Below are 72,089 nucleotides of genomic sequence, written 5' to 3' on the forward strand. Positions count from 1 at the left end.
AAAATGTATATTGATTTTATGGAGGAATATCTCGCTTTGGGGCACATGTCACCAATTGATTATGGGGTCCCGACTCCTCCACACTATTTCATTCCGCATCAGTGTGTAGTGCGCCCTCAAAGTACAACTACTAAGCTTAGAGTTGACTTTGATGCTTCAAGTCGTACAACTACACAAGTTGCGTTAAATGACATATTGATGGTAGGCCCTACCATTCAAGAGGAGCTGTTTTCCACTTTGTTGCGATTTCGCTTCCATAAATATGCACTAACTGCGGACATTACTAAGATGTATCGCCAAATAAGCATACATGAAGATGACCGGATTTACCAGCACATAGTGTGGAGGAGAAGTCCTTCTGAGCCATTGCAAATGTGTCGCCTTAACACGGTTACTTATGGAACCGCTTCTGCACCATTTTTGACCATAAGATGTTTGATGCGGCTAGCTGAGATGCAAAGGTCGTCTAACCCAGCAGCAGCAGCAGTGATTCAGAAGGATTTCTATGTCGACGACTTGTTAACTGGTGCTGGAAGTATACAGGATTTAAAAACGATACAACGGGATGTAATATCAATCCTGCATGGGGCCGGAATGAAGCTCGCCAAATGGTATTCCAATTGTGCGGAGCTATGTCCTTCCGAAAGCACAGACAAGTCGTTGGCAGTAGCCGAATCGGATCCAACAAAAACTTTAGGAATAAGATGGTTTCCCAATGAAGATGAATTTCATTTCCAGTTAGAGGATTCATTTCAAGATCTTCGTGCTACAAAACGCAATATTTTGTCCGTGTCAGCTAGGTTATTTGATCCCCTTCGTCTTCTATGTCCCTTAGTGACAAAAGTAAAAATTCTACTGCAGGAGCTATGGATGGTCAAGTTAGATTGGGATGAGTCGGTACCACTGAGGTTACATACAAGCTGGGAGGAATTTAAAGTTAATTTGTTGCCCCTCCATCAGTTAAGGATTCCCAGATATTTAAAAACTTCACTATCTCAACCAATTCAACTGCACGTATTCGCCGATGCCTCAATTAAAGCTTATGGTGCTTGTATATATGTTCGTACAAGCACAGCTGATGGAATTAAAGCCATGTTGTTAACGGCAAAATCCAAAGAAGCCCCTTTAAAAACAAGGTCACTTCCCCGTCTTGAACTTTGTGCGGCTCATGTTGCAGCTGATCTGTTGAATAAAATCAGGCCTATAGTATCAAGCCCAATTGAAAAAGTAACGTTCTGGTCGGATTCGGAAATAGTCCTTCATTGGGTGAAGACTCATCCGTCGAGTTTATTAGTTTTCGTAGGAAACCGAATAGCTGAGATTCAGGATTGGAGCAAAGGCTCAATTTGGCGTCATGTTCCGACAAAGCAAAATCCGGCAGACATTGTATCGAGAGGACTCAAGAATCTTATGTGAACTCAAGAATCTTATGTGGTTCAACGGTCCAACATTTTTAACTGAACCAGAAGATAAATGGCCTATTAATAGTAATTTTGAACTATCGCAAGGTATGCAATAGTTGGCAATTAGAAAATCAGCTCTTGTCTGTGCAGAACCACGCATGCAAAGTGATCTTTTAGAATACATAGAAAAACATTCGTCGTACATTAAGAGAGTGAGGGTCGTTGGATATGTACTTCGATTTATAAGAGGATGTCGGAAAGCGGCTCGTGAGGCGAATATACTGCTCACAGCAGCTGAGCTGAAAATGGCGTTTGACAAAATCATTCAGGTTGTGCAGGACTTCGAGTATGCAGAAGTCATTGATAAAATTCGCAAGAAGTCATTACTCGCGCCAAATTTGCAGAAGTTGTGCCCATTTTTGCAAGAAGTCAAGCTAGAAAAGTAGACATTTAGCTTGGTGAGAGTCGGCGGGCGAATGTTGCAAGCCGATATTCCATTTGACGCGAAATTTCCGTGCTTACTCAGCAAACAGTCGCAGTTCTTAAAGAATTACGTTGAACATTTGCACAGAAGGAATTTCCATGTCGGCGCGCAAGCCTTAGGCAGTCTTCTCAATGAGCGGATATGGGTGGTTAATGCTCGGGAGATATGTAAAAAGTTGTTCGGCGATGTTTGCACTGCTTTCGATACAAACCAAAGCTGCTTTCACAAATTATGGGGCAGTTGCCTGCTGATAGACTAAGATCAGCTCGTCCCTTTACCGTGTGTGGAGTAGATTTTTGTGGGCCAATCATGACCACTTTGAAGATCCGAGGGAAGAAACCATATAAGTCCTATGTCGCTGTATTTGTGTGTTTTGCGTCCAAAGCTGTTCATCTTGAACTTGTTAGCGACTTGTCAACTGATACCTTTTTATCATGTTTCCAAAGGTTTGTCGGCCGGAGAGGACTTCCGAAGACGGTGCACTGCGACAACGGCACGAATTTCGTGGGCGCGAGCAATCGCATGAAGGAGTTCGGCGAGAGGCTGAAAGCAGAGTTGACCGGCGTCCAACGTTACGCTTCCGAAGAAGGAGTCTCCTTTGCATTCATACCGCCCAGGGCTCCTCACTTCGGAGGCCTATGGGAAGGCGCTGTGAAGTCTGCGAAAGGCCTACTCCTACGAACGGCAGGTCGCGCTTTGCTCACCGCGGACGAGTTGACGACATTCCTCGTAGGCGTGGAGGCAACCCTCAATTCAAGGCCAATAGGCCCACTCAGCCAGGACCCCAACGATGGAGAAGCGCTGACGGCAGCGCACCTGCTGATCGGCGGTCCGCTGAAGGCCCCACCGGAGGAGGAGGCGCCCGAAAAAATAAGTTGCTTGCGTCGATGGCAGCTTGTATGCTCGCTCAAGCAAGAGTTCTGGCGGAAGTGGTCGACGAATTATCGTCGGAGCCTGCTGGTTCGCTCGAAATGGACCAAGGAGTACCCGTACGTCAGGGTGGCCCAATTGGTGCTCGTGGCCGAGGACAACTGCCCGCCACTGAGGTGGCTGGTGGGTCGGATAACCGCCGTACACGCAGGGGTGGACGGAAAGGTCAGGGTCGTCGACCTGAAAGCTACCAACGGCGACATTAAAAGAGCCATCCACAAATTGGCACCCCTGCCCATTGAATGAAGTAGAGGAGGTGCTCAACGCGGGCGGTGTTGGCTGATTTCAGCCCTTTACTTAATTTAGAAATAAGCAAACTTAATCAGAAGAAATTAATTGAAAAAGAAATGTAATGAAGCAATTAGAAAATAAGTATAAGAGAAAATGAAGTACAAACGCTGAAAGAAGGAAAAGAAGTAGGAGATGAAATAAATGAAGTCAGTCTCGTTAAGATTCTGATCGTCTCGCACGCACCCGCTCAAAGTCTTTTTCTATCCGCCGTATACTGTATATATATATATATATATATAATAAACTTTGTCATATTTCTCCCGTTTAACTCGTGTCATTGTTACTTAAATTTGGCAGTGTTTAAATATTATCGTCTCACAAAAACTATTGTGAATCTTCAGAGTATTTAGTAGGAGAGTGTGTAGTAGAGTAGTAAAGAGTGTGCTTCATGCAGTTTTCTACGCTCTCGAGACGCCCCAGCAGCACAAAAAGAAGAATGCCAAAATGCGACAATACACTCTTTGGCAAGCGGTGTTCGGTGCTGGTCGGCCTGTGTCTCTTTGAGTTTTATACCTTGAAGAACCCTAAAATTTTGATATAACTTAACCTTCGTAATTAATTTAGTTTGCTTTGATATATAGTGAAATTTGTAAATAAAATTAATCTTGAAGTTACTTCGGTTCTACCTATTTTCTCTTGTCGAATGAAAGTCCCCAGAGCGGTAGATGCTCAGCACTGACAATTTAGCATTTGTCACAACATGCTCTTTTCCTAATACGTTATTTGGTACGAAAGACCTTGTAATATAAGATTTGCGAATCGACGAGTAATATTATTTTTTAAATAGGTATAAAAACAGAAGAAAATAAATAAGGAACTGAAGTTAACTTTGGCGAGCCAAAGCTTATATACCCTTGATTTTTATACCCTTGCAGAGCAAAGGGTATTATAATTTCAGTCAGAAGTTTGCAACGCAGTGAAGTAGACACTTCAGACCCCATAAAGTATATATATTCTTGATCAGCATTACGATCTGAATTCAAATTTGTCTGTACGCCTGTCCGTCTATAAGTCTGTAAGTTTGTCCATCTGTCCGTCTGTCCGTTTCTACGCAAACTAGTCTGTCAGTTTTAAAGCTATCTTCCTGAAACTTTCCCAAAAGCTGTGTAGTTGTTGCACGCATATAAGTTGGAACGGGCCGGATCGGGCGACTATATAGAATTGGGGCACATGTCACCAATTGATTATGGGGTCCCGACTCCTCCACACTATTTCATTCCGCATCAGTGTGTAGTGCGCCCTCAAAGTACAACTACTAAGCTTAGAGTTGACTTTGATGCTTCAAGTCGTACAACTACACAAGTTGCGTTAAATGACATATTGATGGTAGGCCCTACCATTCAAGAGGAGCTGTTTTCCACTTTGTTGCGATTTCGCTTCCATAAATATGCACTAACTGCGGACATTACTAAGATGTATCGCCAAATAAGCATACATGAAGATGACCGGATTTACCAGCACATAGTGTGGAGGAGAAGTCCTTCTGAGCCATTGCAAATGTGTCGCCTTAACACGGTTACTTATGGAACCGCTTCTGCACCATTTTTGACCATAAGATGTTTGATGCGGCTAGCTGAGATGCAAAGGTCGTCTAACCCAGCAGCAGCAGCAGTGATTCAGAAGGATTTCTATGTCGACGACTTGTTAACTGGTGCTGGAAGTATACAGGATTTAAAAACGATACAACGGGATGTAATATCAATCCTGCATGGGGCCGGAATGAAGCTCGCCAAATGGTATTCCAATTGTGCGGAGCTATGTCCTTCCGAAAGCACAGACAAGTCGTTGGCAGTAGCCGAATCGGATCCAACAAAAACTTTAGGAATAAGATGGTTTCCCAATGAAGATGAATTTCATTTCCAGTTAGAGGATTCATTTCAAGATCTTCGTGCTACAAAACGCAATATTTTGTCCGTGTCAGCTAGGTTATTTGATCCCCTTCGTCTTCTATGTCCCTTAGTGACAAAAGTAAAAATTCTACTGCAGGAGCTATGGATGGTCAAGTTAGATTGGGATGAGTCGGTACCACTGAGGTTACATACAAGCTGGGAGGAATTTAAAGTTAATTTGTTGCCCCTCCATCAGTTAAGGATTCCCAGATATTTAAAAACTTCACTATCTCAACCAATTCAACTGCACGTATTCGCCGATGCCTCAATTAAAGCTTATGGTGCTTGTATATATGTTCGTACAAGCACAGCTGATGGAATTAAAGCCATGTTGTTAACGGCAAAATCCAAGGTAGCCCCTTTAAAAACAAGGTCACTTCCCCGTCTTGAACTTTGTGCGGCTCATGTTGCAGCTGATCTGTTGAATAAAATCAGGCCTATAGTATCAAGCCCAATTGAAAAAGTAACGTTCTGGTCGGATTCGGAAATAGTCCTTCATTGGGTGAAGACTCATCCGTCGAGTTTATTAGTTTTCGTAGGAAACCGAATAGCTGAGATTCAGGATTGGAGCAAAGGCTCAATTTGGCGTCATGTTCCGACAAAGCAAAATCCGGCAGACATTGTATCGAGAGGACTCAAGAATCTTATGTGAACTCAAGGATCTTATGTGGTTCAACGGTCCAACATTTTTAACTGAACCAGAAGATAAATGGCCTATTAATAGTAATTTTGAACTATCGCAAGGTATGCAATAGTTGGAAATTAGAAAATCAGCTCTTGTCTGTGCAGAACCACGCATGCAAAGTGATCTTTTAGAATACATAGAAAAACATTCGTCGTACATTAAGAGAGTGAGGGTCGTTGGATATGTACTTCGATTTATAAGAGGATGTCGGAAAGCGGCTCGTGAGGCGAATATACTGCTCACAGCAGCTGAGCTGAAAATGGCGTTTGACAAAATCATTCAGGTTGTGCAGGACTTCGAGTATGCAGAAGTCATTGATAAAATTCGCAAGAAGTCATTACTCGCGCCAAATTTGCAGAAGTTGTGCCCATTTTTGCAAAAAGTCAAGCTAGAAAAGTTGACATTTAGCTTGGTGAGAGTCGGCGGGCGAATGTTGCAAGCCGATATTCCATTTGACACGAAATTTCCGTGCTTACTCAGCAAACAGTCGCAGTTCTTAAAGAATTACGTTGAACATTTGCACAGAAGGAATTTCCATGTCGGCGCGCAAGCCTTAGGCAGTCTTCTCAATGAGCGGATATGGGTGGTTAATGCTCGGGAGATATGTAAAAAAGTTGTTCGGCGATGTTTGCACTGCTTTCGATACAAACCAAAGCTGCTTTCACAAATTATGGGGCAGTTGCCTGCTGATAGACTAAGATCAGCTCGTCCCTTTACCGTGTGTGGAGTAGATTTTTGTGGGCCAATCATGACCACTTTGAAGATCCGAGGGAAGAAACCATATAAGTCCTATGTCGCTGTATTTGTGTGTTTTGCGTCCAAAGCTGTTCATCTTGAACTTGTTAGCGACTTGTCAACTGATACCTTTTTATCATGTTTCCAAAGGTTTGTCGGCCGGAGAGGACTTCCGAAGACGGTGCACTGCGACAACGGCACGAATTTCGTGGGCGCGAGCAATCGCATGAAGGAGTTCGGCGAGAGGCTGAAAGCAGAGTTGACCGGCGTCCAACGTTACGCTTCCGAAGAAGGAGTCTCCTTTGCATTCATACCGCCCAGGGCTCCTCACTTCGGAGGCCTATGGGAAGGCGCTGTGAAGTCTGCGAAAGGCCTACTCCTACGAACGGCAGGTCGCGCTTTGCTCACCGCGGACGAGTTGACGACATTCCTCGTAGGCGTGGAGGCAACCCTCAATTCAAGGCCAATAGGCCCACTCAGCCAGGACCCCAACGATGGAGAAGCGCTGACGGCAGCGCACCTGCTGATCGGCGGTCCGCTGAAGGCCCCACCGGAGGAGGAGGCGCCCGAAAAAATAAGTTGCTTGCGTCGATGGCAGCTTGTATGCTCGCTCAAGCAAGAGTTCTGGCGGAAGTGGTCGACGAATTATCGTCGGAGCCTGCTGGTTCGCTCGAAATGGACCAAGGAGTACCCGTACGTCAGGGTGGCCCAATTGGTGCTCGTGGCCGAGGACAACTGCCCGCCACTGAGGTGGCTGGTGGGTCGGATAACCGCCGTACACGCAGGGGTGGACGGAAAGGTCAGGGTCGTCGACCTGAAAGCTACCAACGGCGACATTAAAAGAGCCATCCACAAATTGGCACACCTGCCCATTGAATGAAGTAGAGGAGGTGCTCAACGCGGGCGGTGTTGGCTGATTTCAGCCCTTTACTTAATTTAGAAATAAGCAAACTTAATCAGAAGAAATTAATTGAAAAAGAAATGTAATGAAGCAATTAGAAAATAAGTATAAGAGAAAATGAAGTACAAACGCTGAAAGAAGGAAAAGAAGTAGGAGATGAAATAAATGAAGTCAGTCTCGTTAAGATTCTGATCGTCTCGCACGCACCCGCTCAAAGTCTTTTTCTATCCGCCGTATACTGTATATATATATATATATATATATATAATAAACTTTGTTCCCGTTTAACTCGTGTCATTGTTACTTAAATTTGGCAGTGTTTAAATATTATCGTCTCACAAAAACTATTGTGAATCTTCAGAGTATTTAGTAGGAGAGTGTGTAGTAGAGTAGTAAAGAGTGTGCTTCATGCAGTTTTCTACGCTCTCGAGACGCCCCAGCAGCACAAAAGAAGAATGCCAAAATGCGACAATACACTCTTTGGCAAGCGGTGTTCGGTGCTGGTCGGCCTGTGTCTCTTTGAGTTTTATACCTTGAAGAACCCTAAAATTTTGATATAACTTAACCTTCGTAATTAATTTAGTTTGCTTTGATATATAGTGAAATTTGTAAATAAAATTAATCTTGAAGTTACTTCGGTTCTACCTATTTTCTCTTGTCGAATGAAAGTCCCCAGAGCGGTAGATGCTCAGCACTGACAATTTAGCATTTGTCACAACATGCTCTTTTCCTAATACGTTATTTGGTACGAAAGACCTTGTAATATAAGATTTGCGAATCGACGAGTAATATTATTTTTTAAATAGGTATAAAAACAGAAGAAAATAAATAAGGAACTGAAGTTAACTTTGGCGAGCCAAAGCTTATATACCCTTGATTTTTATACCCTTGCAGAGCAAAGGGTATTATAATTTCAGTCAGAAGTTTGCAACGCAGTGAAGTAGACACTTCAGACCCCATAAAGTATATATATTCTTGATCAGCATTACGATCTGAATTCAAATTTGTCTGTACGCCTGTCCGTCTATAAGTCTGTAAGTTTGTCCATCTGTCCGTCTGTCCGTTTCTACGCAAACTAGTCTGTCAGTTTTAAAGCTATCTTCCTGAAACTTTCCCAAAAGCTGTGTAGTTGTTGCACGCATATAAGTTGGAACGGGCCGGATCGGGCGACTATATAGAATAGGTCCCATACACGAGATTGAAAAACAACATTCTAACGACGTTGTTTTTGATCAGATCGACTTGATTTCTTCCAGATGGCGTTTTCTAACCACTATTTTATTTCGGATTAAATTTTATCAAAATCGGATAACTCTATCATATAGCTGCCATAGGAAAGATCAAAATATTTATATATACAGTAGAATCCTGTTATAACGACTCCGCTTATAGTGTCCGTCCGGGTTGTGCGTCGAAAACTCGATGGTTTGGTTGGTCCCCATACAAAGTTATATGAAAGGGCCTCCGCTTAAAACGTTTCCGCTTTTAGCGACAAACCGCTTATAAGAATGAAATTTCTCAAGAAAATTGGAAAATTTAACCGGATATTGCGTCGTACCGGAAAAAATACAGTGCCATAGTTCCAAATTTAAGCATCAAAACACGCCGTTAGAAATGTATGTATTTGTCAGTGATCGGCACCCTTGCTTATGTGCGTAGCAGCGACACGAAGGATCTTGCACTGGCACAACTCTCTGTTAGTTTTAGCTGTCGCCTTAACAACGCTGCTGCGAGAGAGGGAGAGTCGAAGTGCAATGCCGACGTCACACTGTGTGTGCGGACCTCATAGTCTATTCCATGAGATGTCCCGTTATATTTCTAGTTTTTTCTGCTTTTTTCCGAGTAAAACTGAATGTTTTAATTTGCCAAATGCAATATGTGCAAAAATAAGCTCATTCAGTTTTCAGTATTTAGAAAAACCTATGTTTTTGAATTTAATTTATTAAATTTTTCGTTTTAATTAAAAAATTATTTTGATTTATTTTAAAAACCTATTACAAACACAGCAACCATAAAATAATCAAAAAAAAATTTTTTGTTCCTCCTTTTGCTTAGTGCGTCTTCCGGTTATAACGACGAAAAATGGTCGGTCCCTTGAAAGTCGTTATAACCGGATTCTACTGTACATATAAAAATGGAGACGAAAAATGTGCGGAATCGCATTACAAGAGAACGGCTGGGCCGATCTGGCTCAAATTTATTTCAGTTGTTTGTACATGCCAGAAGAAGGTTATATTGAGCGGCGGAATTTAAAGCAAAGAAAACGAAACACCGTGTGTATGCTGCGGAATTTTATTTGCGACTGAAGTTTGGCAAAGGAGTTTGGTATACATATTTTCTTATCCCTATTTCGTTAGATCGAGAGAACTATATAGGTCTCGCGATCTGTGTTTACTTTCATACATATACAAGCGTGCATTGTCACATAGATAATATTAAGGGGTTTTATTTTCAACAGGTTATAGCATAAGAAAAATTTTGGAAAAATCTGCTGGAAAAGTCGCTAGCAAATCAACAGATGTACACAATGTTGTATGTAAAACTCTAAAACACACTACAAAGATCATAGCTGCGTTGATATTGTGTATTGATGAAGTCGGTAAAAAATATTTAAACAAAAAAATCGAGTGAGCTTAAACAATTGGAAATAATGCCTGCTGTTAGACGATTAAGACTTGGACGGCGTTCGAGCAATGTAATAAATAAATAATAATAATACATTTCCGCAATAGTCGGACGCAAAAGGAACGTGCAGAAATAAATGCATCGACACGTGCCCGAATGGCACAGCTTCGCGCTGCACAAACCCGACAAAATAATAGAGGAAGACGCAAATCTTGAATCACGCTGCATTCGCATACAATTCTGAAACACCCTACAAAGATCATAGCTGCGTTGTTATTGGTTCATTGTCTGTCGTATGTCAGCATTGCAATGCACTTAAGTTTCGATTGGAAACCCCCGGCTTATGCTGTGCAGGTGGCAAAATTAAATTGCCCCTTTTGGCTCATCCACCAGAGCCATTGTATTCGCTACTATATGGAAATTCAGCCCAATCAAACAGTTTCCTAAAGCTTGCACAAAAATATAACGGATGCTTTCAAATGACCTCAAATGACATCAACCAGGCTACAATCCAAGTTATAAGGTAATGGCGTCTCTCTTTTATCAAAATGAACATCTCCCAATGATTTCCAGTCAAAAAAATTTCACAACAAATTTGAATTACCAGTGTTCTATTATTACTCTGGGGTTATATGAAATCGTGAAATTGGGGCGAGGCAAAGTTCGCCGGGTCCGCTAGTATATACAGTAGAATCCGGTTATAGCGACTTTCAAGGGACCGGCGTTTTTTCGTCGTTATACCCGGAAGACGCACTAAGCAAAAGGAGCAAAAAATTTTTTTTTGATTATTTTATGGTTGCTGTGTTTGTAATAGGTTTCTAAATAAATAAAATTAATTTTGTAATTAAAACGAAAAATTTAATAAATTAAATTCAAAAACTTAGGTTTTTCTAAATACTGAAAACTGAATGAGCTAATTATTGCACATATTGCATTTGGCGAATTTACAAATTTAGTTTTACTCAGAAAAAAACAGAAAAAACTAGAAATATAACGGGACCTTTAATGGAATAGGCTATGAAATCTGCACACGCAGTGCACTATTGCAATGTAATTTTTTTTTCTGCACGACGTAATATGTGGTTAAATTTTGCAATTTTCTCGAAAAATTTCGTCGCACAACCCGGACGGACACTATAAGCGGAGTCGTTATAACAGGATTCTACTGTATATATATAATGGAAAAAAATTATAACGTAGTTGTTTTTCATTCCCTTACTGAGAAAAAAATTTCATAAAAAAAAGACAACTATATCATATAGCTGCCATAAGAAACATCGAAAAATCTATATCGTTTTTCATCAGACAATCATGCTTTTTGAAATATGGAGTTTTCTAACGACTCTTGAATAACGAGTTGAATTTCACCAAAATCGAACGACTATATCATATAGCTGCCATATAAACAAAAAAAAATATAAAAATATGAAAAATAATAGAAAAAACGTTATAGCTTCGATGCTCTTTAGCCCTTATGTATTTTGTTCGACTGGAAGGGTATATAAGCTTCGGCTTGCCGAAGCTAGCTTCCTTTTTTGTTATTATTAAGATATTTTAAAAATATATTCTATACCTTCGTTTTTACATTTAAAATTTTTTATTGTATCCTTAATTAAAATTTTTTCTACTGCAAAGGGTCCTAGGTATGCAGCGCCAAGGCTGAGCTGGCCGCCACTGACCAAAAACTGTGGAAGATTTACTTAATCAGCGTACACACACGAACCTGTATGACTTTAGCAATTTTACCTCCAGAAATTTCAAATCAATCACTTGTTCACTACAGGTAGACTTGAGTCTCCTGATCGCTGCACAAATATGCGGTTCTCCGCCCACTTGCCTTAAATGTTGACTTGGCTAAGGGTGCGGTTCCGGATACTTGGCTGGTTTTCACTCTTTTTTTTTATTATAGCTTTGCTTTTATTTGTTGAATCTACTCTTAATTTTGAGACTAACAATAAGTTGGCGAATCTTAACATTAAAATTTAACTAACAGTATACTAAGACTGCATTCTGGTTGCGCGTCCCTCAGGTCGGTCGCTGGGTGGGTAAGTCATTGCGACGAAGGCGTGATTGGTTGCTCAACCTTGTTAGACCTCTCGCCAGGTGGTTAGGGTGCACCGATAGCTTGGTTAAGTACTTTACCTTCTGTTCAGCGATCACTTCTTTGACTGGTACAATGTTTAAGTCGCGGTGTATGTTTTCGTTGCGAACGTACCACGGTGCCCCGGTGATTGTTCTCAAGATCTTCGACTGAACTCTTTGAATTATGTCAATGTTGCTATTGCTGGCGTTCCCCCATAACTGGGAGCCGTACATCCATATAGGTTTTAGGACCGAGTTGTACAGCAGGACTTTATATTCAAGGCTAAGAGATGACCGAGCGTTGATAAGCCAACGTAGGCTGCTGGCTTTTACCTTTAGGTGTGTTCTTTTGGCTTCAATGTGCCGGCGCCATGTGAGTCTTCTGTCGAGATGTACTCCTAGGTATGTTACTTCGTTTGCTTGTGGGAGTAGGGTGTTGTTTAATGTAATCGGCGGGCAGTTTTTCCAGTTCAGAGTGAACGTAACGTGCTTGCATTTTAGTTCGTTCACTTTAATTCGCCAATCTGACAGCCATTTTTCAACATCGACCATATGAAGTTGCGCAGTTGCTTGAATCGGGCATTTTGAGCGGCTAAGAATTGCTGTGTCATCGGCAAACGTGGATGTTGATAGACGTGTGCTTGTCGGGATGTCTGCTGTGTAGAGGACATATAATATTGGCCCTAGCACGCTACCTTGAGAAACTCCAGGTCCAACAGTGTAATCATCAGATATAGCTGCGTTGCACCTCACGAAAAATTTTCTGTCGTAAAGGTAAGACTCAAAAATCTTGTGGGTGCTGTAGGGGAGCATTGTCTTGATCTTGTACATTAGACCTTCTAGCCAGACTCTATCAAATGCTTGAGAGACATCTAAAAATATGGCAGCACAGTATTCTCGTTTTTCGAACGGGTTCCGAATTTCGGATGTTATCCGGTTGACCTGCTCAATTGTTCCGTGCTTTTCACGAAACCCAAATTGGTGAGACGGGATTCCTTCCTGGATTCTCAGGTATGTTTTTCAAAGAGTTTGGATAGGCAAGAGAGTAGGCTTATAGGTCTATACGACGTGGGGATAGTGTGGTCTTTCCCCGGCTTTGCTATCATTATTATAATTGACTTTTTCCATCTCACTGGAAAGTGGCCAAGTTTTGCGATGGCATTAAATAGCTGGGTGAGAGTGCAAACGGCGCAGTATGGGAGCTCAATGATCATTTTGGGAGTTATGAGGTCGCAGCCCGGGGATTTTTTCGGATTCAGTTGTCTTTTGATGATGTTAAAGATTTCGTTTGTCTGTCGGCGTCGCTGCGCGCCCACCCGCCTGTGGAATTTCTAATAGGCATCACGGTTTCTTTCGGTGAGCTCATAGTTGGGTGACCTCTCCATAGTGAGTGTTTTGTTCTGTTAGTTGACAATTGCTCTATGTAGCGGCGGTGGACACACGTTTCTTCTTGCTATAGAGCTTGATCAAGTTGACGTGAGGCATGTTTTAAGCGTTGCTTAGCAGATGGCGATCTGTGACGTAAGCGTCGCTTTTCAAGGACGAGCTGTTTGTAGATTGGTCTTCTTTTGAATGAATTGTGTGTTTAAAGTTTGAGGTGTTGAAACTCGAGCTGCAGAGACGAGTACAGACTCCAGTGAATTAACAAAACTGTCTATGTTGGCTTCGTCGCTGAGGTGAGGACTCAGCTCAATGTGTGAGCTGATATACTTCCTGTACTTAACCCAATTGGTTTTATGTGAGGTCAGTTTTGATGAGTGATCCCATGTTCCTGGGTGTCGGAGTAGAGTAAAAAGGACAGGCGAGTGATCAGCTGAAAGATCCAAAAGGCATTCGGCGCTTATCAGATTTTTAGGAATGTTTTTGGTAATCGCAAAGTCTATTAAATCGGGAAGTTTCTTTGGGTCTACCGGCCAGTATGTTGGAGTGCCAGAAGGAACATAGTCTAGCTTGTTCTTAGCTTTGATAATTGCATTATAGAGCTGCTTTCCTTTTGGGGTCACGAGACGAGATCCCCAGTGTGTGTGCTTGGCATTGTAGTCTCCTGCTGCTATGAAGTGGTCTCCGAGTGAGTTGAAAAACTGCATAAACTCATCTTCGGCTATGGTGAAGCGTGGGGGCAGTATACGGCGGCTAGAGTTAATTGCTTGCCAGTATTTAGGTGTATATTTATTGATGTGGCCTGTAGGTAGTTTTTAGCAAATGTCGTATGATAATGGTGCTTAATACGGCTTCTGATTAAAATTCCAGTCCCGCCGAGTGCTTTACCATCTGGATGATTTGTTCCATAGAATGAATATCCTCGTAGTTGGAAATTGCATCTGTTTGTAAGATGTATTTCTGAAAGCAGCATTACGTCGATTTGATTGTCTAGTAGGAATTGCGCTAACTCGAGTTTATGCTGCGAAACGCCGTTAGCGTTCCACGTAGATATTCGTAGGGAAGTCATTATTTGGATTGTTGTGAAACCAGCATTTGTATAAGTAGATTTTGGTTTCACATTAGATCTTGCATAGTTGTACGCATAAACGACATAAACTCCGTAAGGCTTTGTTGTAGACTGCATATCATAGCTTCAAAGTTACTTTTTGGCTGCTCCGGCGGTTGATGCTGCTGAGCCGTGTTCGGTTCTTGGTGTGCTGATTGCGGCAATGAGCTTTTTTGAGGCTGGGGTAGCCAGTCCTGATTTTAAAGCGCTTGCGTATGTGACATTTTTGGCAGAGTTTATGGGTCCTAGTGAGGATCTGGCTGCAGTCAAGAAGAAGACTTCAGGGTTTGACCTGGAGGCTATGAACTGATTATTTTGGCTGCGGGCAGTAGGTCCCCTCTGGTGGATGCGACTTTTCAGCTCCTTATAGACTGGGCAACCTCTATAGTTAGCAGTGTGATTTCCACCGCAGTTGCCGCACTTTTTCGAGTTGTGGTCATCTTTGCTCGCTGGGCAGTGTGCGGAGTCATGAAGCTCACCACAAACTACACACACCGGGCGCAGTTTATAGTAAGACCCTGTATGGCCATATTTTTGGCAGTTCGCACATTGTACCGGGCCATTGCGTTTGTGCGGCAGGAACTAAAGATTGTATATAGGGTGCACTTCGTATTTCTTTAGGGGCGTATTTTGTGGTTCGAGCTCAACCTTAAAGAGTGGCTGTGGCTTTCTATCCCTGTTAAGGACATTGAAGACGGTCTTAGCACTAAAGCCCTTCTCTTGTAGCGCCTTTGTTATCTCTGCAGGCGATACTTCGGACTCTATGCCCTTAAGTACGACTTGCAGGCCCTTGCTGCTCTTTAGCTGATACGTGTAAAAGTTCTTTTTTTTGTCGGTGAGGTATTTGATAATACTCTGTAATTATCTTCAGACTTCGTTTGAACTTTTGTTTCCTGGATGTTGCCCTTTACGAGTGGTATTATGTGAAAGTTGTCCTTGCCAATAAGCTCTATAATTTTGTTGACAATAACGTTAAAACTTTTTTCTCGTATGTAAATTGGCGGGGGCTTAGGCTTCCTTTTTTCGACTTCTGTAGATTCGGCGTCTTCCTCATAGTCTGCCAAGAATTTAAAACGGTTTGAGTTCGTAGGCGTTTTTATTGCAGCTATGTTAGCATTGTCACGGGTTATTTTGCGTTGAGAGTTTAGGGGGCTCAGCTTCCTTTTGATTTGAATGTAGCGATCCATACCAGTCTGCACAGCCGGCTTAATATTTTCTTTGGATTTGTTCTCTTTTTCGGGCAGCGCAGCGGCAGAAGTGTTAATGTCTGCGCTGCTAGCTGATGACGTCATTAAACACGCTGTCGTTACAGTTGCGGTGGTTGTTGTTGTTACGGTTGACGTTGTCAAAGAAGTTGCGGTGCTAGTTACTGCGCTCTTTGGCTGCAGAAGAACGCGCTCTCTCGCTCTCTACTTTTAAGTATTCGCTCAAGTTTGGGGTAATTGACCGTGTTTGGGATGAGCTTGCATTACTTTCGGTTGCTTTGAAAGTGCAGTAAGCGTTGTTTCTTTGTACTGAGAGCCATCTCTCGTTTTGCTCACGTTGACGTTGTGTGCGAACGTCGTTTAGACTCATTGCAATCGAGGTTGATTTTGTTCGAGTTTTAAACTATATACAGGGTGGGCCATTTAAATTTGACCCATTTGGCAACCCTGTAACTTTTGACAGCGTCGACAGATCGTCAAATGTCATACCACGTTGGAAGCGTCAGTCGAAGACAATTGATACCATGGAACAATCACTCCAAAGGAACGCGCTCAAATTGTTCAGCTCTACATTGAAAATAAATTCTCAATTGTGTTAACCATGTCTTGTCAGACGAGTCACATTTCTTGATGAATGGAGGCGTAAATAAGCAAAATTGTCGATTTTATGCCACCGAAAATCCTCAATTAATCGAAGAACAGCCACTTTACGACCAAAAAGTTACAGTTTGGTGCGGTGTTTGCGCGAATATGATCATCGGACCGTATTTTTTCGAAGACAATGATGGAGCCACGATAACCGTCAATGGTGAGCGTTATCGAGCAATGATAACCGAATTTCTGATGCCTATTATTCGTGAAAATGTCATGGATAACTTCTGGTTTCAACAGGACGGGGCAACTTGCCATACAGCTAGAGCAACAATCGATTTATTGCGAACATTGTTCCCTGGGCGGTTGATATCGAAAAGTGGTGATTTTGACTGGCCCCCAACATCAGCAGATTTGACGGCACCAGACTTTTATTTGTGGGGTTATTTGAAATCCAAGGTATACGCTAATAAACCAAAAACCTTAAGTCAACTAAAAGACAACATTAGACGTGAAATAGCCGCCATATTGTCTGAAACATTGACCAAAGTCATGGAAAATGCTGAAAAAAGAATGCATTCGGCTGTCAGAGCTAAAGGTGCCCATTTACGTGATATCATTTTTATACCCTTGAGAAGCAAAGGGTATTATAATTTTGGCCAGAAGTTTGCAACGCAGTGAAGGAGACACCTCAGACCCCATAAAGTATATATATTCTTGATCAGCATCACGATCTGAATCGAAATCCGTCTGTACGTCTGTCCGTCTGTCCGTCTGTCCGCTTCTGCCTAAACTAATCTCTCAGTTTTAAAGCTATCTTGCTGAAACTTTTCCAAAAGGTGTGTAGGTATTGCACGCAGTATATAAGTCGGAACGGGCCGGATCGGCCGACTCTATCGGATAGCTCCCATACGAGGGAATGAAATAAAAAATGCTCATGCCGTTGTTTTTGGTCAGATCGGGTTGATTTCTTCTAGATGGCGTTTTCTAAGCACTATTGAATTTTGGATAAAATTTTATCAAAATCGGATAACTATATCATATAGCTGCCATAGGAAGGATCAAAAAATATATATAGTATTAATGGAAATAAATTGATAACATCGTTGTTTTTTATCCCATGAGCATGATTTTTTGAATATCAAGTACTCAAATGGCCGAATACCACTAAGCAGTACACGGACTATATATGTATGTGTGTATGGCGAGATGTTAGAATTTAAACTAAAGCGGCTGAATACCACTAAGTAATACGGACTATATATGTGTGTGTGTATGGCGAGATGTTAAAATTTCAACTAAACCGGCTGAATATCACTAAGTAATACACGCACTATATATGTATGTATATATGTCGAGCTGTTAAAATTCAAACAAAGGCGGTCGAATACCACTAAGTTCTTCGCGCACTATATATGTATATATGTGTATATGGCGAGATGTTAAAATTTAAACCGAAAGTGGCCGAATACCACTAAGCAATTCGCGCACTATATATATACATATATGTATGTGTGTATATGAGATGGGCATCCAAATTCACTGCCCAAGCAGCGATAGAAGTAACACAAAATCAAACGCAAATCAAACCAAAGTTCACTACAGTTAAAAATTACTCAGGGTACGTCGACCCAATTGAAATTGATTGCCGCTTGGAAATACTGGATCGATATGTAGGAAAAGCCTTTAATATTCAACAGGATTTGGATGACATTAATACCGAGCTTGTTTCTCGAGCTGATCTAGAAGACCTGTGTGCAACTACAAAGGCTCTGCTTAAAAGCAAAGGCACTAGTCAACACGTTATTAAAGACAATCATGCGAATTCAACCATGATAGGGTCAACTTCTGCTCAGAGCAAAAAACTGCCCCATATGAAACTGCCAAGGTTTGGTGGAGAGTATTCGGAATATAAGAATTTTATAGGACTGTTCGAAAACCTCGTTGAAAATGACCTTTCTCTTTCAAATGTTGAAAAATTTAACTATTTGTTGTCTTGCTTAGAGAAAAAGGCTTTAGGCACGGTGAAATCGTATCAAGTAACCGATGCTAATTACCCAAAAGCATTAGCTGCCTTAAAAAACGTTTACGATAACAGTTGCTTGATTGTGTTTGAGAGTATTTCAAAGTTATTCGACCTTCCAAAAATGCATGGAGCATCTGCGTCTTCACTGGGTTCGTTGATAGACACAATAAGAGCGGTGTATGAGTCGTTGTTGTCTTTAGGAAATGACAAACAGATCTCCAACGCTATGCTAATACACTTAGTTATGGGCAAGGTGGATTCTACGACTAGGTCAAAATGGGAGGAGAATTTAGATTATACAAAACTGCCACTTTGGGATGATTGCGAAAAGGCCCTTAATAAAAGGTACCAGCACCTCTCTGCTGAAGAAAATTCCTCAGGTGGGGGAGCTTCTCGAGCTCAAAAATATGAGCGCAATGGTGGAAAAAGGGAGGAAAAACGTCGCTAACAGTGGCTAAGCCAAATGAACAGCATAATCCAAAATGCTCGTTTTGCAAATCGGAGGATCACTTCATTCAATCTTGTTCCTCCTTTGCTGCCATCCCATGCAATAATCGTTTTAAGTTTGTAAAATCGTTCCCCCTGTGTATAAATTGCCTACGAAAAGGCCATACAGTTACTACCTGCAAGTCGAGCACTTGCAGAGTCTGTTCAAAGCCGCATCATACTTTACTGCATAGGTATGCAACAGAATCTCAAGCTCCACCAGCACAAACTTCGACATCTAGTCAAGTGTCGTCCGCCAATCTCGCTGCTAGTGATTCTGACCAAGTCGTATTAGCTACCGCAGTTGTAAAAATAAAAGATCAGTTGGGATCTTACCATATGGCCAGAGCACTCTTAGACTCTGGGTCCCAGGTCAATTTTATTACCGAAAACCCTCGTCCTTTGAGACAGCTAAGAGGCGATTTCTTGGCCTGGAGAGGCGAATGGAAAAACAAGCGGAAGTCCGAGACATGTATATTTCTTTTATGAAAGAATACATTTCTCTTGGTCATATGAGTGCAATCAGTAACACAGTCCCGAGTGAGCCACATTATTTTATCCCATACCAGTGTGTGCTCAAACCGCAAAGCTCTTCAACAAAGTTGCGAGTCGTCTTCGATGCGTCAAGCAAAACGTCATCACAAATGTCGCTTAATGACACGCTTATGGTTGGTCCAACGATACAACCATCTCTCTACGCAACTTTGCTTCGTTTTCGATTGAATCCTTACGCTGCAATGCAGACACCACTGCTAAAAACGCTGAACTCAGTTCTTCCGCTGATGGCACGAGTGAAGTCTGTTTGTGCGATTTTCCATTGATAAATCGGAGCATATATGATACGATGCGCAGAATTTTCAAATATGACGAAGATTTGTCAACGAGGTCCAAAAAAGGATTATCCAGTGCATCGGCCGCGATCAAGACTGTGGCATCCTTCCGCATCTCTAGCACAGAGAGATCGTTGGGGGGTTCTAGGTGGTAGTTTACTGGCCAAGAGGTTTTATTTTCCTGTAAGAAGTTTGGGCCCGTAAACCAGATTGATTCCCTGAGCTCACTAGTTGAGCAACCACGTGAAAGGATGTCCGCTGGATTCGCGTTGGTAGGCACATGACGCCAGACAGCTTGTGAAGTCAATTCTTGAATTTCTGCTACACGATTCGCAACAAATATATTTAGGTATGATGGGTGCTTCTTGATCCAATACAGCACCACCTCAGAGTCCGACCACAAAAAAACGTCGTATACTGGTGAGTTCAACAGATCCCTGATTTCACTCCATAGCTTCGCCAGTAAGTGAGCAGCGCATAATTCCAACCGAGGCACAGACTTGGTTTTGAGAGGTGCCACTCTCGACTTGGCTGTGAGCAATCGTGTAAACGTTCCCTTCCGATGCTCCACTCTGACATAAATGCAGCAGCCGTATGCTCTCTTTGACGCATCGGCGAATCCGTGAATTTGGTATTTAATATTTTTTCTAATTCCGATATGTCGAGGTATGTTAAGCGAGTCTAGATTCGAGAAGCAATTAGTCACCGAATTTAATTGCTCAATTAGATCTGTGGGCAATGCTTCATCCCAATCTAACTTATGCAGCCAGATTTCTTGAATGAGAATTTTTGCACGAGTAACAATTGGACACAATAATCCAAGTGGGTCATACAAACGTGCTACAAACGATAGAATAGACCTCTTAGTCGGCACAAAATCGAGTGAGAGATGGTCTGCGGAGTATTTGAACACATCACTTCTGGGATTCCAAATCAAACCCAAAGTTTTGGTGTCTTCTTGCGACCCAATTGTAATGGACGCATCAGAAACTTGGAATTGTTGGCAGTTTGAAGACCATTTGGATTTGGTTTGGGTTTGATTTGGAATTGTAGCGAATAGGTAAATAAAAAACAGATGATCGCAAGCTTTCCTGCGCCACCTAGAGGAGGATAATGGCACTAGTTGGCGTGAGAGGAATTCTATGATAGGTACAACTGAATTTTTGGGATATATCAGTGGTGGTTGGGCTATCGATTTTAGTTGGCAACCGTGGCCGAGAGGTTTATTCGATATTAGGTACGGCTGCATTTACGCTAACGTCATTTTTGGCTGACTTTAGCATCACTAGATCGGCAAAGTGCACGTGAGGGAAATCTCAAACTTCCTTTTCAAATTTTGAAGCTCGGCGTGAACGGTTGGGTGCAGTCCAGCCAGTGATTTTAATATAAAGTGAAAAGTTAAGGTTGTGGCTGATCAAGGTCCGGTTGGAGTGCGACTTCACCAGTCGACGTGCAGCAGATTGCATAACCCTGCTGCAAGTCCATTGCAAGTGTAAGTGGACAAGGGATTTTTAACCAGATTTTCGTCAATTAATTCCCCTTCCGTACCCGAATAGGTACACTCGGAATTTTAAGATTTCCCTGCGCGGAGGCGGGAATTACGTTAACGTCAGCAATCACTGCTTCCCCAAAAAGGGGGCAGTTCTGTCGACCGTCTTCAAGCAGTATCGTCAAATTAATTTCGACATCTAGTCAAGTGTCGTCCGCCAATCTCGCTGCTAGTGATTCTGACCAAGTCGTATTAGCTACCGCAGTTGTAAAAATAAAAGATCAGTTGGGATCTTACCATATGGCCAGAGCACTCTTAGACTCTGGGTCCCAGGTCAATTTTATTACCGAAAACCTGGCCAATATTTTGAAATTACCCAAATCGCGCAAAGATATAAATTTAGTAGGCATAGGCAAGACAAAATCTGCCATTCGGCATGCAGTTCAAACTGATATTGCCTCTCGTTTGAATTCCTTTGAAACGATGACTGAATTAAGTATATTAAAATCTATCACGTCCTATCAACCCGAAAGGCTTGTAGAAAATGTTGACATTCCAAGTCATATTGATCTCGCTGACCCCCTTTTTCATAAGCCGCAACGCGTAGACTTGCTGCTTGGGGCAGACGCTTTCTTCGATCTTCTTAAAGATGGGCGTCTGAGGTGTAAACAAGAGTCTTTAACTTTGCGTGAAACAGTTTTTGGTTGGATCGTGTCTGGTCGTTGTAAAGCCCAACCAGATGCAAATGCTTGCTCAACGACGTTATTAAGTACAACCGGTGAATCGTCGTTAGACTCAATTGTTAAAAAAATCTGGGAGTTGGAGCAAGCTCCAAATACTGCGAATCCAAATTTATATACCCCAGAACATTCACTGAATCTGTGAACAGATTACCTTCGGGCAGGCTAAGTGTTAAATTGCCGTTTAAATCTAGTCCGACTTGTCTTGGCTCGTCCTTTGAGACAGCTAAGAGGCGATTTCTTGGCCTGGAGAGGCGAATGGAAAAACAAGCGGAAGTCCGAGACATGTATATTTCTTTTATGAAAGAATACATTTCTCTTGGTCATATGAGTGCAATCAGTAACACAGTCCCGAGTGAGCCACATTATTTTATCCCATACCAGTGTGTGCTCAAACCGCAAAGCTCTTCAACAAAGTTGCGAGTCGTCTTCGATGCGTCAAGCAAAACGTCATCACAAATGTCGCTTAATGACACGCTTATGGTTGGTCCAACGATACAACCATCTCTCTACGCAACTTTGCTTCGTTTTCGATTGAATCCTTACGCTGCAATGCAGACACCACTGCTAAAAACGCTGAACTCAGTTCTTCCGCTGATGGCACGAGTGAAGTCTGTTTGTGCGATTTTCCATTGATAAATCGGAGCATATATGATACGATGCGCAGAATTTTCAAATATGACGAAGATTTGTCAACGAGGTCCAAAAAAGGATTATCCAGTGCATCGGCCGCGATCAAGACTGTGGCATCCTTCCGCATCTCTAGCACAGAGAGATCGTTGGGGGGTTCTAGGTGGTAGTTTACTGGCCAAGAGGTTTTATTTTCCTGTAAGAAGTTTGGGCCCGTAAACCAGATTGATTCCCTGAGCTCACTAGTTGAGCAACCACGTGAAAGGATGTCCGCTGGATTCGCGTTGGTAGGCACATGACGCCAGACAGCTTGTGAAGTCAATTCTTGAATTTCTGCTACACGATTCGCAACAAATATATTTAGGTATGATGGGTGCTTCTTGATCCAATACAGCACCACCTCAGAGTCCGACCACAAAAAAACGTCGTATACTGGTGAGTTCAACAGATCCCTGATTTCACTCCATAGCTTCGCCAGTAAGTGAGCAGCGCATAATTCCAACCGAGGCACAGACTTGGTTTTGAGAGGTGCCACTATCGACTTGGCTGTGAGCAATCGTGTAAACGTTCCCTTCCGATGCTCCACTCTGACATAAATGCAGCAGCCGTATGCTCTCTTTGACGCATCGGCGAATCCGTGAATTTGGTATTTAATATTTTTTCTAATTCCGATATGTCGAGGTATGTTAAGCGAGTCTAGATTCGAGAAGCAATTAGTCACCGAATTTAATTGCTCAATTAGATCTGTGGGCAATGCTTCATCCCAATCTAACTTATGCAGCCAGATTTCTTGAATGAGAATTTTTGCACGAGTAACAATTGGACACAATAATCCAAGTGGGTCATACAAACGTGCTACAAACGATAGAATAGACCTCTTAGTCGGCACAAAATCGAGTGAAAGATGGTCTGCGGAGTATTTGAACACATCACTTCTGGGATTCCAAATCAAACCCAAAGTTTTGGTGTCTTCTTGCGACCCAATTGTAATGGACGCATCAGAAACTTGGAATTGTTGGCAGTTTGAAGACCATTTGGATTTGGTTTGGGTTTGATTTGGAATTGTAGCGAATAGGTAAATAAAAAACAGATGATCGCAAGCTTTCCTGCGCCACCTAGAGGAGGATAATGGCACTAGTTGGCGTGAGAGGAATTCTATGATAGGTACAACTGAATTTTTGGGATATATCAGTGGTGGTTGGGCTATCGATTTTAGTTGGCAACCGTGGCCGAGAGGTTTATTCGATATTAGGTACGGCTGCATTTACGCTAACGTCATTTTTGGCTGACTTTAGCATCACTAGATCGGCAAAGTGCACGTGAGGGAAATCTCAAACTTCCTTTTCAAATTTTGAAGCTCGGCGTGAACGGTTGGGTGCAGTCCAGCCAGTGATTTTAATATAAAGTGAAAAGTTAAGGTTGTGGCTGATCAAGGTCCGGTTGGAGTGCGACTTCACCAGTCGACGTGCAGCAGATTGCATAACCCTGCTGCAAGTCCATTGCAAGTGTAAGTGGACAAGGGATTTTTAACCAGATTTTCGTCAATTAATTCCCCTTCCGTACCCGAATAGGTACACTCGGAATTTTAAGATTTCCCTGCGCGGAGGCGGGAATTACGTTAACGTCAGCAATCACTGCTTCCCCAAAAAGGGGGCAGTTCTGTCGACCGTCTTCAAGCAGTATCGTCAAATTAATTTCTGCGGCGCATAGGAGGAAGGATAGGGATTATTTTCTCCAGCTAGTTCCTGCCGGGTACCATATAATGAGTCAGTGATCTTCGCCAGAAACCAGGCAATAAATGGCTGAGTGGCACTAGGTGGCCGAATACCTTAAAAGGAGGTGTTTTCTTTTGCCATTTTCTTGTTTTGCTGTCGGAACTTGTAGACCCCCTCAAATGTATTAATTCAAGTTCAAATAAAGTGGTCCGAGATGCCTGTCGCAATGCAGTGCACAAATTGTCGTTGTGCCTAAGCAGACGCCTGCGCGTAATATCAATTAAACTAAAAGAAGTGGCTAAATACGGAGGTGCAACCCAAATCAGTGAATTGTAAAAAAATGTTAGCCGAAAACCAGATTATAATTTTGTTAAAATTTGAGCCTCACGAAACCATCGAAATCATGTGAATTTACAAAACGTATATGTAAAATATATTCGCCTATGTTCAAAATAATTAAGTTAGGTTAAAAACATAGTAGATTAAATGTAAAAAAATGTGAATATTAGGAAAACTGAATTTTAACTATTGTTAGCAGTAAAGATTGGTAATGAAATTATTGGAAGAATTTAAAAAAAAGAGGAATATAAAATGAAACTGTGTCAGAAGTTATGCCAAGTTCGGTCGCATTAACGACAGCTATCAGCCAATTAGGCATTATTGCCAAACTGCTTTGCTAATAATTTTTCAGCTCAAATCCCAACTCATGGAAGCGCTTTCATCAGTGGAGGAAATTCAGGTGAGCCAAGCATGACTCTAAATAATACCCAATCTGGCACACATTATTTAATTACTGTATAATGCGAACCTAACCCTGCTGTTTAAAAACGAATTTAATTTGATCTTTTAATACACTTGATTAATTTGATCTTTTAATACACTAAAATTTATGACACTTATTCATTAACAGTAAAACAAAGTAAAAATGAAAATTAAAGCGCTAACGAATAGCTATGATATTAATATGAATTAAACTTGAAATTTGAAATAAAACTAGAAGTAAAGATTAAAACCAAATATTCATAAAAATGTTAAAATTATAAAGAAATTAAATTGAAATTAGTTCGTAATCATTTGCAAGTTTATCTTGTAGGTTTTTGATATTATTATGTTAGACCTTATGAAGTCATACAAGTTTACAAAGCCAACAAGAATTTTCTTTATGAATTATATTATGTTATCTTTAGCTTTTATAATTAGGAAATAAAAACGAATTATAATGTCTGAGTAGATAACCAATCTTTTTAACTCCATGCTGACCCGAGAGCCACCTTAGTTGCCTTTTTCTAATGGGGCCTGTTGCAGATCATATTTGGAACATTGACATGGCCAAGGAAGGGAGGGCTAATATCACGCCCGCATACATCTTGTGGCGTACGTTGAGGGAAATTCAATTCTTTTCTGTCTGTCCGTTTGTCATGCTATCTCTATATCCGGCCGATTTTGGCTCGTTGTTTTATTTTTGCACGCAAGAAAATTTAATTGTTAAGGATTTAAATGAGCACCCATAAGCTGCAGCCTCTCCAGAACACCACGACATTTGCCGACGAGTTAAAGCCGGAATATAACGAGTGCAGGGCTTACAGTTCGGAATACCATCAGCTCACCGTTGTTCGTTACAGAATCCCAGAAATGATGTGTTCAAATACTCCGCAGACCATCTTTCACTCGATTTTGTGCCGACTAAGAGGTCTATTCTATCGTTTGTAGCACGTTTGTATGACCCACTTGGATTATTGTGTCCAATTGTTACTCGTGCAAAAATTCTCATTCAAGAAATCTGGCTGCATAAGTTAGATTGGGATGAAGCATTGCCCACAGATCTAATTGAGCAATTAAATTCGGTGACTAATTGCTTCTCGACTCTAGGCTCGCTTAACATACCTCGACATATCGGAATTAGAAAAAATATTAAATACCAAATTCACGGATTCGCCGATGCGTCAAAGAGAGCATACGGCTGCTGCATTTATGTCAGAGTGGAGCATCGGAAGGGAACGTTTACACGATTGCTCACAGCCAAGTCGAGAGTGGCACCTCTCAAAACCAAGTCTGTGCCTCGGTTGGAATTATGCGCTGCTCACTTACTGGCGAAGCTATGGAGTGAAATCAGGGATCTGTTGAACTCACCAGTGTACGACGTTTTTTTGTGGTCGGACTCTGAGGTGGTGCTGTATTGGATCAAGAAGCACCCATCATACCTAAATATATTTGTTGCGAATCGTGTAGCAGAAATTCAAGAATTGACTTCACAAGCTGTCTGGCGTCATGTGCCTACCAACGCGAATCCAGCGGACATCCTTTCACGTGGTTGCTCAACTAGTGAGCTCAGGGAATCAATCTGGTTTACGGGCCCAAACTTCTTACAGGAAAATAAAACCTCTTGGCCAGTAAACTACCACCTAGAACCCCCCAACGATCTCTCTGTGCTAGAGATGCGGAAGGATGCCACAGTCTTGATCGCGACCGATGCACTGGATAATCCTTTTTGGACCTCGTTGACAAATCTTCGTCATATTTGAAAATTCTGCGCATCGTATCATATATGCTCCGATTTATCAATGGAAAATCGCACAAACAGACTTCACTCGTGCCATCAGCGGAAGAACTGAGTTCAGCGTTTTTAGCAGTGGTGTCTGCATTGCAGCGAATCGAGTTCGCAAATGAAATTGCGAGGCTAAATAAATCTTTGACGTTACAACCAAGTTTTCAGAAACTAAATCCATTCTTGTATCCTCATCAAGATGGCAAGCATGTGTGGTGGCTGCTTAGAGTCGGCGGTCGTTTGTTGAAAGCTCCTGTTCCACACAATGCTAAGTTCCCGTTGCTCATGCCAAAAGATAGCCGTTTCGTTAAAATATATCTACAATATTTGCATCGTTCAAATTGTCATGCAGGTCCACGTGCTTTGATGGCTATTCTTCGGCAGCAAATTTGGTTGGTGAACGCTCGTCAAGCGTGTAATAGCATTGTACGGCAGTGTGTATATTGTTTTCGCTATAAGCCAATCTTGGCAACCCAAATAATGGGAAATTTACCTGCTGATCGTCTTCACGGCAATAGGCCGTTCGAAGTCAGTGGAGTGGACTTTTGTGGTCCAATTTTCGTAACCTTAGGAATTAGAGGGAAGTCAGCGGTAAAGATGTATATTGCCATATTTGTTTGTTTTTTCTCTAAAGCTGTTCACATAGAACTTGTTTCAGACCTCACATCTAAATCATTTATTATGTGTTTGTCTAGGTTTGTTGGCCGGCGTGGACGTGTCCAGAAAATTTTCTGCGACAATGCCACCAATTTTGTCGGTGCTTCCCGAATGCTGCAGGAGTTCAGGGACCATTTCATTGCCAACCAGGATGCCATAACGGAGTTCGCAGCCACGCGTGGGATCACCTTCTCGTTCATCCCGCCCCGAGCGCCCCATTTTGGCGGCCTATGGGAGGCGGCCGTGAAATCAGCAAAGGGATTAATGGTCAAGGCCGTGGGCAGCGCAGTGCTCCGACAGGACGAGTTGAACACCGTCTTGGTAGAAGTCGAAGCCATTCTCAATTCGAGGCCCATCGTCGTGGACAGCTCCAACCCAAACGACGGCGAAGCAGTAACCCCAGATCATCTGCTGGTCGGAACAACGCTCGTTGCGCTGCCATTCGTGTCAAGTCAGCCAGTAACAGACGACAAACTGAGCTACTTGAAGAGATGGCAACTGATATCCGCCGTCAAGCAACGGTTTTGGGTAGACTGGCAAAAAGACTACGCCCTGAGCCTGCAACAACGACAGAAGTGGCTAAGCGAGAGCCACAATATACAAATCAGAACCATCGTCGTGGTCCACGAGGACAACAGTCCGCCTCAACAGTGGCTAATGGGAGTCATCGAGGAGGCCATCAAAGGCGAGGATGGAAAAGTTCGCGTGGCGGTCGTCAGAACTAAATCTGGCGTTTTTAAGCGATCAATACGTCGATTAGCTCCTTTGCCTGTGAATGAATTTTGAAGCCTTGCAGTCGTTCAACGCGGCCGATGTTAAGTCATTTCATGAAGTCCTACTTAGTAGATATATATTTATATGTAATTATAGCCAAAGCCAATACTCTTATGTTACGCTCGAATTGAAGTACTGCTCTTAAGCTAACATTACGCTCTTAAATAGTCGCTCTCACTTGAATCTCTCTTGCATATCAAAATTTATCTATTGTTATCTACGATTTGCATGCTTACATATACACGCGCAATTATGCCAGCGCTTAGCTTAAGAACAAATATGGAAAATTATAACGATCACTTGAGAAAAGAACTGAAACGAAGCACACGCACTTATTATTACATTGTCTGTCCCGTCCGCTTATGCAAGTTGGCCTTCAATTATATTATCGATATTTGCTCTGAAGTTGCTTGTGGCACAGGGCCACATTAGCAGTAGACCCCTTTTTGGATCTACAATATACATACATAGAAGCCATGGGAAAGATCGAAAAATCTATAATAACAAAATTATTGCATGTCTGTTTTTATACCCTTGCAGAGTAAAGGGTATTATAATTTTTTTTTTGTTTTTTGTCATACAAGTTTGATTGTTGTTGGAATAAAAAGTTCTTTAAAGATAATTAGATTTCGAAAGAAGGTTTATGAAAATCTGATTTATAATTGCAATTTTTGAATTTGTGTAAAATGTATTAAATAAAATAAAATTTAATTTTAAGGATTGCTGCTAGTTTCTGGGAAATATTTCGAAATTCACGTACTCAGCCCCCACACCACGACAAGGTCTCAATCCACGAGGGGGAAATTTTAACTACTTACAAATTATATTGCAGATTATTTTAAATCAAGACTAAATTTTATACAATTTATTTATACAATTACTTAGCTAAATACAAATAACAACTTAAACATACTTGTACAATTAGTGTATTTTCATTATTATCCAAGAAATTAATTATTAACTGATACAAAATTACTTATAGGCTATACTTTTAAGAAAACACCATCATGATGACTGTATGGGGTCTCATATGTGTGTGCAAGAGCTTCTGAAATGCCAGTATCAGCAAAAACCCAATCAATTTGCGTTTTATGCTTTGTCGTTGGACAATTATTTACTGGTACGAGGTTAAGAGCATTTAGATTTTCCTCTGAGGAATCATCTCTTGTGGATCTGCATATATTAAAATCTCCTAATATTACCACTTTATTATTTTCTATTCTCCGTACTCTTTCAACGTCATTTATAACTTAATTTCGAAATCTTGAAATAGGAAATCCGGGACTCCTATAAACAATGATAAATGATGTATCAAGATATTTAAAAGCAATCGATTGATAAGTGGCCCTTGAATTCAAAAACTTATTTGTCTCAAACAGAAGGACCACTCTATGGAAGATACTCTGCTTTGCAAAAATAATTATACCGTTCTTTCCAATATTATTAAATCGATTGCTGTCAATTCTTCCTATGATGTTGAAATCTATAAGGCTGTACTCTTCACTTGGAAGAGACCAGGTTTCAACAAAACATAAGAAATCAGCGGAACAAATAATTTTATCGTTGGATATATCTTCGCGATGAGCACGAAGAGACTCAACATTATGGTAATATAATGAGATTGTATTATCAGTGGCCAAGAATTCGTATTGCGTAGTCAAGGCCTTTTCCTCTCTTAAACTTTGAAGTTCAGTTTGTACATTTGTTGCTCCAAATCTAGTAGGAGGAACAAAGTCGCCTAGTAGGAAAAGACCCGATGCGCTTGTTGCCCTGCTACACGCTACATAAAGCGAAGCTCGCTCAATGCCTCTTTTGAGATGCACTGCGACTTTGCTGTAGGTGGCTCCTTGGCTTTTATGGATGGTAATAGCCTCAGCAGGAACAACTGGGAATTGCTTGCGATCTACTGTAGAATGCTCTGAATTTCCACATCGAAATACTCGTGAAACCTTTTTTATCGGTGTCCAATCTGGATGCTCATTTCCTCTAACTTTTGATCTGGCAATAGCACCAACCGTTGTATCAGAAAACTTTATCCACAGCCCTGTAACTAAAAGAGAACCGTTTACCATACAACTGTCAATTTGCATAAGGTCGCCAGTTTCACCATTTACCAGTCCATCATTGGTGTCTATTAGACTTCTGCATGAATGCACTCATTTGTGGCATAACTGATCTGTACAGTAGTGTAGTGTTTTCAAAAACACTGCACTCATTCGTTACTGTACAGTATACTCTATAGGTCAGAAGAAGATAGCACAACATTTTTAGTGTACTCACTTCGAGTGAGTTCAGTATATGGTTGTACTCTTCGTAAGGAGTACAATATTTGTCAGACGTTGTACAGCTTGTATCTTGACTGTGAACAACTGTGCAGATGAGTGCAGTAATTTTCTGTTGCCAAAAATTTAATTTGCGAAAAACGGTAAAAAATTGCCACCAATGAAGACATGGTGAACTAAATAATGTTCCTTCAATCTAATATTAATAACTTAAATATACATTCTCTAATTACATAAAATAATTATTATAATTAGTTTAAATTTAAATATAAATAATTTTAAAATTCTTTATTTTATAATAAATACATTTAAAAGGAAAAAACAAATAAATTTTTTAATCGGACATACATACACACGAGAACTATATATATATGTGTGTATGTACCAGTCATGAAGTTTCACTCACTGTACAGTAAGTCAACTGCACACCAAAACACTGTACAGTGCGTTGACTACTGCACACCAATGTTGCTGTTCTCATTAACAGCTGTACAACTATGGAATGAGTGAGACTACTGTCAATCAAAACAGACAATACTACCCTATTCACTCACACCCAAATATACTGTGCAGAAAAAATAGTGTGCCCACTTTTAGAATTAGTGATTCATTTGTCGTTTTGGATGCATTCATGCAGAAGTCTAGTGTCTATATTAACGGTTACCATATATCTTGCAGTTCTTTTTAGATGAAGCATTTATGGTAATCCCTGAGTTTCCGACGTTTTCATATTTTTTGCAATTCTAAGAGTTCTTTCCCTATGACTCTGCGGCATGTTTGACGATTTGATTGTATCCAGCGCAGTTGAAATAAACTCTTCTGTGTTTATTTGTGCAAGTTTTTAGGTATTATAGCGATCCACCTCATCATTTGAGCAAAATAGGTGGATGGCATCGTCGGGAACCTCAGTTGGGAGAACTACTCTCTGCCTAAGGAGCTCTATGTCTGTGTCCGACATGTTGGCTTCAGACATGTTATTTAGAGCTATCGCAAATGCGTGATCGTCGCGTTGCCGCATTATTTCGGTCAGCTTAAAAAATTTAAAATTATCCCACAGATTGGTTCCAGCGATAATGTTATAAAGATTGTTGGTATTTTCTAAGAATATCCAACGATCCCCAACTGGAGAAAGCTGCTTAAGATCTCCAAACACAATTATTGATTTGCCTCCGAATATAACATCTTGGCTTCTAAAAATTTGTCTTAGTCTTTGATCCAAATACCAAAGCATTTTGGAACCGACCATCGAAATTTCATCAATAATTATTAATTGTAGGTCCATTAATTTACAATGAAATGTGTTGAGCGAGACATTGCTTAAAGGCCTTAATGGACCAGATGACTGGTTAACTGGAAGGGAGAAAATGGAGTGAAGGGTGAGTCCTCCAATTTCAAAAGCAGCTTTTCCGGTAGGAGCACATAGTAATACCTTTGGAGAATCAGTTGCCCCAGGAAATTTACTTGCTCGCCAAGTTATAGACTGATAAATGGTCGAAATCAATCTACTTTTACCTACTTCAGCCCCTCCGCCAACATATTCATAAAATGTTTTTTTTGCTGCCACATTGTGCATTACATGGGCATAATACTGGCGCTGTTTTATATTGAGCGACCGAGTAAGCGAGCAAAGATTGTCTTCTGATACCAACGGCGGAAGTCTAATAAGTTGAAGCTCCCCCTCTTCAACGTTAGCAGCATCATCGTCCTGAAACATATTTAAGTTTTGGCCAACGTTTGGCACTGCCAGAGCTCTGAACTCTTCATCTAGGAATTGGGAAGCAGGTTGGTCAGGTAGAGGACCACTTTCTTGTCTATCAACATTTTGCAGCTCTTCAAGTACTCTATCCAATTCCATATCATCAAAAACATCGTATTCCGCTTTATTGCGTTTAATTAGCTCATAGTTGTTTCTGAAGGTGCTCTCGTTATCGTTTGAGATGAGTTCAGTATCTTCATTTCTCCACGGAAAGAAAAGCATTACATGCTCTCGAAAATAGTCGGATGGGGAAGAATTTAAGCTAAATCGGACCCATCGGAGGATTAGGGCATGCTTACGTTTTTTTTACACACCCAGTCCCATCTAGCAGTTGATAACTTTGTTCGCCTGCCAAATTTTCGTCATCTGGTTCCAAGTCCATCGGCTCTTCATAATCTTCGTTGGAAGGATTTGCTCGAGTATTTGACCTAGAAAATTTGTACCAAGCCGCAAATTCTGCAAGGCATACTGACTCTAATAACTCATGCCTTTGCACATATCGATCGAGTAAATTTCGTTCAAAAATATCAGTTGAGTCTCCTGGAATCTGTTCTAGTTCTCTGTTGGATCGAACTATGCGAACTCTTTTATCTGGATGGCAAGTGTTTATAAAAATATTTCCTTCACTAGCCTCAGACATGTGTAAGCCTAAAATATTGTAGGCAGCTTCTTGGGCTGATATCTCCGTAGCGTTTATAAATTTGCTCCCTAGGTGTTGCAACTTTCTTTTAATTGAAATGTTTCCGTGTTGCATTTCAGTCATTGCTTCCCGCATCAGTTGAGACACGCCGCGGTTGGATTTGTTAATGTAGTTAATTATGATACATGAATGTAGTTAAATATGATAAAATTTTTATTTTCCGAGTTCTGGGCTCAGACCATGTTTACCATATGTTTTTGGGGTCGCTGAATCCGAATCCGTTGTCTAAAAAACTCCAGGTTTTTTGAGGTTATGTCGTAACCCTGACATTCTGGAGTTTTTTAGACCTCAGATTCGGATTCAGCGACCCTGAAAATATATAATAAACATGGTCTGACCCACGGACTCGAATATAATTTTGTATGAGGTTTTTTGAGGTTATGTCAGAACCCTGACGTGCTGGGATTTTTTGGACCTCGGATTCGGATTCAGCGACCCCGAAAACATATAGTAAACATGGTCTGACCTCCAGGCCCGAAAAAATATTTTTTTTTGTGTGGCTGTGTAATTAAAATCATTGTAGATCGCTGCTTCTTCTTCAGGACAAGATTTTAAAATATTTTTAACTTTTTTAAACAAAGCTTTATGATTGTCAAGACTGACTTCATTTTCATCTAAAGGATGCAAGACGAGAGTTTCAGGCATGGGAGGGTATGGCATATTGAAACGGCAAAATTCCTGGCCACGGAGCTCCCTTAAGCCCGATGAACTATGCTTATGGCGCTGATATTGAATTACTTCTTGCAATTCAGGATCATTTCCGCTGGTAGTAATAAACCTATCAATAAAACGTATTAATTCATCAAAATTTTCCGCTCCTTCTAGGTTTGGTGCTCCAGATAGCCAGTACATTCCATGAGAGTGTGGAGAGCCTCTGTGCTGGAACTCGATCCTCCAATAATAATGTGTTAGGGTATACTTCCCAAATATTTCGGAGCTTTTGAATAATTTTAATAATTGACGGAACCTGTAGTCAAAGTAACGGGAGCAAGTTACTGGGTCGGATCGGATCAGTCGAGCTTTTTCGGTACTGGATAATGATGCAGCTTCCTCCTCATTCATGATTTTGTTATCTAACAAAAGAGAAAGAATAATCAAAAGTTCATTCCATTTTGTTTCAGCAGCAGAAAGGGTGATAAAAAATGTAGGCAAACCAAATTGTCTTATCATTGCAATAATTTTTTTTTTTCTGCTTCCCAATGTGCAGGAGCTGAACGCAAACCTTTTAAAATATGGTATCCGTCGTCATGCTGCACCAGTCTGTCGACAAAAGATTCATCTCTTACGTTTGCAGCAGTTACTGCACCGGATTTTTTTTGTAAGGCAATGGAAATGGAGTTTTGAATTCGCTGCATCTCATAAAATTTGTACATATAAAGGACTTTAGGTACTACTGCACAACGACGGTCGTAAAATCGAATTTGAGACCTGGCTTTTTTTGCGTAGGTGGTATTGGCCTTAAAAATTTCACCAAAAGATATTGTTGGAAATGAAAGTTCTTCAGCATCGTCATCTAGGGTTAAACTTGTTGGACGACGGCCTTCACCGGGAGCCAAAGCAATACGCTGAAAATCATTCCCGTTATTTTCTAAAAGCGTTTCGTGACCACCAGGATTTAAGTTTTCATCCTGATGGTCGTTTGGTTGAGAATGTTGAAGGCGCAAAAGCTGTTCAACTTCTTCACGGTCAGATTCATCTGCGATGAAAGGTATTTCTTCCCTATCTCTCATTTCATTTAGCCAATCCCCAATTAATGATATATTGTGCTTCCTGTACAGCTCAGTGTTTACTAAATATCGCACAGCTTCAATAACTCTCGAGGGACGAATTGTTTCAGTCATGAAATTGTGAGAGTACTCTAACTTTCTCTTTAAGTGAACTTGGATAACATAAGTTGAATCAAATGAGGGGGAAGCGCACTTACTGTATCAGGTACAGAAATTGGGACATTAACTACAGCACCTCTTATTCCGCATTGCCTTTCATATCCAAGGGATATAATGCGCATAAAGGGGATTCGGAGAGAAATGAGGCGCTCTTCTAGACATGTTAAGTTTTTGAGACACTCTGGAATCTCTGGAAAATCAAATCCATTACCAAGACACAGGGATGGTATTCTACCTTTGGAAACGGCTTTGCGACATGTGGTGCAAAATTGATATTTGCCGGACGGACTGGGAAATTTACTACTTAAATAAAATGCGTTGCCTACATTCATATTCGGGAACTTAGACGATATAGTAAATTTGTTCAAACCACTCACCTGAGATATAAACCAAGTACCTCCACAGCATATGCAGCATTCAGTTGGTCTGTATTTTATGTTTTGCAGATACTGCTCCTTTGCTGACACTCGGCTCCTTCGGCGTTGTTGTTCCCGTTGATCCTCTCTTTCGTCTGCGGAAAGTTCAGCTCTAGCATCCATGTTTCGTTGAGACTGTCGTGAAGATTCAGCCTGTCGATTTTCCGAACTGGTCCTATACGTCAAGAGTCGTTCCTTAGCCATTTCCCGAATCCGTTGCTCCCGAAGTCTCCTCTGTAGGCGTGTTTCTCGTTGTTGCAATGTCCTGTTATGTAGCTGATGTTCCCGAGTAATGGGGTCGTTCCTCGCAATCCTGTGAGCTTCCGCGTCCCGCTCTCGCTCCGGTCCTCGATTTTCATCATTCGCTCTCCAGCCAGCGCGATTTGCAGTATTTTGTGACTGCTCCTTTGTCGTTCCTCCGAAATTGCCCGCATCCTTGCGTGTGCTGCAGCATCCCGTGCACGCTCGGGTGCTCGGTTAACCTCTGCCGCTCTCCAGGCAGCATGGTCGGCAGTATTTCGCAACTGCTCTCGTCGTCGTTCCTCGCAGTTTGCCCGGATCCGCGCATGCGCTGCAGCATCCCGTGCTCGTTCGGGTGCTCGGTTAACCCCTGCCGCTCTCCAGGTAGCATGGTCGGCAGTATTTCGCAACTGTCTCGTCGTCGTTCCTCGGAGTTTGCCCGGATCCGCGCATGCGCTGCAGCATCCCGTGCTCGTTCGGGTGCTCGGTTAACCTCTGCCGCTCTTCTGGTAGCATGATCGGCAGTATTTCGCAACTGCTCTCGACGACGGTTTTCGGAGATCGCTCGGACTCGTACACGCGCTGCAGCGTCCCGTCTGCGTTCGGGCTCACGATTATCCTCAACAGCCCTGCGGGCTGCATGGCTGGCAGTATTTACGGACTGCTGCCGTCGTCGTTCCTCAGAATTTTCCCTGGTATTTGCGTGAGCCGCGGCATCCCGTACACGTTCAATAGCCTGAATTCGTGCACTACGCCTTCTCTGAGCGCGGGCAGCAGTGTTACGAGCACGAATTTCCTCTACCACATCTACCGAATTAGTAGAGCGAGTCAAGGCAATATGCCGGGCGTTATGAGTCCTTATCTGCGACGAATTTTGTGCATATCGAGCTCGCTCACGAGCAAGCTTAGCTTGCCGACGCTGTTCTTGCGACAAAGACGATATACGGGGCATCCTTTGGAATTGGCTGTTAAAAAATTGGAAGAAAAAGTACATAGCGAATGTTGGATTAGGTTAAAAATATTTTCCATTTAACTCATCAAATGCCACATCAATTATAATTGGTATTAATGACTGGGGCTTTGGCTAAGTCCTGGCAGAATTAACGTCCACTCCTAGATTTAAAGAAACGAATGACTTACCAAATCAATTTTGTCTAAGATTTGAGTTCACACTGTTTTTCACTTTTCGTACAAAACGTTTAAAAATCGCACTAAAAAAATACTGCACACCTTTACGTTGTCACTCGGCAACTGTCAATCACAGACTAATCCGCGGATTAGGCGTACGCGTCAATAAATACTCGTAGGTGTGTGATTTACCTGCCAATTCGGTTATCCTTTTCTTTTTCCCTATGAAAGGTACAGGTAGTGCACGTGTTGATAATGCAATTTTACGACATTGGTAACCCTTTTTCGAAGGGTCTTAGGTAAATTAGATAGCTTGTGCACTGTAATAAATGTGCACGTGTCGATGATGCAATTTTGCGACATTGGTAACCCTTTTTCGAAGGGTCTTAGGTAAATTAGGTAGCTTGTGCACTGTAATAAATGTGCACCTGATACCTAATATTAATATTGTGTAATTTTGAGAAAAATTAACTAGATATACCTAGTTTCCAACAAAATACCTTCTAAGTGTATACCCAAAATATAGGGATTAAGTTATTCCAGAGGAACATGCATGCCGTTTTTGAAATAAACATCAACAACGTAGGCAGGTCTACCGATAATTGTAAAACTCTGTGAAATTTTTTAAATTTTTACTATGTTTTGATCATTCTTGTTATAATATATTAAGGAGTCCCCAGATATTAAATTACTATTGTTGATAATTCACAAATCATTATAGCTTCGATGTTGTTTTGCCCTTATGTATTTTGTTGGCCATATTTTATGTCTGCAAGGGTATATAAGCTTCGGCTTGCCGAAGCTAGCTTCCTTTCTTGTTAATAATAATTTGTAAAAAATCTCCTTGGACCAATATAAATGATTTTTGGAATAAAAAAAAATTGTCCACTTTTTTTGTTTTTGTTTTAAGAATCAAGTGGGTCAACTTTAAATGGCCCACCCTGTATATAAAAATGGAGACAAAAAATGTGCGGAATCGCATCACATAAAAACGGCTTGACCGATTTGCCTGAAAATTGGTAGGGAGGTAGCTTAGAGCCAGGAGAAGGACACAGGATACTTTTTATCCCGTTCGACATACCAAAAATCGCATATAAAGTGGGTTACTACCACATCACATTGACAAACACACGCTACCATAGCATTTAATTTTTGTGTTTTTGGTGAATTAAATTGAAGTAAAGTTTTTTGTGATTTTGGTGTCAGTCATTGAACTTCTCCTAAACGGCTGAACGGCAGAAATTATAAAGTCATGTTTGGAAGACGACGTTGTTGGAACACAGGTCTTGTTCAGAGGACTGCAACTAATTTGTTGCTACCGCTTTATGCACTTAATAATAAGGCCAATGTTTTGTGATTTAAACGAGATGTGATTTTTGTATTTGGGTTGCTGAGTATTATTTGGTTATGCATACGAACGAGATCACAAAAGAAAGCGCGCCAAATGCATACATGCATATGTATGTATGTGTCGGAGGGGTCTTGTTTCCTTGAAGATTTATACCGTTGTCTGACATTGTTCGAGCGAAGCGAGACTCAGTGCGTGCGTTCTCTTCGAAAATTACAATCCAAAAGACTTTTTAACTACGATTTGACACCATCGTTATCCATTTTTCTCAACACAACACTGAGCCACACTGACGACTGCATATACAGTCGTCTCACTCTTCTACTATCGAGCAATTCACAAGGATTCACCTTGCAACACTAAGCCATTCGCTTAAACAGTTGAGCGAGCAATTTAATTAATCAACTACGCTCCGACACGGCCAATCCTGACCACTTACACGTCCTCGTGTACTCACCATTAATCACCAATTTTTTAATTTTACAAACTTTACTTCATAGTTAGTTTCATTAAAAAATTACTTAACTCAAAACATGACATTTAACCATTTTCAACTCCATTATTCTATTTCATTTTACTTTTAGTATTACAGACTAATTAATTAACTTACTTAAGTATTTTAGTTTTCTTTTTATACTTTCAATCTTTATTTTTTACCTTTTGGAACAGGTGCCGCCACATAGCATCGACGGTTTCACATTACACCTCACCAGTGCCACACTGGTCACAACACGCTAATGCCACATTAGCCAATACAGTCTGTTTCAACTGTTTTCTCATCAGTGCCACACTGATCTCAACGGTCTTTTTCACCCGTATTACATTCTACTAGTGCCACACTAGTCTCCACCAATGCCACATTGGTCATCACGGTCTTCACCCGCTACATAAACTCAATTCAAATCATCTTCGTCGATATCCAGCTCGCTGGGTACCTGTCCATCCGGCATTTTTCGTAATCTCTCGTGAGGATATTTATACTGCCTCTTACTTGTGATAGACTTTAGTTTATACCGATCAGCGTCTAAGACTTCCGTTACGACGAAAGGTCCACGAAATTTCGGATCTAACTTTGTTTGCTGTCGTTCACTATTTTTGATTAAGACGCAATCTCCTTCGCTAAACCTGACAACTTTTGCTTTACCCTTGTCAAATCTTTTATTTTCATATTGTGCTGCGTATTGCATTTTCTTATCAGCTTCCGATCTTTGTTTATCTAACTGTATCTCCTCTTCCTCACAAATGGGAACAAGACCTAATGGTCGTGAGCACTTGCCAATTAATAACTCCAATGGGCTGGATTTTGTAACTCGATTGACAGTACAATTTAACGCTAACTGCACTTCACCTAAAGCATCCTGCCAAGACCGTTCACTAGATTCCACCACAGTCAACAAATTTTTCAAAGTACTCATGACTCTTTCGACCTGACCATTGGCACGACTAGCACCAGTTGCTATTAGGTGACACTGAATTTTCTGAGAGTTAGAAGTCCACAAATTTACTACCCGTAAAGCTTCGTCCTTGATCAGCTATCAACCGAGTGGGCACACCGAACAAGGCAATCGAGGATTTTAACGCGTCTATACAACTACCTGAATCAAGTTTGAACGTATGATACAGATGAACATATTTTGTGTACCCATCTATCTGCACTACGATGTATTCCTTACGGTAATTTTTGCCACTTAATTTGCCGGTGATACCTATGTGCAACGTGTGCCATGGTATACTAATCTTTGGTATCGAATGTAATTCGGCTTGAATTTTTCCCGACGCCGACTTTGTCACTCTGCAAGTTATACAGTTTTGAACAAATTTTCGAACATACTTCGACATTTCCTTGAACCAGTAATGGTCGTACACCTTATCAAGAGTTTTTTCCCAGCCTAAGTATAGTATAGATTCGTGAACCTGGTTGATAATTGACCATCGAAAAGCTCGTGGGATGACTGGCAGGCAGCGAGTTCTACCATGCCTTTGTATTTTTCTGTATAACACGGATGCTCTTATCTCGTAAGTTGAAGCCAAATCATCAGGTAGTTCTCCTTCATTTAAATTTCTAATTGCATTTGCAATGTCTTGATCACGCTGCTGTTCAGCTTGAATCCAGTTTTCTGTGATGTTCATTAGTTCTATTCGTTTTTCAATAACTTTGTTTTCTATTTTTTTAGTCGTGCATGTCAAAAGATTTCTTGATAGAAAATCGACATGGGCCATGCGCTTTCCTTCACGGTACTCTATATCGAAGTCAAAAACCTGCAAAAATTCCCACCAGCGATATACTCTGGCTGATAATTCAATTTTCGATCTAGTCGCCCTCAAAGAATTACTGTCAGTAAAAAGGACAAACTTTCTACCATGCAGGTAATGTCGAAAATATTTAACGGCATTGACAACCGCGAGTGTTTCTAAGTCATATGATGTGATGTGTACTTTGACTCACAAAGTATTCTACAACATAGGGCTTGCCTTCAATTCGATGCAAAAGAATGGCCCCATAACCAATGGCACTAGCATCAGTGCGCAATTCTATAGGATGTTGCGGATCAAATATCGTTAAAACTGGCTTGCTTGTTAGGATTTTAACAATTTTATTTCGAATAATTTCATGTTCATCTTTCCAAACAAAATTCATTTTTTCGGATGTGAGAGAATATAGAGGCTTCATTAATTTAGAAAATCCTGGTACAAACTGACGAAAATACGAAGCTAATCCAATGAAGTGTCTTAAAGTGGTAATAGACATGGGTGGTGGCAATGCACTTAGTGCTTCAATTTTACGCCAATTGGGGCGGATCTCACCAGCTTGTACTTCGTAACCTAAATACTGAACGGTGCGTTTCAAAAATGAGCATTTTTCCACATTAAACGAAAAGCCTGCTGTTGTTAAAATCTTTAAAACGGTCTCTAACCTCTCAAGTGCATCTTCCTTAGTTGCTGCCACGATCATTAAATCGTCCATGTAAACGATAACATACGAATACGCTAGTTCGCCTAATGCTTTCATTACCGCTCTCTGAAATACTGATGGCGCATTCTTTAAACCAAACGGCATTGCTAAGAACTCGTACTGGCCTTCTGGAGTCACAAAAGCTGTATATTCAATGGAGTCAGCATGTACTGGGACCTGATAATATCCACAAGCCATATCCAAGCAAGTGAAATATTTAGCTCCTCGCAATCTAGCTAGCTGATCAGAGATTAAAGGCAAGGGAAACTTGTCAGCCACTGTGTTTCTATTTAATTCCCTGTAATCTACACAGAGCCTCATAGACCCATTCTTCTTCTTGACTAGCTATCCTGGACTAGCATATGGCGAACAGCTAGCTCTTATTACTTTATGCTCAATCAACTCTTGCACTTTTGATCTTAACAATTCCCTTTCGTGCCGCTAAATAAACTATTGTATTCAATAAACATACTTAAGTGAATTTGAAATAAACTTGTTATAATTTCCGTTGGAGCTATTTAAATAACCTTTATAAAACTATACTTAAGTGAATTTGAAATAAACTTGTTATAATTTCCGTTGGAGCTATTTAAATAACCTTTATAAAACTAAATTAAATCTTTGCGTTATCTTGCCAAAAAAAAATGGTTAGTGAAAAGGCTCGCTAACTCAACATTTTGGAGGCCCCGGCGAGATAATCACAAATATTCAAAGTGAATAATTATAAATTAATACAAGCTGCATCGGTGTAATTCGGAGGTCGATGGCCGCGTGACATTTTGCCCTCTGTGCAATTCTAGCTTGCGGTATTATCGGGTGTTTTTTCTCCCTTTTGTGCTACGTTCGTTTGGTTGAATACAGGGTGTCTTGCCTTAAGTGAAACATGTCGCCAGAAGACAAAACCCTTTCGCCTCAAGGCATGTGTGACAATGATCTTAGTGTGCGAGAAGACCTTGTTAACAAATTAAGTGATTGTTTTTGCCTGGCTCATGAGAACTAAGAAAAGGAAGACTATAATGAAATCGGTAGCCCATTACGAGATAATTTCGAAGAACTTATAGCCACCATAAAGGTCCGCATCCTTTCAGAAATTCGCAATTCGACTGCGCCTCTATCCTCAACATTTCGGGCAGAAGATCCATTTTCGTCTCATTCGATTTTTGTAACTCAAAAATCTCGATTGCCGGATCTTAAACTCCCAACATTTAGTGGAGGCTACACTCAATGGGCCGATTTCATTGCCATGTTTTCGACGATCATCGAAAAGGATCCTGGCTTTTCCAACATTAAAAAACTGCAGCATCTGCGCTCCTGCCTTAAGGATTCGGCCCTTGACACTGGAAATCTCTGACAGCAACTACAGTATCGGTCTTGAAGTATTAAATAATAGATTTGATAATAAACGCATTGTTTTTCAGGCACGTGTTGCACAAATCTTTGGCCTAAAGACGATCGAAGCTGAGTCAGTTGGCAAGTTGAAAGAACTTTCTGATAGGCTTATCAGTCACATGCGAGCTCTTCAAGCATTAGGCGATCAAGAGCAAATTGCAAATTGCTTCATTGTTCAAGCCTTGGTGCAAAAGCTGGATCCATCTACCCAAGCCAAGTGGGAGGAATCGTGCTCTGTTGATAAAATACCATCGTGGGAGGAGTTTTCGAAGTTCCTGGAAATACGTTGCCAGACGCTAGAGAATGTGGAGCTTGCCATGGCTACCCATTCATCCAGCAACTCATCTTGAAGGCAAAATCGTCCTAACAAGGCCCTACTAGCTGCCAGTCCATCACGATGTCGATTCTGTAGCGATACCGGCCACTCCATATATATGTGCACGAGATTTGGGAATCTTTTTTCAGCACTAAGGCTGAAGAAAGTAAAAAAGATGTCCCTGTGCATAAATTGCCTTAAGGGGTTATATACCTTCTTTGTCGAAGACAAAGAGGAAAGTTCGGATTTTTTTTTAGGTATGTAGCAATTATTTAATTACACGGGTGTTTTAATTTTTTGATAGTACACTTTATTAACAATGTTTGTGCAAAATTTCGTGGAAAAATATTAAATAGTTTTTAAGGGGTGGCTGTTTCCCTTAGAGGCCTTTTTTTAAGAGCCTTGCGGTAATAATTCCCCAGGTCGAACAGGTCAACTGAAACCATAAAAGTAAAAAAATTTCATTAGTTTAGTGTAATTCCTTGTGCTTGAACGATCGGTTTTAAGATTTTTTGAAGTGAAACTTCTTTATCGGCGTTGGAAAAAATTTAGCGTCACATTTTTCGGTTACGCGTCACATTTTTGGGTTACGCGTCACATTTTTTCGTTACGCGCCATCCGATTCATGACCGTCACGAAAAAGCGAGGATCCCCATCCCTCTCTAACCGCTGACGAACGATCTCTCTATCTTCTTCTATCCTCTCTCGCTTTTAGCGCCCTTGCACAAAGTTGAGAGCGTAAAAATTTAAAAATAGAATGCGGTTGCGGGTGTGAGAACAAGTAAGTGCGTATGTATGTATGTATGCTTACTTGAGCAAGAAGGCGATTTTTAAGCCGAAATCCTTTCTGTGCCAAAACGAATTAATTTACAGCAGCGGTGCTCAACGCCTATACACTGAGTGCACTTTTGTTTTTGTAGATTCTCTATGCTTATGGGTAGTGCGCGCATAAGCACCGTGCATATGGGCTTCGATTTGCATGCGAAACAAAAACAATTTTGCTTGTTTCTTCATTACATCTCTATCCGTCGTCACGCTTCGCTGAACGCAATGTATTTTGATTTTGGTTTTTCCTCGAGCACATGCACTGAAACTTTGAATTAAAGTCATGCAATTTGAAAGGACTGGATTTCTGGAAATCCGAAGGTGCAAAAAATACAAGATTCTTCGAAATAAAATTCTAATGATGTATTCGATGTTTGGAAGCACTTATATTTGTGATATATTTTTTCAACCTTAAAATTAATAAAAAATAATTATAGAAATCGACTAAATAATAATAATCTGGAAGCTCAATTGAAATTATCAACCACTAATCCACTAAACCACTTATCAACCAAATGTAGAAAAAAAAAAAACCAAAAATAAATATTTAAAACTTTTTTTTTCTCTCAGTGCACAGGTGCGCCCCAACACAAACGCGCCGCTACATATGTACACGTTTTCTTGTGGGTGTGTTAGTAAACGCACTGCCATAAGACGAATTTGAGCACCCCTGATTTACAGCATTAGAAAAAAGGGTGAGAGGTGTGAGTGTCAAAAGAAATTCTAATTGAATAGGTTGCATACAGATATTAACAGTTTAATCAGGGGCGCACAGAGGGGGGCAAAGGGGGAAATTTGCCCCGGGCCCGGGCTTATGGGGGCCCCGCGCGATATGATATATGATATATAAGGATAAGGATGATGATATGTAAGGATTGACAATCTCCCAAAATTGAATTTTTGCCCCGGGTCTGGAGCCCCTGAGTTTAATTGATGTATTAGCTTATTACAGCTTAAGTATGCATTAACTACTTTTGATTGCACCTTAACCCTCTAACACTACTTTCCAAAATAGTAGAAAAAAAGTTTCCAAATAATTTTTTTTTAATTGAATTAATGCTTCTAAGCTCAAATATGTGCTTAGAAATAACATAAAAATTGGTTCACCTGTAAGCTGGGAAAAAAGGTAAGCGGGCCTGAAGGCACGCTTGGGGCTTTGAGTGAAAAAAAAAACATTTTCGATAATGAAGATTTATTCGCTGTGCAGCATAAATGCAGATTGCATTTCGTGCATATGCATTGCAACATCTTTTTCCACTGTTTCGATCCGACCAATGTGGGTAATGGTTTAGCTGGTCAAACCGCAAGTCCGATATTGGATGCTTTGATTTTTGACCATGTTTGAGCTCATGCTGAAAAGGTCGATGAGAGAGTGGAGACTGCTTTTCCCGTTCTTTCGGCAAAAATGGGGAACTTATTGTTCGTCCTGACTGAGAGGATGGAGACTGGTTTGCCCATCGCGGTGAAGATGCATTGACTGGACGACCCGGAAAGTTTTTGTTTTTATAAGTCACCAGCCCTGCGGCTAGTGTTTCGCGAAAGTCTGGGAGTGCAAGCAGTTTTTTTTGCTTTCGTTCTCTGTGTGGATACGTCTGTGTAAAATATAGGCATTGGTGGCTGCCATATCAATTAGGTGATAAAAAATTCGTGTTGCGGCATCCCGAGTTTTTGCTCTGATATGATACCGTCCCATTAGGCCGTCCATGAGATCTACGCCGCCCATGCACAGTGGATCCGTCAGAGGCCAAAAATCAAAAAATGGGATGACGTATTCTTTAAGCAAAATGTAAAGAAATTATCTCTTAAAAGTCTAAGCTTTTCGATGGCATACCAGATTTTACTGGAAGTCTAACGGTACTTTTTTAAAATAGCTTTGAAATCATGAACACGTGCTCATTTTGGCAACGAACCTTGGCTCAGGCAGTTCTTTATCTAGTTGAAATAGCCCTTGATCTCTTCAAACGTTAGCTGGAGTGTTTCGAATTGAAATGAATTTTGAAATTGAAGGTATTTATTTTAAATCGAGATAAAAATAGTTAAGTTTGCGGTCACAGTTTTTTCGAAAAACTTATTTGATCGATTAACCCTTTTTTGTGTTTTTTTGTGAAAGTCTACTTTATGTTTAGTTAAAGTTTTAGTTGTGTTCCAAGAAAGTCCAGAAATTGGTATGTATGTCATTGTGTTTGTCTTATTTTTAAGGTATTAAATGTTTTAAAATTAGCTGCAGAAACTTGGAGATGTGTGTTTACTAGTAAAAATATCAAAGGAGTTAAAGGTGACCTTTGCCTATTGTACTGTTGCGTTGTTGCTTTGTCTTCGTCATTCGTGGTTTGTGTCTTTGCAAAACTATTAATTTGTAAATAACCATTTAAATTTTATTTATCTTTTCTTTTGAATCATATTTGATTTTGGTAGGCGCATCGCAAAAGTGTGTGTTTTCACGGCTTTATATTTTTAATATGTGGTCCACTGAAAATGGAACCAACACACAAAAATTAAAGAAATTGATATCCGATGTGCAAGCCAGCATTGAAAACAACGGCTATTTTATTTTAGAGTTGAGCGAACTATCAAAAAAAATTAAGAACCTCTGCAAAACAATTGAAACATTTTGGAAAAACTACAAACGCAAAAAATCTTCAATAATTCAATATCAGTCTGGATGGCTTAATAAAAAAGAATCCATTTCAATAAAACGCCCCCTTTGCAAATCAAATGAAATAGCGAAAAGTGCTCATCGGGGCCGTCCTATACTTGATTTTGAGGAGGCGTCAAATAGAACAAAGCGACGACGTTTAGGTCAGCTAATCAAAATAGATGAGTCCGCTGTCACTGCTCTACGCAATGATAATAATAATAATAACTTCCAACCAGCAGATCCCATGGATGTTATTTCACTTTTAATGGAGACCTCCATGACGAAGCACCAATATTTACTAATAAGAAACTTTGTAAATAGTAAAATATCCTTTGAATTTTTTCCGAGTTATCAAAGAGTACTAAGTGCAAAAAAATTAAGGTACCCTGGCGGTATTTATATAGACGAATCTCGTGCGGAAGTCGAATTACAGAGCTTACTGGACAATACGGCATCTAGTATAATAGAGCTTCAAAACAAAATTATTGAAAATATTCCTGAAAATAAAGTTAAGAATTTAACTTTAATTGCAGTGGCGTAGCGTGCCTTGTCGGGGCCCCGTATAAAATATTTTTTGGAGGCCCTTATATGGAGGTAAAGATTTTTCACAAAAGAAAACAAGAAAGGAAGCTAGCTTCGGCAAACCGAAGCTTTTATACCTTTGCAGTCATCAAATAAGTCGAAAAAAATACATAACGGCTAAACAACATCGAAGCTAAGACGATTTTTCTATTCATTTTCTATATTTTCGACTATTGTTCAAATGACGGCTATATGATATACTCGTCCGATTTTGATGAAATTTAATTCGGTATTCAAGAGTCGTTAGAAAACTCTATATTCCAAAAATCATGGTTGTCTGATGAAAAACAACGATGTTACAATTTTATTTCCGTTATTTCTATATAGATTTTTCGATCTCTCCTATGGCAGCTATATGATGTAGTTATCTGATTTTGATCAAATTTAATCCACAATTCAATAACAGTTAGAAAACGCCATCTTGAAGAATTCAAGTCGATCTGATCAAAAAGAGCGGCGTGAGAATTTTTTATTTCATTCTCTCGTATGGGAGCTATCCGATATAGTCGGCCGATCCGGCCCGTTCCGACTTATATACTGCGTGCAATAACTACACACCTTTTGGGAAAGTTTCAGCAAGATAGCTTTAAAACTGAGAATCTAGTTTGCTCGGAAACGGACAGACGGATAGACGGACAGACGGATAGACGGACAGACGTTCAGACGTATTCCGATTCTGCTCGTGATGCTGATCAAGAATATATATACTTTATGGGGTCTGAGGTGTCTCCTTCACTGCGTTGCAAACTTCTGACTGAAATTATAATACCCTTTTGCTCTGCAAGGGTATAAAAAATATTGTGAGAAGAAATATTTATTTATCACGTTATTTACCCATTTTACAAATAAAAATCAAATTTTAAATATTCACTCTTACACACTTTGGGGGCCCCGTATAATTGATACGGCATATACGGCGGTAGCTACGCCCCTGTTTAATTGGAAAATGGGGCTTTGATGGAAGTACGGGGCATAGCGAGTACAAGCAAAAGTTCTCCAACGGTGATTCGGACGACAGAAGCTTATTTGTAACCTTCTACGTACCTCTTCAACTGGTTACTCAAATAGATAACACCATAATTTGGAAAAACCCCCGGCCATCATCCACTCGTTACTGTCGACCAATCAGGTTTCAATTTAAGAAAGAGACCCCTAAGGTGTCGAAAGACGAAGCAGAATATTTTGGCGCAAAAATTAAACAGTTAAAGCCAAAAGAATTAAGCGTTTCTAGTAAAAAAAATTGTCATTACGCATAGCTTGCATCTTACTTTGGTAGATGGAAAGGTGTGCAACGCAATCAGTGAATCATCCTCGGCAACGTGTTATATATGTGGAGCAAAGCCAACAGAAATGAACAATGTACAAAAATGTTTGAGTAAAGAAGTTCGCATAGGGTTTTATGAGTTTGGCTTATCTCCACTACATTCATATATACGCTTCTTTGAATACTTTTTGCACATTTCATACAAACTAGAGGTTAAAATGTGGCAAGTACGAGATAAGGAAAAGAAGATTGAAGTATTGAACAGGAAGAAACACATTCAGGAGGAATTTCGCGAAAAAATGGGAATACTAGTGGACAAACCTAGAGATGGAGGAAGAGGATCGTCTAACGACGGAAATATTGCAAGAAAATTCTTTTCTAATGCAGCTTTGAGCTCCGAAATAACAGGAATCGATGCATTTTTGATTCATAGATGTGCAACATTATTGCAAGCCATGGCATCGGGATATAAAATAAATGTGGAGAAGTTTAAAAATTACGCGCTGGATACAGCTAACTAACTAATAGCTGCATATCCATGGTACTATTTACCGGCTACCGTCCATAAAGTATTAATACATGGTTCAGATGTAATAGAGCATGCGTTATTATCGATTGGGGAGCTTTCCGAGGAAGCTGCAGAGTCCAATAACAAGGAAATCAAAAAATGTAGACTTCAGCACACTCGGAAAGTGTCTCGTATCTTAACAAACACAGATGTCATGAACTATTTAATTTTGCGTTCAGACCCATTTTTATCAGGACAGAGACAACTTACAAAAAAAGATAAGTCAAGTTTGCTTACATCTGTGTATGAATTACTTGACGATACTTTATAATTTTGTTTTCTTAATATTTTGTTTGTTGATTTTTATACCCTTGCAGAGCAAAGGGTATTATAATTTCAGTCAGAAGTTTGCAACGCAGTGAAGGAGGCACCTTAGACCCCATAAAGTATATATATTCTTGATCAGGATCACGATCTGAATCGAAATCCGTCTGTACGTCTGTCCGTCTGTCCGTCTGTCCGTCGGTCCGTCGGTCCGTCTGTCCGTCTGTCCGTCTGTCTGTTTCTATGTAAACTAGTCTCTCAGTTTTCAGGCTATCTTGCTGAAACTTTGCCAAAAGTTGTGTAGTTATTGCACGCAGTATATAAGTCGGACAGAGCCGGATCGGCCGACTATATCGGATAGCTCCCATACAAAAGGTCAAAAAAATAAAGGATAAAAAATTATTACGCCGTTGTTTTTGATCAGATCGACTTGAATTCTTCAAGATGGCGTTTTCTAACGGTGTTTAAATTTCGGATTAAATTTTATCAAAATCGGATAACCCTATCATATAGCTGCCATAGGAAAGATCAAAAAATATATATAGAAATAATGGCAAAATAATCATAACGTTGTTGTTTTTTATTCCACGAGCATGATTTTTACAACATCGACTTTATGAACTACCCTTGAACCGAGAAAAAAATTTCATAAAAATCGGACAACTATATCATATAGCTGCCATATGAACAACAGTCGAAAATATGGAAAATTAATAGAAAAGTCGTCATAGCTTCGAGGTTGTTAGCCTTTATGTATTTTGATCGATTTGTTTGATGACTGCAAGGGTATATAAGCTTCGGCTTGCCGAAGCTAGCTTCCTTTCTTGTTGTTTTTGTTTTTTGATAATATGTATAAATAAATATATTCCATTATTTTTTAATATATTACTTTTATATGTGTAAATAATAAAATATTAATAAATTACATTAAACAAATATTTATTTTTAATTTTTTATTGATTGTTCCTATGGGAGCTATAGGATATAGCCGTTCGATATGTCCCATTTTTTTGTTATATGTCTAGACCAATTTTCTAAATTTTTGTTATAAATTTCAACACGCTATGGCCATTATTAGTATTTTTGGCCGCTCTTCCATACGAGCGGATCCACTGTGCCATGTGAGCGTTGTACTCATGCACAATTTGGGGACAATCAATTAAAATGTGTCGCTTAGCTTTTCGGTCAAAACGAGCAGCCTTTGCAGTTCCTTCACGAGGGTTTGTCTTTTCAAATGGCTTAACACCCACATAGGTGGACAAAAAGCGAACAGGCTTGCTGTATTTCCAGAGTACATTGGTTATGTCAACACCATATGAGCACCATTGTTGATGGCAATATCGTTAGGTAGCTTGCAATTGGGGATACGGTTTCCTCGTACCGTGCCAAGGCTATAAATACCTATCGCTCTTAGATAAACCATCAAAGGCAGAGATGCATAAAAATTATCGAAGTAAACGATGTGATTCTTAAATCGTGGTACGGTTTGTGTTAAGCGCACTACAATGTTGGCCGAAGCACCAAGATTCGGGTGACCAGGTAAGACCACATTATTGTGCTGCACATTTGCTCGTCAACACAAAGGCGGGCATACTTTGGCACCAAGTCAAAGCGTTTGTTGATACAGCCTACAAATTTTCGCGTACGGAACAAAGGATCGTAGCCTGGTTCACCCTTTTTGATCCGTTCGCGCTCATCACGTAGCGACAAGTACTTTTTGATTGACTCGAACCTGCTTCGGGTCATGCAGGTTTTTATAGGTCCGAGCGCGTTTTGTCCCCAGTAGCTCTTCAGATTTGGGTAGCGATAAATGGACATGAACATCAAAATACCTATGTAATGGTGCATCTCATCAGTGTTAATTTTGAACTTATTGTTAATATCATCGTTCAAAGCTGCACACATGGTTTCGTCGACGATCATATTCATGATTTCCGCATTGAAGAAATACCAAAAGAGCTCTAGAGGAGTTTCGAGCTCCTTTATTTCTGATGGCAGCGAAAAATCTCCTCGAAATGCTACATTGTTAACATGCAACTGCATACATTTCTCTCGCCACAGAATCTTACTCGAATCTTTTGTTATTGATTCAATACCTGTGTAAACAAAACTAATTGTACACTAAAATACCAGTAGCAATTAAATTTGGCTTACCAGCTCCATTGAACCCACCAGCAGTTGGCGGAGATGCGCACGCCGAATCTTCACTGATTGGTAATGGTGATCGCGGCCTTTTCGCAGCTTTCTGGGATGTCTCAGCTTTCTGTGCATTGTTTTGGACATTTTCAACATTACTCTCAATAAATGATATAGTCTCCGCATCCTCTAATGCAGTATTTAGAGCCTCCATTATATCAATGTCATCGTCCTCGTCGTCACTTGAGCTTAACACTTCCTCATCCGACGGAACTGAGTCAAATATCTTGAGCAACTGCTCATCTGTCAAGTCGGACAGCTTATACCGAACCCGGTTTGCCATTTTCTATAATATTTATAATTCTATTAAGAAAAATCACTCCATCAACAAAAAAAAAAAAAAAACATATAAATTGCAATCATTTGTAAATTTTTCAGCTGGCAATGAAAGTTGTCTTGGATCCCCAAACGTGCCTCAAGGCACGTATCGCTATTTCGCTGCCACAACGCATGTCTTTTATAAATTTGCAAATCTGCAACTTAATTTTAATAGTAAATAAACTTACCTTTTGAGAAAAAAATTATGAGCTGGATAGGTGTAATGTATTAAATATTATTTACACAGCAAAACACAACATATAGCAGACCAAATTTTTCGCGCAAAAAAACACATTGTCTGTGTTTACGGAAAGATAAGTCCCGTTAAAAGCTTCGAAAAGTTTTCAAAGCTGATACTCATAATTTTGTGTGCTTCTTATCAACCGCCAAAAATTATTTAAACGATTGAAAAGTTGTTAGTTTATTTTTTAGGGCCAAAAACATAATACGTGCCTTCAGGCAGGCTTACGTCTTAGAGGGTTAATTCGTATCCATTTTTTTTCATCAGAGAAGCATAATTTTTTTGGAACATAGAGTTTTCTAACCACTCTTGAATTACGAATTAAATTTTATCGAAATCGGATAACCATGTCATATAGCTGCCATATAAACAATAGTCGAAAAATGGAAAATTAATAGGAAAATCGTCATAAGCTTCTTTTCTTGTTCAACATCTCAGATGTTGAATATTAAATTAAATTCCTCGTGATTTTTTGTAAATAGTAAAAATACCTGACCTCAATATAAATTTATACAAAATCATTGTAAATTAATGATAACTATAGAAATTCCAGGTTTTAAGTTATAATTGTTAAAGTTGCGCTTTAGTGGCTTTTTGCTAAAAATGGTCTAGGAAATTTATTCTTTTTTAAAAATGCTACCTTGTTATTGTTAAAATAGCAATTATAACTGCTGCGAGACAACCCGTTTTTAGAACATTGCCATGTTTTTCAAGCGAAAAACTTTACCGGAAAGAAATTATTGTCTTCTCAGATGTTTTTACTATATTATTATACTCTTGCAGAGCAAAGGGTATTATAATTTCCGTCAGAAGTTTGCAACGCAGTGAAGGAGACACCTTAGACGCAATAAAGTATACATACATATTCTTAATCAGCATCACGATCAGAATCGAAATACGAATGTACGTCTGTCCGTCTGTCTATTCCTATGTAATCAGGTTTTTTAACAACCCTTAAATTGAGAAAAGAGTTTCATGAAAATCGCACAACTATTGTATATCATATAGCTGCCATAGGAAAGATCAAAAAATTATATAAAAATATCGTTAATAAAGTTATAACATCGTTGTTTTTCATTGGATAGGCATGATTTTTGGAATTTAAAGTTTTCCTACGACTCTTGAATTGCGAATTAAATTTAATCAAAATCGGTCATATGATCTATAGTCGAAAATATGGAAAATGAATAGAAAAATCGTCTTAGCTTTGATGTTGTTTAACCTTTATGTATTAGGTTGGCAAGAAAGTAATGTCGTTTTTTTAGTAATCGTTTTTAATCTAATTTATTTACGACTAATCGAGCACTAGGGTCACACTTTTTAGTATCGTTTTAAAGCTTATTGTCTTAGGTACTATTGACGAAAACTTGGTAATTATTCGATAACATTTGTGGAAGCTATAGCAAATTAAACATGGAGGACCAAAGTGAGCATTTTCGGCATATTTTGCTTTTTTTCTTCCAAAAAGGTAAAAAAGCGGTCGAAGCTCGCGAAAAATTGTGCGAAGTGTATGGTAAACAACCCTTACCTGTTCCCTGCGAACTAGTGAGATGTTCAAGGGGGGGCTTAGCTGAGGCCACCAGGCGGGTCGCAGGTTGCGGATAGCGAACGGCCTTCTTCGCAAGGTTAGTTGTGAATAAGCGCAAGCTAATAAGCAACCCCGGACAAACAGCGGGTACACCGGAGTCGGTGTACTGATAAGACGCTTGTTTGGCCGTCTTTAAATTGTAGCCTCAAACACCCCTCTTCCCTCACAATTACCTACCAACTTCCCTTCCCACAATCTCACTCCGGTGCCGGACTAAGGTGTCATCCGACCCGTGCCGATAGTCAGCCTGGCTGGGGGCCCGGATAAACAACTAGCCCAGTCTCTCACGGAGGGTTCAGGCAAGTGGCGACCGCCTGTCTTAACCGCGCCTTACCCGGGTATGGCGGATCTCTGCCCGGGTGGACCTTACTTTCTCCGCAACTCGTGGGATCCACTATGAGGAAGAATATTAATACAAACAAGCTACCGCAGGACATCCCTGCCTCGAGTGTCGCAAGACACTTCGAAAATCAACTCCTCGACGGGGAGCGACCACAGGTGGGACCATCCCCACCCAGGAGCGCAGCCACCGCCAGGAGTGCGTCTGGAACGCAAGATGTGGGACATCCCCCACAACGGTCAACTGTTCCAGTCCGGGAACGTGCGCGACCAGCAGGACCATCCCGGCTGGCTCGCCCACCCCCCGCGGCTGGACAGAGGACCAGGCCTGCCGCGAAGAAGGATGTCCTCCCAGCCAGAGGACAACCTGGAGGCATAGACGACCCCAACAGGAGAGGCCTGCCGGGGTCCAAAGCTAAATGGTACCTCAGATACCTCAAGCAGGGCATCTCACCTGACGAGGCATTGAGGAAGGCAAAGGAGCCACGACCAGCGGCCCCAAGTAGTGCACCTGCCAGCAAGCGGGGTAACAGCACCCTCACCCCAAGAAGACAAACTGGGATCGGTTCAAGTCCTCTCTTGAGCTCGATCTCTCTAACGAACCGTCAGGTATACCCAGACATTCCTTAGAATTAGATCAGGCAGTGGATAACCTCTGCAAGAAGATAACCAATGCTTTTGAGGACAGTTGCCCTCTTGGCAGACGGAAAGCAGCTAGAGACGCCCCATGGTGGAACGACAACCTGGAACGGCTCAGAATCTCCACCCGCCGGCTCTTCAACAGAGCAAAAACGAGCGAGGATAACTGGAGACAATATAGACACAGCCTGACGCTCTACAACAAAGAGATCAGGAAGGCCAAACGGAAGAACTACAGACACTTCTGTGAGTCAATCAGCACAGCCCATGAAGGGGCAAGATTGCACAAGGCTATGGCCAAAGTTGCACCAGAAAGTAACCTAGCCCTGAGGAAATGTGACAACGCTTACACTTCCGACGACAGGGATAAACTAGCTTTACTCTTTAAAACACACCTCCCCGGGAGCTCACCCCTGGCGGAAGATACGTTCAACCCAATGGAGGCACCGTCCACTCCAAGACACTTCAGACCAAGCGCTGAGGACTGGGCAATTGCCAAGTCTCTAGTCTCTCCGGAGAGACTTAAATGGGCAATTGGGACCTTCCAGCCATTTAAGTCACCTGGTCTGGATGGTATCTCTCCATCATTCCTGCAGCAGGGACTGGATTTACTCCTAACCCGCTTAAGGAGACTGATGCTAAGCAGCCTAGCAATTGGACACATCCCAAATGCGTGGCGTAGAGCTAGGGTGGTCTTCATCCCCAAAGCAGGGAAGAAAGACATCACCAACCCAAAGTCCTTCAGACCTATAAGCTTAACTTTGTTTTGCCTTAAAACGTTGGAAAAGCTGGTAGACTACCATATTAGGAGCACAGTTCTTAAGGACTGTCCGCTACAACCCACGCAGCACGCATACAGGGCAGGTCGTTCAAGGGACACTGCACTGTACCAACTTTGTCACACTCTTGAAGGGGTAGTGGACAACAAAGAAGTTGCAATCTGCGCCTTTCTGGATATAGAGGGAGCCTTTGACAATGCGTCGCATGATGCTGTCTTAGCGGCCGTCGCCAGAAGGAATATAGACGCGACAACAAGAAGGTGGATTGGAGCCTTGTTAAGCTCCAGGCAGGCAATGGCGACCATTGGCAACAGCACAATGACCGTTGCCACAAGCAGAGGATGTCCGCAAGGTGGAGTCTTGTCTCCTTTACTGTGGAGCCTACTAGTAGATGAACTACTAAAGAAACTCGCCGACAGAGGAATACAATGTCAAGGCTATGCCGATGACATAGTAATAGTAGCCAAAGGGAAATTTGAAGAAACGCTTTGCGATATTGTCCAACTCGGACTCAAGATAACGCTCGACTGGTGCAGGGAAGTTGGGCTTAACCTCAACCCCGCAAAAACAGTCATTGTTCCTCTTACAAAGAAGTACAAACTGAAGAAGATGAGACAAATCATACTACTAGGTACTCCCGTAGCAATAAGCCGGGAAGTTAAGTACCTCGAAGTTACCTTCGACAGAAGGCTAACGTTTGCAACCCATATGCAAAAGACAGTGGATAAGTGCCTCAGGGCTCTCTTCACCTGTCGGAAAATTGCAGGAAAATCTTGGGGGACCTCACCCCAAATTATCAGATGGTTATACCTTATAATTGTGAGGCCAATACTCACATATGGGTCAGTAGCCTGGGGTAAACGAGCTAGGCTCGTTACCGCACAGAAACAGCTCCAAAGGCTGCAAAGACTGGCATGCATATGTATGACAGGAGCAATGAGAACCTGCCCCACTGCGGCACTGGAAGTTCTCATGGAACTCACTCCGCTACACTGCGTAGTAGAGTTACAGCGGAAGGCCACCCTACTAAGAATCACTTCTTGTGGGAATGGCAGTGACCGCATCCTCAGTTCTAGGGATGCAGCAAAACTACTAGTCGAACTTCCCCTGAGCTCACACCCCAGGGACGAAATGACAGTAGAATTCATCTTTGAAAAGAATTTCTCTGCTCATCTGAGCAACAAGAAAGAATGGACCACCATGAAGGAAGTACACTCCATGGCGAGTCACACTATAGCATGGTATACGGACGGGTCTTTAACACACCAAGGCACTGGCCTTGGAGTAGTAGGACCACGAATCAAATACCATGAATCGTTAGGCCAATACACCAGCATATTCCAAGCTGAAGTTTGCGCCATAGCACGGTGTGCAGAGCTCAATATGAAGCGTGGGTACACAAACAAGGACATTGCGATCCTCTCGGACAGTCGAGCGGCAATTACTGCACTATGCAGCAATAGAATCACTTTGAAGCTGGTACGAGAAGTAAGGACAAAGCTTAACCTTCTGGGCAGCAACAACAGGCTGTCATTAAGATGGATTCCAGGACACAAAGACATATCCGGGAATGAACTAGCCGACAGGCTAGCAAAACTAGGGGCGGAAAGACCTCTTATAGAACCCGAGCCTTACTGTGGCATAGGCAGACACACAGTCAAAGATTACCTAAGAACAGAAGAGGTACATATGAGGCAAGCCTGCTGGGTAGACACCACAGGCCAAAGACAAGCCAAAACCCTCATCGTCAATTATGACATGAAGAGGTTTAAGAAACTTATACTACTAGGGAAGAGATCACTTAGGATAGTTACCGGCTTACTAACCGGACACTGTAAACTAAGGAGACACCTATTTAATATAGGGATTACAAACAGGAAAACATGCAGATTCTGTGATAACGAGGATGAAACCTCAATACACATAATATCAGATTGCCCAGCACTAAGTAGCCTGAGGAGCAGAACCCTCGGGTCCAGGTTCCTTACACTTGGGACCTCTGGAAGCATCGACCCGATAAAGCTCCTTAACCTTATCGAAGGCCGGGTTGATGGGTGAGCTCTAAGCTCAGATAGGGGGTACAATAGATCCAGTTAGGTCGTGGTAACCTTTTTCCCCCTAATAATAATAATAATAATAATAATGGTAAAGATGCCATGAGTGATCGCCAATGTCAGCGCTGGTTTGCCAAATTCAGGCTTGGAGATTTTGGAGTTAAAGACGCCCCACGTTCTGGTCGACCATCGGCCGTTTTGACGAACAAATTCAGGCTTTGCTGGATGAAAACCGGCGTTATTCAACGCGGGAGATGTCAGAGAAGCTCAGTATGTCGCATACAACGGTTGAAAACCATTTGAAGAAACTTGGCTACGTAGGCAAACTCGATGTTTGGGTTCCGCATAACTTAAAGAAAACTCACCTAACTAAGCGTATCAACATCTGCTATTCTCTGCTGCAACAGATTAAAAACGATCCTTTTTTGAATCGGATCATTACTGGCGACGAAAAGTGGGTTGTTTACAATAATGTCCAACGAAAAAGATCATGGAGCAAGAAAGATGAGCCAGCCCAAGCCACATCAAAGGCCGATATCCATCAGAGGAAAGTTATGCTGTCTGTTTGGTGGAATTGGAAGGGTGTAGTGCACTTTAAGCTGCTGGGACGGAATGAAACCATCAATTCAGATGTGTACTGTCGCCAGCTATTCAATTTGGCGGAAAAAAATTAAAGAAAAGGAGCCGGCACTACCTAATCGGTAGGCCCCACACATCTTTGGTCACTCGGCAAAAATTAACGGAGCTGAATTGGGAAGTGCTACCACATCCACCTTATAGTCCGGACTTAGCACCTTCAGATTACCATTTGCTTCGCTCTCTTCAAAACTCTTTGAATGGTAAAAACTTTGACTCAGATGAGGCTGTCGAAAACCACTTGTCTCGATTCTTTGCTGGAAAAGACCAAAAGTTCTTCGAGCGCGGAATTATGCAGCTGCCCGAAAGATGGTCATTAGTGGTCGAACAAAACGGCCAATACATAATTGATTAATTATAAGTCCTGATATAAATAAATCATCTTTGAACATATTGAAAAAAACGACATGACTTTCTTGCCAACCCAATATTTTATTCGACATATTTGATGACTGCAAGGGTTTATAAGCTTCGGCTTGCCGAAGCTAGCTTCGGCTTTCTTGTTCAAAAATTATTTATTTATTAATGAATATCTATTTTGTCCCCTTCAAAATAATCCCCATGATATATTATGCACTTGTGCCAACAGTTTTTCCAATCTTCGAAGCACTTCAAAAAATAATTTTTTTTATCTTGCTCAGCTCCTCCTTCGATGCCGTCTTTATCCCGTTAAGCGTAGCGTACCGTCGTCCTTTCATGGGCCTCTTCAGTTTAGGAAACAAGAAAAAGTCACAGGGGGCCAGATCTGGGGTATACGGTTTTTCGTCGTTATACCCGGAAGACGCACTAAGCAAAAGGAGCAAAAAAAATTTTTTTTCTGATTATTTTATGGTTGCTGTGTTTGTAATAGGTTTTTAAACTAAATCAAATTAATTTTTTAAATAAAACGAAAAATTTAATAAATTAAATTCAAAAACATAGGTTTTTCTAAATACTGAAAAGTGAATGAGCTTATTATTGCACATATTGCATTTGGTGAATTTACAAATTCAGTTTTACTCGGAAAAAAGCAGAAAAAACTAGAAATATAACGGGACATTTCATGGAATAGGCTATGAGGTCTGCACACGCAGTGTGACGTCGGCATTGCACTTCGACTCTCTCTCTCTCTCTCTCTTTCTCTCTCTCTCTCTCTCTCTCTCTCTCTCTCTCTCTCTCGCAGCAACGTTGTTAAGGCGATAGCTAAAACTAACAAAGAGTAGTGACAGTGTAAGATCCTTTGTGTCGCTGCTACGCACACAAACAAGGGTGCCGATCCCTAATAAAGACATACATTTCTCACAGCGTGTTTTGATGCTTAAATTTGGCACTATTGCAATGTATTTTTTTTTTCTGCACTACGTAATATCCGGTTAAATTTTTCAATTTTCTCGAAAAATTTCGTTCGTATAAGCGATTTGTCGCTTAAAGCGGAAACGATCTAAGCGGAGGTCCTTTCATATAAGTTAGTATGGGGACCAACCAAGTTTTCGTCGCACAACCTGGACGGACACTATAAGCGGAGTCGTTATAACAGGATTCTACTGTACGCAGATTCTAGGACTTAAGTTCGTAGGTAGCAAGAAATTACGTACGTACGTTGTATACGTTGATTTTCTTATTTCTTTCGACCAACTGGTCAAAATTTTTTTCTGTTCGTACAAAGAAGGTTTTTAGGGTATTGATTACTTTTAGAATAAGTGTTGGTAGAATCAGCTTGTTACGTGATAATACTGACTCTGAAAAGTCGACACTTGCGCAACTATATTCATTCTTCTGATAAAGAATGGCTACTCTTTCACTTGCCGTTAAAGTGATCGCCTAATTTCTTTATTTACTCGTCCCGAGTAGAGCATGTGCAGGTCAGTGTTAATATGAATTAAAACTATAACTTTTATAAGGGTCATATTAGTATTAAATGTGATAAAGGAAGGGAGGGTAAGGAAATGGGATAACTAACTTCTAATTCCCAACCTAAAGAACGAAACACCACTTGGCTAAAGTCGTTAGCCTATTACAGTTATTTTTTTTGCCAACCCCACAGCTTTTAATAGCCATAAGCTCGCAGTCATACGTGTACCTAAAATATTATGAGTAGAAAGACCCCACGACAATCTGGCGAGCTAGTTTGAGCATAGCATTAGGTACACTTCCCGAAATCCTGTCAATGGTCTGTGTCGTCCGAAATCAATAGCTTTAGCTATTTCCCCTACAACATCTTCATTTTTTCGACACAGGGAAACCACCCATATTACATAATTGACGCCCAGAACATGTGGCCTTTGAAACGAGGAGAAAAATTAAGGTTTTAGATACCACAAATAAAGCTCTTCCAATTCAACCCAAAAACAATAGTATTTTACAAATATGTCATGCTATACTGAGAATGTCCCTTTCAAGTTCTGGATGATATTAACGGATATGCGGTGTTTAATTTAAAAATGGATTAACCGACCTTAATTAATTCAGAATATAAGTGGATACAAACTCAGTAAGTAAGTAGACATAGATATTTAGGTCAATTTTAATTTGCGATTTTACGTCATCCATTCGGAGTATCAGGATAGGGCGTCCAAACTATAAGCCATGTATCACCAAAGTTTGTGAAAGGAAATTAAATCAAGGCAGTTGTACATTTAATTTTCTAGTTACATTATTTGGAGATTAACCACTACCAGATTAGTTTCTATAAAAGCAAACAAAATGTATATTAAATTTGAAAAGGAAGTGTTTCTTTCTAAAATGGTAAGTTTATATTTTACTGACTAAAACATGCTCAAAAGGGACGAATATTTGTATTTGATTATAATCAAACATTCTTGAGCTTAGAAGAAAGTTAGTTCAGAACAATTAATTTATAAACGCAACAAAATTATCTTTATTTAAAATGCCGTTACAACGCACCCCAGAAGGTAGCGCAGTAGGCGGCGTTCTGGGGGAACCTGCCCCCGAATTTTGCGGCATCTGTAAAGAGACATTAACTACAACGCAGTTTAATTGCAATTTTGAATTTCTATCTCCCGAACAAAGACCTAGAGGTCGAGGAAGGGGACCAGGGGCTAAGTCGCGACAAAACCGTACAGATTTCGATCCCAGGACGATGAGAACCAGATCACAGACTCGAAACGGAAGAGATAACTCAGTTGCAAGTACAGCACCTTACTCTCAAGAAGGAGCTGAGAGCGAGAATACTTCAAACGTTATTCATGCTATTATAAAAGGCCAGCAAAACGACATGATGACAGAACTTAGTTCATTCGTAAAAAGGACTATAGAAGAGAGTCTTAGAGCACAACTAGGAAGACTTACATTAGGTGCGGAATTAACTCCGACACAGCCGCAACAACCGGATCCTCAAAATGAAGTACAAAGCAATCAACATTCACAAAGAAACGCAGAAGGATTAGGAAATCAATTTAGCAGCGCATCTCATAGATCAGTGGCACCAGAGAAGGCTGCAAATATTCTGGCCAGTTGGCGTTTAAAAAAAAAAGATCGATGGATCAAAAGACTCCATGTACGTAGACGAATGTCTGTACAGGTTGAGGTCTTTAACAGGGGCGTAGCTACCGCCGTATTTGCCGTATCAATTATACCAAAGTGTGTAAGAGTGAATATTTAAAATTTGATTTTTATACCCTTGCAGAGCAAAAGGGTATTATAATTTCAGTCAGAAGTTTGCAACGCAGTGAAGGAGACACCTAAGACCCCATAAAGTGTATATATTTTTGATCAGCATCACCATCTGAATCGAAATAGGTATGTCTGTCCGTCTGTCCGTCTGTCCGCCTGTCCGTCTGTCCGTCTGTCCGTCTGTCCGTCTGTCCGTCGGTCCGTCGGTCCGTCTGTCCGTCGGTCCGTCTGTCCGTCTGTCTGTTTCTATGTAAACTAGTCTGTCAGTTTTTAAGCTATCTTTCTGAAACTTTACCAAAAGTTGAGTAGTTATTGCACGCAGTATATAAGTCTATATAAGTATAAGAATAGGCCGACTATATTGGTAAGCTCCCATACGTATGCATACGAGAGAATGAAATAAAAAAAATCTCACACCGTTAATTTTAATCAGATCGACTTGATTTCTTCCAGATGGCATTTTCTAACTACTTTTTAATTTCAAATTAAATTTTATCGAATTCGGATAACTCTATCATATAGCTGTCATGGGAAATATCGAAAAAAAATATAAATAATGGAACAAAACAATTATAACATTGTTGTTTTTAATTCCACGAGCATGATTTTCAAAATATGGAGATTTAATAACCCTTGAATCGAGAAAAAAATTTCATTAAAATCCGACAACGTTGTCATATAGCTGTCATAGGTAAGATCGAAAAATATATTGGGTTGGCAAGAAAGTCATGTCGTTTTTTTCAATATTTTCAAAGATGATTTATTTATATCAGGACTTATAATTAATCAATTATGTATTGGCCGTTTTGTTCGACCACTAATGACCATCTTTCGGGCAGCTGCATAAATCCGCGCTCGAAGAACTTTTGGTCTTTTCCAGCAAAGAATCGAGACAAGTGGCTTCCGACAGCCTCATCTGAATCAAAGTTTTTACCATTCAACGAGTTTTGTTGAGAGCGAAACACATGGTAATCTGAAGGTGCTAAGTTCGGACTATAAGGTGGATGTGGTAGCACTTCCCAATTCAGCTCCGTTAATTTTTGCCGAGTGACCAAAGATGTGTGGGGCCTACCGATTAGCTAGTGCCGGCTCCTTTTCTTTAATTTTTTCCGCCAAATTGAATAGCTGGCGACAGTACACATCTGAATTGATGGTTTCATTCCGTCCCAGCAGCTCAAAGTGCACTACACTCTTCCAATTCCACCAAACAGACAGCATAACTTTCCTCTGATGGATATCGGCCTTTGATGTGGCTTGGGCTGGCTCATCTTTCTTGCTCCATGATCTTTTTCGTTGGACATTATTGTAAACAACCCACTTTTCGTCGCCAGTAATGATCCGATTCAAAAAAGGATCGTTTTTAATCCGTTGCAGCAGAGAATAGCAGATGTTGATACGCTTAGTTAGGTGAATTTTCTTTAAGTTGTGCGGAACCCAAACATCGAGTTTGCCTACGTAGCCAAGTTTCTTCAAATGGTTTTCAACCGTTGTATGCGACATACTGAGCTTCTCTGACATCTCCCGCGTTGAATAACGCCGGTTTTCATCCAGCAAAGCCTGAATTTGTTCGTCAAAACGGCCGATGGTCGACCAGAACGTGGGGCGTCTTTAACTCCAAAATCTCCAAGCCTGAATTTGGCAAACCAGCGCTGACATTGGCGATCACTCATGGCATCTTTACCATACACTTCGCACAATTTTTCGCGAGCTTCGACAGCTTTTTTCCTTTTTGGAAGTTAAAACTGCAAAACATGCCGAAAATGCTCACTTTGGTCCTCCATGTTTAATTTGCTATAAATTTACACTCTTTTACTCCACCCGGGAGCTTAGAGCCTCTACAATTTCTTGTAGAGGATTCATTATCATTGATTTTCGATCGCACCGGTGATAAGCCAGTAGCGACTTATCCTAGCGGTGGGGTTGCCACCTGGCGCCATCTAGGAGTGACGAAAATTCTATTGTTGGGTCCATAGTAACGTGGACGAGGGGGTGTGCGGGTCCGGGGAGCCGAAATTTGTTACTAATGTTAAGTGAGCGATAGAGCATAGAAGTGGTGGAGATTTGGAAAAAGAAACCGTTTCTTTTTCTCAGGGAGCCTGGGGATCGACTTGAACCCGGGCCTTCCGGACCGGAGGCCAGCGCTCTACCTGCTGGGCTTCCACAAGTGTAATCGAATAATTACCAAATTTTCGTCGATAGTACCTAAGACAATAAGCTTTAAAACGATACTAAAAAGTGTGACCCTGGTGCTCGATTAGTCGTAAATAAATTAGATTAAAAACGATTACTAAAAAAACGACATTACTTTCTTGCCAACCCAATATTTATAGAAATAACGGAAATAAAACTATAACATCTTGGTTTTTACTCAGACAAGCATGATTTTTGGAATATAGAGTTTTCTAGCGACTCTTGAATTAAAAATTAAATTTTATCAAAATCGGAAAATAATATCATATAGCTGCCATATAAACAATAGACGAAAATATGGAAAATGAATAGAAAACCCGTCATAGCTTCGATGTTTTTTAGCCTTTATGCATTTTGTTCGACATACGAGGTGTATTCAAAAAGTACCGCGAATTTTGTGATTTTTCAAAAATTATTTATTTATTAATGAATATCTATTTTGTCCCCTTCAAAGTAATCCCCATGAGATATTATGCACTTGTGCCAACGGTTTTTCCAATCTTCGAAGCACTTCAAAAAATCATTTTTTTTATCTTGCTCAGCTCCTCCTTCGATGCCGTCTTTATCCCGTTAAGCGTAGCGTACCGTCGTCCTTTCATGGGCCTCTTCAGTTTAGGAAACAAGAAAAAGTCACAGGGGGCCAGATCTGGGGAATACGGTGGCTGCGGCATCATAAGTGTGTTGTTTTTAGCCAAAAAGTCGCGCACAAGCAACGTTGTGTGAGCAGGGGCGTTATCGTGGTGCAAAAGCCAATTTTTGTTCTTCCACAAATCCGGGCGTTTCTGGCGGATTGCTTCGCGCAAATTGCGCATAACTTGCAGGTAATAATCCTTTTTGACCGTTCCTCCCTTTGGCCAGAACTCATGATGCACCACGCCCCTGCAATCGAAGAAAACTGTCAGCCAAACTTTCACATTCGATTGGCGCGCTTTTTTCGGTCTTGGTTAGTGCGGCAGCTTCCTTTATATTATATAATCTTGATCTTTGGTGAATTAAAATAACCAGGCGGTTATTAATAATAACTAGTGAATTTATGAGAGTGAGTGCAAGGGAAACAAATACCAAATTAGTGGGTCCCCAATTTAACCGATTTTTTCTTAGGGATCGCCATAAGAAGGCGTGACGTCAGGCGTATACCTGTAGACCCCGCTGAGGGAGTCTTTTCCTACATTAGGCCGGTTACAGTCTGAACGTCTTACGCCAGCTCCATTGCCCAAATTCTTGGTAAAGTGGTCCAGAGGAGAACATAGCCTCCGGCGGCGTGATAACGCAACCGCCAACGCATGTTGGCATTTGGACTCTGGCAGTTCAAAGCCGAGGTCATTATTATTCAACGCGGAGTACATACCCAGCGAAACCCTATGAAACTCAGGATCGCTTCACTACGAAGGTGCAGAAAGCAACAACAAAGCAACAGCAACAACCCGGATCTTGCCGCAGTAAGGAGCTGCAAGGACAATCGTTGGCCGTGGGTCGAGGACATTCTAGATCTAAACGAGGACGTCCCATCTCACAACGTCTAGCGATCGATGATCGTCCGTTAGGAGTCCCCATCGTGTATCATTTAAATTGTCTTTGAGAACTCGCTGATTGACATGAGTGTGGTATTTGTATAGGTCATTTAATGTAGGTTTTATGAAATATTTTGACCAACAGCTCCTCAACGACCATGTGAACTTGGGCCCAACTTTACAACGCGTCGCATGGAACACAAATAAAAGGTCGTGCGAACAATGCGTAAAAACCTATTTAAAAGCCTAAAATGCCACCCTGTTGTCATTAAATTCTCTCATTAAATTCATAATTTAAATTAAAATATAGCTTGTTCTTGATTATACATTTAAAACCCACTGTTCGGTCATGCCGCAGCCTAAATCAAACCACTAATTTCAAATCGTAGCGTAAAACCAAATTCTCGATGTTCTCCTTTTGTTTTGCTATTTTCCCTGCGCGGCAACACTGTTTTGATTGTCATTGTTAACTACCTTTGCACTTTTTCGCTTATCGCTTCCTGGCCTTGTCCACGGCAAGCTGCTATATAGTTCGATTTTGGTACTCGCTTACACAAGGCACGATCGCTGATCGCCTGCCAAACCTCGGCTTTATATGCTTTCGTCTAAACCACAGACAAATCAGTCTCCCTGCTAATATACCTTTTCGCTGCAAAAAGGCACAGACAAATCGGTCTGCCTGCCCAACATACCTTATCGCTGTAAAAAGGCACAGACAATTCGGTCTGCCTGCCTAACTAAATCTACAACAAACTAACTTTGTACATTTAAGGCCTTGGTGCCAAATAATAAATAAGTGAATTTTATGAACTAAATTTGTGATTATTTTAATTGGGGCACAGTCAAGGTAATGGTTAGTAAAAAAGCTTACTGACCCAACATTTTGGTGACCCCGACGTGATTGTGAAACAATAGAAATTCTAACCATCTAAAACTAAAGAACAACCAAACAAATAATTTATTATTTTCGTTTCGGTTTAAAGTTGGTGATCGTGCAAGTACATAACAGCAGAACATACGCAAGCTGAAAACTCCGCTAGACCTTCGCACACACCCGCCCCCGCGCATTGTAAAGTGAATTTTCGTTTTCTTTTGTGCCGTCGTTCCCGCTTTAAACGTTTTACAGCGGCGACAAAACTTTTGTGCGCGGGTTCATTGCCTACATTGCATATGCAATAGACTTACGCATAGATTTCGCTTCGTTTTCGCTGGCTTAGAATTTTGGCGCTAATCATTGCACAGTGGAACTTGTTTAGTGTGCAAGTGATAAATTCTCGAAGCAATTAAAATCAATTTTAATAAAATGTCAACGAACCAAACGCTTTCTGCTCCAGTTGCGGGAGCAAAATGTTTCAAGTTGAAGGCTGAGTCAATGCTTTCTAAAAAGAAAGCCTTCGAGAAGGCCCTGACTGCCGACAAGCTCCAGGAAATGTGCGAGGAGGAATTGGAGCTTCGTGTTCAACGCCTGGACGAGATCAAGACTGCCTTTTTCCAGATCCACGACAGACTTGAACAGCTGGACTTCAATGAAATTGGTAGTATAGTGCGCGATGACTTCGAGGAGCTTTTCATTTCAACAAAAACAAAATTGAATATTGAATTGCGTAAGCGAAAAGGGTCCAAGCCAGGGTTGCCAACTCGGATTTATAAAAAGGCGTAGGTCAGACAAAGAAAGTTATGTAGAAATGTGAAATTGCCATATAGAAAATACGTAGATCTACGTACTTTTTTCTGAGGGAAATTAAGAGAGTAGGGTAGGTAAAAGTAAATAAAATGACAATTTATATTACCCTAAAAGTAGTAGACAGCAAACAAACAACAAATTTAAAAATAAAAAAAATCTTTGAATTATAGATCTACCAGAATCTCATGGCAAATAAGCCAAACTTTACATGCAAATATAAATATAATGATCTGTGTATATAGATATTTATATATTGGCACATAGAGTATGAAATAAATAAGGCTAAATAATGAATGGATTTTAATATACTTGTGTATAAAGTTTGGCTTATTTGCCACGAGATTCTGGTAAACCTATACCACCTGTAGTTAATTTAAACAAGTTAAACAAGAGGCTAGGGGTGCCCGTTAGTATGAAACGGAACGTTTATTAATTTTTTTCGCGAAAATAAAGGTAATTATGCCCATTCAGTCTATTTTGCAAATTTGAACAATTTTGATAGAAAATACGTAGATTCTGGGACTTAAGTTCGTAGGTTTGCAAGAAAGGCTTAAAGTACGTAGATCTACGTAAAAAGACGTAGAGTTGGCAACCCTGGTCCAAGCATCATAGCCCTTTGCACCCTGGCTCTCAGCCTTCGTCCGCGGTTCAGCGAGCTCCCGTGGCTGAACTAACCTTTTTATCCGTTCGAACGATGCATCAACTGGCGAGTGATGAGAAGAGTACATTTCCAATCGGGTCTAAAACCATTTTGCGAGACTTCTACGTTGACGATCTGATCATAGGAGGGCAATCAACACAGGAGGTCCCCGAAATCTACGACGTCCGTGATCAAATTCCTGACTTGGAAAAGGAAACATTCCTGAAGATTGACGATGGCAGCGACAAGACGCTCGGTCTTTCTTGGGACCCTGCAACGGATGTGTTTCGTTTCTCTTTTTCTACCATACAGGTCTCTCCAAAGCCTTGTAAGCGACTGGTGTTGTCCACAATTGCTCGGACTTACGATCCTCTTGGTCTCATTGGTCTTGTAGTTGCCAAGCCAAAAACTTCCTGCAAGAGGTCTGGAGAAAAGAGTTGGGATGAGCGCTTTCCTGAGGCACTCAACACATCGTGGCTGAAGTTGTCATCCGACATTAGTCGAACCCAGCAAATAAAGTTTCCTCGACGTGCGCTGCATCCAAATGGTGCTATTGAGATTCACGGATTCTGTGACGCCAGCATCGACGCCTATGGGGGATGCATTTATCTCGTTTCAATAGCTGAGGGCAAGCGAGAAATGCATCTGTTTTGTTCAAAGTCCCGTGTGGCACCTTTGAAGACTCTCACAGTTCCCAAATTGGAGCTGTGCGCTGCCGTGTTACTGGTCCAGCTGATGCGGGACGTACGCAACATGGATCTCTTCGATTGCCCGTTTTATTGCTGGTCGGATTCCGCTGTAGCTTTATCATAGAGAAGCGATGAACCTTCACGTTTCCAAGTATTTATTGCTAATCGAATTTCTTTAATTTAAGAGCTATCCAGTGGCATTAATTGGCGCTATGTACCGACTGACTGCAATCCAGCCGACATCTTGTCAAGAGGTGCTTCCCCGACTGAGGTTCTTGAATCTGCTCTTTGGTTCAGAGGCCCAGCGTTTCTTCTCAAGAATCAGCACGATTGGCCTGAATCTTGTTTCCCTGTGAAGACTCTGCCCGAGCTCAGAAAGCGCATTTTTGTTGGCGCCTCTACCGAAGTGGATCTGACTTTAAAATGCAAGTTTTTGAATTCCTGGCTAAATATGACCCACACCTTTGGATATGTTTACAAATTTGCACACCTTCGAAGATGTCAAAATGGGCACTCAGATGCTCATCAGATGTATCCAAATGAGCAACCTGGCTGATGACTACTGGAGACTGCATTCTAAGCAGCAAATTTCATCATCCAGCCCGTTGTCCTCTCTTTTGCCATTCATCGATAGCTTCGGTCTGATGCGAGTTGGTGGCCGTCTACAGAATTCGTCCTTGGATTACAATGCGCAGCATACTGCCATGCCAGCATCCAGTTACACGTGCCATTATACTGGTCTACGAGCACTGCTCGCTCACATGCGCCTTCAGTTTTGGCCGATAGGTGGCCGGAAAACAGTGTCAGCTGCAACGTCAAAATGCGTCATTTGCTTTCGTGCCAAACCACAGCTTTCTCAACACATAATGGCTGACTTGCCCAAGGATCGTGTAAACGCCACGTCTACGTTACGTTTTATTACAAAACCGGAGTTCGAAGCAAGGTGCCTGTGACAACGTACGTCTGCGTTTTCATCTTTCGACACAAGAATATTTGGGAGCACTGAAGCGGTTTATTCTCACTAGAGGCAAACCTGTCCGAATATGGTCGGATAATGCCACGAACTTCGTTGGAGCCAAGAACGAGCTAGCTGAGCTGAAGAATCTATTCTTATCGAGCCCCCACATTCGAGCGATTGAAGAATTCTGCTTGGAAGATTCGATTGAGGTGCGTTTTATTCCCTCTCGTTCACCTCACTTTGGAGGTCTCTGGGAGGCTGCAGTAAAAACGGCCAAATTTCATTTCTACCGTTCTGTTGGCCCATCGTTATTATCGTTCGATGAATTACGCACTCTCATTTGCCACATTGCGGCGATTGTAAACTCACGGCCTTTACTCCCTCTTTCAGAGAATCCGGCAGATCTTGAGGCGCTAACTTCTGCACACTTTCTTGGCACAGTTCCACTGGTGTTGTATTCTGAGCCTGACGTCACAAAGCTGAACTTCAATCGTTTGGACCGCTGGAAGAGAATTTCCTACTTCCAACAAATCTTCTGGTCAGGGTGGCGTGAAGAGTACTTGACCCTGTTACAGCAACGGTCAAAGCGGCGCACTCCCAAACCTGTGCTGCAAATCAACGATATCGTCTTGGTCCAGAATGAGATTTTGCCTCCACTTAAATGGCCATTAGCCCGGGTCATGGAATTGGTGCCCGGATCCGATGGAGTTTCTCGTGTGGCAGTAATACGAACTTCAACTGGAGTCACTCGCAGAGCTGTCCGCCAATTGTGCGTGCTTCCGAAGCTGGATCTGGTTGAAAGCCCACGTCTTCCAACGGGGGAGTATGTTCGGTCATGCCGCAGCCTAAATCAAACCACTAATTTCAAATCGTAACGTAAAACCAAAGTATTTGCCCTGCGCGGCAACACTGTTTTGATTGTCATTGCTAACTACCTTTGCACTTTTTCGCTTATCGCTTCCTGGCCTTGTCCACGGCAAGCTGGTATATAGTTCGATTTTGGTACTCGCTTACACAAGGCACGATCGCTGATCGCCTGCCAAATCTCGGCTTTATGTACTTTCGTCTAAAGCACAGACAAATCGGTCTGCCTGCTAATATACCTTTTCGCTGCAAAAAGGCACAGACAAATCGGTCTGCCTGCCCAACATACCTTATCGCTGTAAAAAGGCACAGACAATTCGGTCTGCCTGCCTAACCAACTCAACAACAAACAATAACTTTATACATTTAAGGCCTTGGTGCCAAATAATAAATAAGTGCATTTTATTAACTAAATTTGTGATTATTTTATTTGGGCACCGTGAAGGTATTTTTTTTTTTTTTTTTTATATAGCTTTGCTTTTATTTATTGAATCTACTCTTAATTTTGAGACTAACAATAAGTTGGCGAATCTTAACATTAAAATTTAACTAGCAGTATACTAAGACTGCATTCTGGTTGCGCGTCCCTCAGGTCGTTCGCTGGGTGGGTAAGTCATTGCGACGAAGGCGTGATTGGTTGCTCAACCTTGTTAGACCTCTCGCCAGGTGGTTAGGGTGCACCGATAGCTTGGTTAAGTACTTTGCCTTCTGTTCAGCGATCACTTCTTTGACTGGTAGAATGTTCAAGTCGCGGTGTACGTTTTCGTTGCGAACGTACCACGGTGCCCCGGTGATTGTTCTCAAGATCTTCGACTGAACTTTGACCGAGCGTTGATAAGCCAATAAAGGCTGCTGGCTTTTAGCTTTAGGTGTGTTCTTTTGGCTTCAATGTGCCGGCGCCATGTGAGTCTTCTGTCGAGATGTACTCCTAGGTATGTTACTTCGTTTGCTTGTGGGAGTAGGGTGTTGTTTAATGTAATCGGCGGGCAGTTTTGCCTGTTCAGAGTGAACGTAACGTGCTTGCATTTTAGTTCGTTCACTTTAATTCGCCAATCTGACAGCCGCTTTTCAACATCGATCAAATGAAGAGCTAGCTGCGCAGTTGCTTGAATCGGGCATTTTGAGCGGCTAAGAATAGCTGTCTCATCGGCAAACGTGGATGTTGTTAGACGTGTGCTTGTCGGGATATCTGCTGTGTACAGGACATATAATATTGGCCCTAGCACGCTACCTTGAGGAACTCCAGCTCCAACAGTGTAATCGTCAGATATAGCAGTGTTGCACCTCACGACAAATTTTCTGTCGTTAAGGTAAGACTCTAAAATCTTGTGGGTGCTGTAGGGGAGCATTGTCTTGATCTTGTACATTAGACCTTCTAGCCAGACTCTATCAAATGCTTGAGAGACATCTAAAAATATGGCAGTACAGTACTCCCGTTTTTCGAACGGGTTCCGAATTTTGGATGTTATTCGGTTGACCTGCTCAATTGTTCCATGCTTTTCACGAAACCCAAATTGGTGTGACGGGATACCTTCCTGCATTCTCAGGTATGTTTTTCAAAGAGTTTGGATAGGCAAGAGAGTAGGCTTATAGGTCTATACGACGTGGGGTAGTGTGGTCTTTCCCCGGCTTTGCTATCATTATTATAATTGACTTTTTCCATCTCACTGAAGAGTGGCCAAGTTTTGCGATGGCATTAAATAGCTGGGTGAGAGTGCAAACGGCGCAGTATGGAAGCTCAATGGTCATATTGGGAGTTGTGAGGTCGCAGCCCGGGGATTTTTTCGGATTCAGTTGATGATGTTAACGATTTCGTTTGGGCGAAACTCGATTGGCTCATGTTGAGGCTGGGGTTCATATGATGGGTGCATGGCATAACGCCCAGTGTCATAGCGCCCGCGGGCGTTCCGTCACTTTCTGAAAGTGTCATATCGCCCGCGGGCGCTATGTCATTTTTCTTGTGGGCCTTATGACACTGTGAGAAGTGCATTGACGCCCGAACCTAATAATAATGAAATACCTGGTATAAATGGATGCATGTAAGTGCGGATCAGAAGAGATCCAAGAGCCGGGTACAGAGTCAATCGACTCAGGAGGGAGCATCCCGAACCTAATAGTAATGAAATACCTGGTATAAATAGCCGCCCAGCATAATTAATCGTGGGAATCGAGTGCTCAATAGCGTAAGAAGCGCCGCAGGCAAAAATTTTGCTTGCGCTTAAATAAAGTAAATTTAAATACAAAATTGTGTTAACATGTCATTTATTTCATTTAAACATTATTGATAAACTTTGATTTGGCTGTCTACTATTTGCCTGCAATATGGGCAGAGCAATAGAGACTTCGCCGCTTTCATTTTCATCACTTTGTAGCACTCAAAACATATTTAGGTGTA

General features: G+C 41.1%; 2 protein-coding genes across 2 annotated transcripts in view; both read left to right on the top strand.

The window, feature by feature from the left end:
* Positions 1–27,250: 27,250 nt before the first annotated feature.
* Positions 27,251–28,213, top strand: LOC122320086. Its single transcript, XM_043208161.1, has 2 exons — positions 27,251–27,369; positions 27,466–28,213. Exons 1-2 carry the CDS (start codon positions 27,251–27,253, stop codon positions 28,211–28,213), a joined length of 867 nt encoding a protein of 288 aa, XP_043064096.1.
* A 40,165-nt stretch (positions 28,214–68,378) lies between these two features.
* Positions 68,379–72,089, top strand: part of LOC122320087 — a 7,011-nt gene continuing 3,300 nt past the window's right edge. The window contains exons 1-3 of the mRNA XM_043208162.1: positions 68,379–68,815; positions 68,898–69,121; positions 69,221–69,653. Of these exons, the coding sequence (XP_043064097.1) occupies positions 68,379–68,815; positions 68,898–69,121; positions 69,221–69,653 (1,094 nt within the window). The remainder of the gene's footprint in view (positions 68,816–68,897; positions 69,122–69,220; positions 69,654–72,089) is intronic.

This window comes from Drosophila ficusphila, unplaced genomic scaffold (assembly GCF_018152265.1).
Source record: "Drosophila ficusphila isolate 14025-0441.05 unplaced genomic scaffold, ASM1815226v1 contig_414, whole genome shotgun sequence".
In the NCBI taxonomy this organism is placed as follows: Eukaryota; Metazoa; Arthropoda; class Insecta; order Diptera; family Drosophilidae; genus Drosophila; species Drosophila ficusphila.

Excerpts from the sequence above, each read along its gene's own strand:
- LOC122320086 (XM_043208161.1), top strand. The coding sequence starts at position 27,251 with ATGGGAAATTTACCTGCTGATCGTCTTCACGGCAATAGGCCGTTCGAA. Across the intron at positions 27,370-27,465 it reads GGGAAGTCAGCGGTAAAGAT|GTTTGTTGGCCGGCGTGGAC; the intron begins GTATATTGCCAT and ends GTGTTTGTCTAG.